General features: G+C 39.8%; 3 protein-coding genes across 3 annotated transcripts; all 3 read left to right on the top strand.

The window, feature by feature from the left end:
- The first annotated feature begins 19645 nt into the window (after positions 1-19645).
- On the top strand, positions 19646-20083 carry LOC138902680 (uncharacterized). The gene has a single exon (XM_070190569.1). It carries the CDS (start codon positions 19646-19648, stop codon positions 20081-20083), a length of 438 nt encoding a protein of 145 aa, XP_070046670.1.
- Positions 20084-21497: 1414 nt separating this feature from the next.
- On the top strand, positions 21498-22445 carry LOC138902679 (uncharacterized). The gene is made up of 2 exons (XM_070190568.1): positions 21498-21990; positions 22168-22445. Exons 1-2 carry the CDS (start codon positions 21498-21500, stop codon positions 22443-22445), a joined length of 771 nt encoding a protein of 256 aa, XP_070046669.1.
- Positions 22446-44777: 22332 nt separating this feature from the next.
- Positions 44778-45461, top strand: LOC138902678 (uncharacterized). Its single transcript, XM_070190566.1, has one exon. It carries the CDS (start codon positions 44778-44780, stop codon positions 45459-45461), a length of 684 nt encoding a protein of 227 aa, XP_070046667.1.
- The last annotated feature ends 26628 nt before the right edge of the window (positions 45462-72089 follow it).

The raw sequence follows: 72089 nt of genomic DNA, 5'->3' as shown, positions 1-72089 counted from the left end.
TAGTAATTACTAGAATAGTAATCTCGGGCTCATAAAAAAGGATAAGCTCTTTAATATAATACTTAAGGCATAACAGAGATAAAATACCCATGTACGTGGTGAATAGATTACAAAATTGTTCAAATTAATGTGGGTCAACCACCCTAATTAAAATAGTTAACTGTACATATTATTGGCAAAAGAAAGTTGGCAACGAAACAAGGAAGATTTGGCAATGATATAAAATTAACTCTTAACTATGTTGCAATGTAAATTTCTAGAAAACAAAGGCTTGAAACATTTAACTACAATAGACATATATCTGGTATTTCAAAGGCTCCAATTTTTAAGGTCAAACTCGAAACAAAAAGTTTTATTTTAAAAAAATACCTTTTTTTTTTAGAATAAGCAAAATTGAGTTTAAGGCAAATAAAAACGTCACGTATCATATGTTAGGAAAGCTTAGTTGTCGTATAAGCCCAAACACTATCTGAAATTATTAGAACAATTTATTAAAAGCAAGTACAGAAATTCTTTCCTATACATAGAGATTAGATGCTCAAATAAGAGTTAAACGTGATGATTAACTTATGTTTTCATAGTGAAAAACATAAACAGTAAAGTTCTGTAAGTATCATAATCACCCAAAATTTACAAGCACATAAAAACAATGTAGCAATCTTAAAGCCATGCTTTTTTAATTCATGTTGTACAACAAAGACCATACCAGAGCAAAACAAAACTTCAAATCATACAAAGAGACACAAAGAGGGCGAGCAACTAACCTGGTCGCTTTGCTTCCAACAGAATGCTTAAAGCATTTACATATCATCGCCAAATAACAATTTATAAGGAACTAATATATACTACACATACAGGGAATTGAATACAAAGGATAAAGGACTGACCTTATTTTACGGGGTGGCGAAATAATATAGTAAAATATAAAATTGCACCAATGCTATGTTCAGAATACCAAAGCGAGCGAGAAATCCAAACCCGAACAAGACGACAATAAAGAATATACTCGTTAGTATCCCCATATCGAGTGAAAGTGAGAAATTCAATCTTCGCTTTGACTCGCAACCAGGAGAGAAACCAAATAGGAGAAAGAACAAGAGCAATATATAATAGGGTCAATAAAATTGAGAAGGGACAGTAGAGATATGCAGTACAAATATGATGGAGCAAAGGTGTAGTCGTAAGGTGGATATAAGACGTAAAGAGGGTCTGAGCATTAAACTAGAGAATGAAATTCAGCCCCCCTCCCCCCCTCTCAATTCTGAAAGTACTAGTATTTATAGTTGAAGAAATCAACCTTAGGATTTGTAACTAGAATGAAAAATATTCTAGTAAAAACCATGTATGAAACAAAGGAAGGTTTAGTTTTTCCTTTTTTGGGAGAGTCGTTTGGGGCAGTAGACAAAATGATTTCTCCCTTCAATAAAAAATAAGTTGATCAATTTAAGAGGAATTGAAAGGGAAACAAAAAGGAAGCCAGCGTAAAGTCTAATTTTTTCGGAATGTAACAGAATAAAAATTTACGAATTCGTATTGATTTGCGGATACAAATTAGCAGAGATCAGGGAATTTGAGAAAAAAAATAAAAAAAGCAACAGTAGTAAAAATTTCAATATTAGATCAATAAGAGTAATTAGGGACAAAATTTACCCGAGAACCTGTCTAAGTTCTTACAAGAAATATAGCTTGATTCTTCACAAATAAGCATCATTACTTATAGCAAGAGAGTCTACCAAAAATACGGCTTCGAGGATGGAAAAGCCTAACGTAAGAGGGAAATGGAGCTAATTTCGGGATTTTTAAAATTAAGAAAGAAAAAAATAAAATGAAGAACATAGATGGAATAATTTAAACAAGAAAGAAGAAATTGTGAAAAAGGGGATGCCAGCAAAATGGGATTGACGAGAAATTAAACTCCAGGAAAGAGGATTTTGGTAATGTAATATTTGATTTTGGGTTTAATTATTTGTGGACTAGGGGTTGACAGAAAGATGAAGAAACGATTTTCTTGGGATGGGCAAGAAATAGGTTGTTTGGATTTGGTCTTAAGATAATAATTGAGCTAATATTCAATTAAAATGTCATGGTAATAATAATAATAATAATAATAATAATAATAATAATAATAATAGCAAGAATACTAACGATGATATTAATAATATATTTATACGAATAAACCAAAAATAATAATAATAATAATAAAGTTCTAGTACTTGTTATAATACATAAAAAATGCTACAAAAATATTATTATGACTCCTAAATAAAATAGTAGCTCATTAGAATAATATGGAGTAAGGATAGACAAAATTGGGTGCCAACAGTTGCCCCTCTTTGACTGAGAATGATGAAAGAGTTATCGGGCAAAGAAATTGACGTAGTAGCCAATTTTGTCAAACTGATGAGATAGTTGTGTAAGAACAAAAGGGAATAAGAGTTTTGAAAAATATTGTAGCCGAACTCTGATTTTTGAGTTGTCTACATATCTCGGGCTTTACGAGAATCAGGCCATGTGTAGTTCTAGATTAGGGAGGGACATGAATCCCTAAAAATTTGCCCCAGTATTGAATTATGATCATACTGGGTATTATGATCGTATAAAAAATAGAAGGGTGTATGGTGAAAATAGGATTCAAAGTAATGTAATTCTGAGTAAGGTAGAGATGGATGCAAAAATTAAGAAAAAGAGAAATACGCGGTGAAAAATAAATATTATGAAGATGATATATGCGCACTTACTACTTGAAGGAGTTGTTAATTCTAGAAAATTACTCTAGTGTCAGGTCGCGACGACATTGGAATTGAGTAGAAAGAGAAAATAGAGAGATACTAGATGCGAAAATTGCACCAGTTTGATAACAAGAACTTATGAAATTTTGCGTCTTGTACCTGCAAATTTCAAGTATTGCTATAAAAAATAATTAGTATGTAAGCACATGTAAGCATTAATACGGTGAATGTAATTTACGTAAAATATTTAAACATGATGCAAATTCCCTTTAGACCATGAAAGTTGTCTTCGGACGATGAGAATAATGTCCTTGGACTCTGAAGTCTTGGGCCATGGAGCGTATATTAAGAGAATCTCAGGACATGAAATGGTGTTCTTAGGCCATGAAGATGATGCCTTTGAGCTATGACGCCTTTGAATAATGATGTGCAAATTCGGATCCTTAGGCCATGAAATGGTGTCCTCGGCCATGAAATGGTGCCTTTAGACTATGACGCCTTTGGATAATTTGGCGATCTTTCAGCCTATGAAATGCAGTATAGGGCGATCTTTTAGCCATGCAATGCAGTATGAGGTGATCTGTCAGCCATGCAATGCAGTATGGGGCAATCTTTCAGCCATGCAAATGCAGTGTGACGCGATCTTTCAACCATGTAATGTAGTATGGGGTGATCTTTCAGTCATGTAGATGCAGTATTAGGCGATCTTTCAGCCATGCAATACAGTATTGGGCAATCTTTCAGCCATGCAATGCAGTATGAGGCGATCTTTCAACCATAAAAATGCAGTATGATACAATACAGTATGAGGCAATCTTTCAGCCATGCGCTGCAGTATGTGGCGATCTTTCAGCCATACAATACAGTATGGGGCGATCTTTCAGCCATGCAGATGTAGTTTGGGGCGATCTTTCAGCCATGCAATGCAGTATGGGGCGATCTTTTAGCCATGCAAATGCAGTATGATACAATGCAGTATGAGGCGATCCTTTAGCCATGCGGTACAGTATGTGGCAATCTTTCAGCCATGCAATGCAGTATGGGATGATTTTTCAGCCATGCAGATGCAGTATGGGGTGATCTTTCAGCCATGTAATGCAGTATGGGGCGATCTTTCAGCCCTGTAAATGTAGTATGAGGTGATCTTTCAGCCATGCAATACAACATGAGGCAATCTTTCAGCCATGAAAATGATGTGAGGCAGTGTTTAGCCTTGTGCAAGGATGAAAGCAATGTTTAACTTATACAAGGATGAATGCAGTGTTTAGCCTTATGCAAGTAATGGAGGCAGAGTTTAGTCTTATACAGGTAGGGGGAGGCAGTGGTTAGCCTTATGCAAGTAACAGAAGCAATATTTAGCCTCATGTAAAGAATGGAGGTAGAGGTTAGCCTCATGTAAGTAGAGGAAGGCAGTTATTAGCCTTGTGTAAATAAAAGAAAGCAATTCTTAGCCTTTTGAAGATTAAGACTTTGTTCTTTGCGGTGTATAGTCATATGCAGGCAGTGATCTTCGTGCTTTGCCGCGTATGTCTGTTGAGAAATTCTTGACGTTGTTGTACCTATCATTCCTTCTCGAAGAATCTGATGATACCATCCCAAATTTTGAGAAAACTCAAAATTTTGCCCCAGTTTCATCTTTAGAGGGAAATGGAGTTTTTATTATAAGAAGACTGAACCTAATAATGGGTTACCTATGTATCCCCTCTTAAACAGAAATCTGGTCAAAATAAAGTTCATATTTGAAACTTATAGAATCGCTTGAGAGTGCAAGATTTATATGACCGGATAGTCCTTTATTGAAATTCTAGTGAATGCTCCAAAAGGACAGAGTGTGACTACGAGATCAAGCTTTGACATACCAATTTTAGAAGAGTATCACAGTTGGGTGGATGGAGATTGGTTGAGTAATACGTATTGCATGAGTGGTATTGACCATTGAGACTACAATTCCCGAGAATATCTCTATGATTCATCAAATGCGCAAAGATTAATCTCAATGATCTGGGACTCATGCGAATATTTTGGAGTTTAGCAAATAAAGTTCCAAAACCAAATGCAAAAATCTAACTTGCTTGGACTTTAGATGTTATGTCTTGGATATAAAAACAAGGTGCAAGATGTCCAAGAAACAAGATCATAATGTTTGAACTAGATTAGGTTGCATTTGACTAGAAGATAGAGTTGAATTACTCTGATAGAGCGGATATTAATTGCATGAATAAGAGAAGTATCCTATCTTTTGAGATAGAATATTATGCCAATTTGAAAAAGGTTAGAAGAACCAAGGTTAAGAAGGTTTTATATGGCTTGAGTATTTCATAAGTTGGGATACAAAATGAATATCCAATAATAATATTAATCAGACGATAGCCCTAAGTATGATCTGAACTGAGTTGAATAGGGGGTAGCGATAATTTTAGGGTAAACCACTTATCTTGAAAAAGTTATACCCACATGAGAAAAGTTGAGATGAAACATCATTTGAGAAGAAATTACGTCATTAAATATGACTGATGATAATGATAGATCAGTTAGGTTATGTAATCAACGGATAAAATATGAGATTATGCTCGTGAGATGAAAAAATAGCTTGTTCAGGCCCAAGATTTTGGATAGTTTAGCCTAGGAGTAGAAGTCTAAGAACTATCCTAGAATTGATCGTGTTAAGCGTGGAGTGATTTGAGAGAATAGGTTCGGACTAAATTGAAATAAATAGCAAGCGAATAAATATAGACATGTAAGGAAGAAAATAGATACACATAAATATACAAATAAGTTGTTATGTGGATGGCACAAGAGACAAAGATGCTTTGAATGAGTTAGTCTTGCCCCTCCTAGATTTGATTAATTGAGAGAAAATAGTCAGCATATTGGGACGTTCATTCCTTAAAAAAAAAGCAAATAAGGTATGATGACATCCTTCTAGGGTCGTAGACTCTTTGGACTTGGTCATGGTCATATTATCAGATTTAATATACCAAAGATATTAAGTTGACCTAGGTTTATAGAAAATATGATTTCTCTAAAAACAATCATATCAGGTCGGGCTCGATAGAACAGGAGTAGATGGTCTAGACCAAAGGTTCCCCTAAGTGGACAACTTGGGAGTGGAAAGTCTATGACCGTCGGCGCACCGCTGACCGACCTACCCACAGAACTTTTTCTTAAAAGGAATTTTGAGAGTGCACGGCCGTGAAAACACACAACCTCTACAAGTGTGCTAGTGTAAAAATTTCCCAAGTGGAGGAAATATAAACGGGATGACAGTTATCAAAGCAGTAACATATAGCAAATATAGTTTAAAATAATAGACATGAAATCAATTTGAAAGAAAGTGATAAAAGAATGTGCAAATTAAAGAAAGGATAAATGTAAAGTAAATGCGATCAATTAAATTTAAACAAATAAACAAGAGAATATATGGTTAAAATATGTTAACTAATAAAAATAAAGAAAATAAGTAGATACGCAAACTAACAAATAAATAAAAGGGAGTAGGATATTCATGAAAAGAAAAACAAAGCAAAAAAATATAAACAAATAAGGAAAAGAGGAAGAGGATGTACATGATAAACAAAGTATGCTTCAAAGTATACAAATAATGGAAGGAGGAAGAGGATATGCATAGAAAGTAAAATAAAATGTAGACAACTAAGGAAAAGAGGATGTGCATGAAAGGAAAAAATAAATAGTAATTGAAATATAAAGAATTAAGGGAAAGAGGAAGAGGATGTACATGAAGAGTAAATTAAAATATAATCACCAAGTAAACAAAGATATATACGAAAGTAAGTAAAAATAAAAATATTATATGAATTAAACAAATAGTGAAAAAAAACAAATTACATAAAGATATTTGTGGAAAATAAATAACCAAGGGAATGAAGAAGGGGGTATACAAAGAAAGCCACAAATAAAATAGTAAAATTATGAGAGACATATAAAGGTAAACAAATAAAATAAGAAAGTAAATCAAACAAAAGGAAATAAAAATTTGATCTAAAAGAAATGAAATCATACAAAAATCCCACATAGAAATAAAATCCGTTATGGTAAGAACCTAAGTATCCCCAACAAAGTCGCTATGTTGTCGCGCCCAATTTTCACACAAAAGTGGATTTCGACATGTGACAACTCTTTTAAATGGGTATTAAGAGAGAAGAGTCGCCACCTAACGATTTTAAGGTGCGTTAGGACACCTATTTGCAAGTAACTCCGGTTAAAGTAGTTTATGTCACCAAAGATCGGGTAAGGGTTCAAATTACCTCGAAGAGAAGGTGTTAGGTACTCTTCGAGATCCACAACTGTGGTTCCCGGTCGAATTTAAACTAAATGGGATTATATGGGTTAAACTAAGTTGTAGGTTGCTGAGTTGTGAATTAATATTGAGTGGTCAAAACAATTAATTAAAACTAGTAACGGAAAAATGTAAGAATTGTAAATCGTAAAAAGCCTACTTAATTACATAAAAGGGGGACCTAAATTTTTAAGCCTGATGGATCAACTCCTGTGCAAAGTCTGATAAGACTTTTATAGCCAAAGGTGCAATGGCTATTCGGGAAATTTGTGTATCATGTCTGCTACCCTCATTACTATCTTTAAGTTGTTAGCCTAAGAGCGCACTAATCAATTCTAAATCACGTCTTAATTTAAAACTACCCGTCCCTTCCTATAGTCCAGGAGGTTTTGGACACTATTCTAAATGGATGGTTCTAGACTTAAGGAAAATCTCAAGTTTCTATTTCTATTCTTATTAGTGTCACATAAAAGAGAGCACATTGGGACATAAACAAGTAACACATAAGGCAAGTAAGGGCTCATGTTGGCCTCCGAATTAGTTAAGTAATTAGTAATTACTAGAATAGTAATCTCGGACTCATAAAAAATGAATAAGCTCCTTAATATAATACTTAAGGCATAAGAGAGATAAAATACCCATGTATGTAGTGAATAGATTACAAAATTGTTCAAATTAAAATGGGTCAACCACCCTAATTAAAATAGTTAACTGTACATATTATTGGAAAAAACAAAGTTGGAAACGAAACAAGGAAGATTTGGCAAAAATATAAAGTTAACTCTTAACTATGTTGCAATGTAAATTTCTAGAAAACAAAGGCTTGAAACATTTAACTACAATAGACATATATCTGGTATTTCAAAGACTCCAATTTTTAAGGTCAAACTCGAAATAAAAAGTTTTATTTTAAAAAAATATTATTTTTTTTTCAGAATAAGCAAAATTGAGTTTAAGGCAAATAAAAACCTCACGTATCATATGTTAGGAAATCTTAGTTGTCGTATGAGCCCAAACACTATCTGAAATTATTAGAACAATTTATTAAAAGCAAGTACACATTTTTTTTTTCCTATACATAGAGATTAGATGCTCAAATAAGAGTTAAACGTGATGATTAACTCAGGTTTTTATAGTGAAAAACATAAACAGTAAAGTTCTGTAAGTGTCATAATCACCCAAAATTTATAAGCACATAAAAATAATGTAGCAATCTTAAAACCATGCTTTTCTAATACATGTTGTACAACAAAGACCATACCAGAGCAAAACAAAACTTCAAATCATACAAAGAGACACAAAGAGGGCGAGCAACTAACCTAGTCGCTTTACTTCCAACAGAATGCTTAAAGCATTTACATAGCATCGCCAAATAACTATTTAGAAGGAACTAATATATACTACACATATAGGGAATTGAATACAAAGGATAAGGGACTGACCTTATTTTACGGGGTGGCTAATTAATATAGTAAAAAATAAAATTGCACCAATGCTAAGTTTAGAATACCAAAGCGAGCGAGAAATCCAAACTTGAAGAAGACAACAATAAAGAATATACTCGTTAGTATCACCATATCGAGTGAAAGAGAGAAATTCAATCTTCGCTTTGACTCGCAACCAGGAGAGAAACCAAATAGGAGAAAGAACAAGAGAAATATATAATAGAGTCAATAAAATTGAGAAGGGACAGTAGAGATGTCATGACCAAATTTTTCCTCCGTTTGGGTATCATGATGGCACCTAGTCTGAGGGACTAGGTAAGCCTAACATTAGTTGAAACAACAACATTATTTAAATAATATCTGACAATTTGAAATAGAAATCTCTTAAAACTTACAATTCTCAAAATCGGTAGTACAAGTCATAAGCTCTACAGAGTGTTTGCTAGAAAATTTCTAAATACAATTGTCCAGAAATAAGAATAAACAGTGCAAAACGAAAACTTGAAGGTGACTCCGAAGCCTGCGAACGCAGCAGCAGGGTTATCTTGAGTCTCCACAGCAACGACCCGCATAGCTACTAACGAAAAATACTTGGATCTGCACAAAAATATGCAGAAGTGTAGAATGAGCACACCACAGCAGTGCCCAGTAAGTATCAAGACTAACCTCGGTGGAGTAGTAACGAGGAACAGTCAAGACACCCACTGGTCTAATAAACTGAATAAGTATAAGTATATGAATAGCAGAAATATGATATCAACATAAAGACTATGCAATATGGCTCACAATACAGTAATGGCAATAAGAAAGGAAACAACAAGTATCAGCGGAATACCATAAAAATGACACAGAAAAGTGAATGGAACACAACCTAAATCTGAAATCACAAATACAGCAAGGACAAGTAATAACTCAATAACTACAACCGCTTTTACATCAGGTTTTAATCATCAAACTCCATGAGGTACCGAACCTCGGACAAATCACAACTCACGGGTCTCAATACATGAACTCTAACACTTGGCATCATGTGCTCTCATTACACTTCATAACCGCACTGATGACTCACGTGCCAATAGATCCATTCTCACATAGAAGGCAAGTAAACAAGGGTGAGCATATATGCTCAACAATATCAAGAACACCTCTTATCCGATAAGAGTGCTTAACTATGTGTATGCTTGTGCAAGTGTCCTAACATAGTGCATACCGGCAAATAAGCATAAGAAAAAAGAATGGACAACACGTAGAATATTTTCTCACAGCTTTCACAAGTTAAAGCTCATGTAGGCAAGTGTACCACTACACAAATATCAACAACAAGAATACTCCCAGGCCATCACAAATCATCACAAATCAATCCCTGACACAACCCACCTTGTCTCGCCACGTCTGCAATAATAAAGTAAGCGCCCGTCTTGTCTCGCCACGCATGCATAACAATGTTCCCACCCTGTCTCGCCACATGCGCAACCCATATATATATATATATCCCGCCTTGTCACGCCGTATGTGCAAATATCAATAGTAACAATAGCACGGCAGAAACTTCGTTCAACCCCTTAACAACAACCGCACGACAGAAACCTCGTGCATCACAATAACCACAACCGCACGGCAGAAATCTCGTACATTACAATAACAATAACCACACGGCAGAAACCTCGTGCATCACCCCAATAAATACAACAGCAACCATGACAATAATACAATGGTACGACAAATAAGTCAATTCAGAAATTTCAGAACTCAAGGAAACGGAGGAACTAATTCACAAGGAGTAGCAACAATAGAGAATGCTAGTCATAATAAGAATAACTCAACAAGAAAGGAAATATTATGTAACAACGGTCCACAATGTACAGTTCGACAATGAGAGAGCTAACACAAGACGAATAATTCCAAATAAGGATAAGTCAACTAAAATATAGGATATCTAACTTCTTTTAAGGTTGGCAATTAAGAAAGAGATACAACAATTTCAATTAGGGATAAGCAGCAGAAAGATAATCATAGCCTCAATTAAGGATGAACAATTATAAAAGAGATAATTATAACTTCAAATAAAGAGAAGCAGTTAGGGAAACAATAACACGGCAATAGAAGAGATAACTATTTCAGTTAAGGCACAGATGACTCAAATAAGCATCAAGGGAGGATCATGAAGCAATTAATTCTAATTAAAGCAGGTAGAGGTGAAACTAGTAATTAAGAGACGTATTCATAACATCACAACTGCATAATCAGTGAATACAAGGACCTAAGAATACTAAAAGACCAACTTTTCACAAATAAGTCCGAGCACGTACTCGTCACCTCGCGTACACGGACTACAATTAGCATAGAAGACTCAAATCCTAAGGGGTAGTTCCCCCACACGAAGTTAGGCAAGATACTTATCTTAAAGAAGACAGACCGATACTCAAAAATGAACTTCTCAGGAGAAATGACCTCCGGACGGCTCAAATCTAACCAAAATAACTTCAAAGCAAAAATAAAACTCATAAGAAACTATTCCAGACCATAAAGCCTCAATCTTGATCAAAATCAAAAAAATCGGTCCAAAAGTCGACCCCCCGGGCCAGCACCTCGAAATCCATTAAATTTTACAAAACCCGAACACACATTCCAATATGAGTTCAACCATACTAAAATTATCAAATTCCGATACCAATTCGTCCCTCAAATCATAATTTTTTTATTTTGAAAATATTCTTCAAAAACCTCTATTTTTCTCAACTCAAAACACAAATTAAATGATAAAAATAAAGATAAAATCATGGAATATAATAAATTCTAGGTAAAGAACACTTACCCAATCGATTTGCTTGAAGAACCCACAAGGAATCGCTCAAAACCAAGCTCTATAAATCAAGATATGATAAAAATGGCTTAACCCTCGATTTTAAAAACTTATATTCTGCCCAGGTCTGAAAGCATCGCGAACACGTAGAAAGGATTACGTTTGCGAAGAAGAAAAATGTAGGCTGCCAGGATAACCCTACGCGAACGCGAGCTAAGGGACGCGAACGCGATGGGTAAGAAACAGAACCTATGCGAATGTGGGAAGAATGACGCGAATGCGAAGAACAATGTATTCCTCCTTCAAAATTACTCTTCGCGAACGCGAAGGAAGGGACACGAACGCGATTAAGGAAACCGGATGACAAATATCAGCAGTCCAAAAATAGAAGAAAATGGCCCCTAGCCCATCCGAAACACACCCGAGGCCCCAGGGACCCCGTCTAAACATACCAACAAGTTCCAAAATCGGACACGGACTCGCTCGAGGTCTCAAATCACATCGAACAATGTCGAAACTACGAATCGAACCAAGAATTGAACTTATGAACTTTCAAAACTTCCAACTTTCAAAACTCGTGCCGAAACCAATCAAACCAACTCAGAATGACGTCAAATTTTGCAGCAAAGTCCCAAATAACATGACGGAGCTTTTCCAACTCTCGGATATTATGTTCCGACCCCGATATCAAAAAGTCTACCTACGGTCCAAATCTCCAAAAATTTGAATTTCCCCATTTAAAGTCTAAATGAGCTACAAACATCCAAAACATAATCCGGACATGACCTTAAGTCCAAAATCACCCAATGGAGCTAACAGAATCGACGGAACTCCATTCCGGAGTCGTCTTCACACAGTTCTGACTACAGACAAAATCCTATGACTTAAGCTTCCGTTTTAGGGACTAAGTATCCCAAATCACTCCGAATCATCCGGTAACTGAACTCAACCATGCACGCAAGTCAATACACATAAAACGAAGCTACTCAGGGTCTTATGCCACCGAACGTGACTTAAATTCTGAAAATGACCAGCCGGGTCGTTACAAGAGATATGCAGTACAAATATGATGGAGCAAAGGTGTAGTTGTAAGGTGGATATAAGACGTAAAGAGAGTCTGAGCATTAAACTAGAGAATGATATTCAGCCCCCCTTCTCAATTCTGAAAGTACTAGTATTTATAGTTGAAGAAATCAACCTTAGGATTTGTAACTAGAATGAAAAATATTCCAGTAAAAACCATGTAGGAAATAAAGGAAGGTTTAGTTTTCCTTTTTTAGGAGAGTCGTTTGGGGCAATAGACAAAATCATTTCTCCCTTCAATAAAAAAATAAGTTGATCAATTTAAGAGGAATTGGAAGTGAAACAAAAAGGAAGCCAGCATAAAGTCTAATTTTGTCGGAATGTAACAGAATAAAAATTTGCGAATTTGTATTGATTTGCGGATACAAATTAGTAGAGATCAAGGAATTTGAGCAGAAAAAATAGAAAAAGCAACAGTATTAAAAATTTCAACATTGGATCAATAATAGTAATTAGGGGCGGAATTGATCCGAGAACCTGTCTATGTTCTTACAAGAAATATAGCTTGAATCTTCACAAATAAGCATCATTACTTATAGTAAGAGAGTCTATCAAAAATACGGCTTTGAGGATGGAAAAGCCGAACGTAAGAGGGAAATGGAGCTAATTTCGGAATTTTTAAAATTAAGAAAGAAAAAAATAAAATGAAGAACATAGATGGAATAATTTAAACAAGAATGAAGGAATTGTGAAAAAGGGGATGCCAGCCAAATGGGATTGACGAGAAATTAAACTCCATGAAAGGGGATTTTGGTAATGTAATGTGAAACGATCCGACCGGTCGTTTTGCTTTCAAGGACCCCATTCCCCTAAATAAGACTTCCCGTACATTCTTTTACTGATTTATGACTTGCGGGGATGGTTGGTTCGGGATTTGGAAGAGTTTGTGTTGAAATCAGAACAATTGGTTCCTTAAGGTTGGACTTGAAAGGCAAAGTTTGACTTCGATCAATATTTTAAGTAAACGACCTCGGAATCAGGATTTGACAGTTCCAATTGGTTTTTATGATGATTTCGGACTTGGGCGTATGTTCGGATTGGGTTTTGGATGACCCGGGAGCATTTTGGCGCCCAATAGTGAAAGTTGGTTCTTAAAGATTTTAGATGTTCTTTAAAATTTAGTTTGGAGCGGGTTTTGATAATATCGAGGTCCAAACAGAATTTTGAGAACGGGAATAGTTCCGTAGTGTCATTTAAGACTTGCACGAAAAATTTGGTATCATTCTGAGTAGTATAAGTACGTTTCGGCGCATTGGAAGTAAATTGAAGAACTTGAAGTTCTTAAGTTTGATTCAATTGGTTTTAGGGTGTGATTCTTAGTTTTAATATTGTTTTGGGCATTCTGAGAGTTCGAGCGAGTCCATTTTCTGATTTCAAACTTGTTGGTACATTCGCACCGTGTCAATCAGACGAGGCTCGGACCAAGTTGGAATTTGAAAGCCAAAGCTGAAGCTCCAGCTGCTGTCATAATTGCACATGCGCTTGGTCTGCCACAGGTGCGAGCTCGCAGGTGAGAGCCCCATGATTGTAGATGCGTCCCAACATAGGCTGCCCAACCATCACAGAAGCGAAAGATGGACCGCACCTGCGAAAGCGCAGGTGCGAAGGCAGGCATCGTAGGAGCGGGCAGTGTCGCAGATGCGCGTCGTTTGTCGCTGATGCTTGGCCGCAGGTGCGATCACTTGTGCACAAAAGCGAGATTAGGTAGCCTGGCTTTGGTCCGCACCTGCGCAAGTTGTTCGTAGAAGCAGAATCACAGGTGTGCCAATTTAACCGCAGGTGCGGATGTTGCTGAAGGGCAGCGATATTTTAAATCGGTATTTGAGCACTTTTGCTCACTTCTTACTCTTCTTGGGGGCAATTTTGGAGCTGGTTAGAGATGGGATTTCCATCAACTAGTTGAGGTAAGTAATTCCTATCAAATGTGAGTTAAATACATGATTTATGGGTAGGTTATAACATGTAAATTAGTGAAAATCATGGGTTTAGAGAAAAACCTAGGTTTTTGATAAAAATGGAGTTTTACTATGGAACTTAATGAAAATCATATATTTATGTTCCTAAGGTTATGAGTAACAACTTTCTTCGAAAATTTCCAGAATCCGGACACGTGGGCTTGAGGGTGAATTTTAGGAATCTTGCATTTAGGTTTGGGAAATTACTTAAATAGTAGGGATATGAACTTTGAAGCATATATTGATTAGTTTCTACACTATTTGGATAGTTTTGGATTGTTCGACACCAAATTGAGGGTTGGGCATAAGCTTGGACCGGGAAGTAGGCCTTAAAGCGAGGTAAGTCTCTTTTCTAACTTTGTAAGAGGGAAATTTTGCCATAGGTGAACTTAATTAATGTATGATTATTTGTGGGGGCTACGTACGCACGAAGTGAAGAGAGTCCGTACGTAGGTACAATTCTTGTTATGTCCGGGTAGTTCTAGGCTTACACCATGCTTTGTGGGTACCGTTATCTGAACATAATTATTTATTTGCATTGAATGGAACTAAGTTGAGGATTTCAAGATTTCAAAGGTTTCAAGTAAATTAATATTTTGAAAAGAATTGAGAAAAATTATGTTGTATTTATATTTAACCGCGTCACAAGTTTATTCCGCGAGCGGGGTAACTATTTCTACTACTTTCATGGGAGCGGGTCGTTCGCCTCCGCACGTTAATAGATGCATCTATGGTTCACGCCGTTCGACCCTTGGAGGTGCAGAGTTAATATTTTCATGTTGGATCGGGCTGAACGTCCTCAGTGGAATTTGTGTATGGTAATAGAAGTGGAAGCCCTTTTTATAATTGGTATAAATTTACTATTTTAGAGATCATTTGTTTAAAATGAAGGAAGTATTCTGTTTTCTTAGATGTGATGGAAGAACTGTACAGTTATTTCTTGTTATGAGTTTATTGTTAGTTCTGTGTATCATGCTTATTTTAAATCACATATTACTATATTGTTGGCCCTAGTGAGTGTCGAAGTCGACCCCGCGTCAATACTTCTTCGAGGTTAGACTGGATACTTACTGGGTACATACTTTTATGTACTCACGCTACACTTCTGTACTTTATTGTACAGGATTTGAGGCAGGTGCATCTAGACACCAGTCCGGTGCGTAAACTGATTTCCCAGCTCGGGACTTCCCGATGAGCTGTCCTTTTGAGCCGTTCTGCAGCAGCTGGAGTCTCTCTTATGTTCTTTTACTTTCTGTCTATTTTATTTCAGACAGTAGGCTAGCATTATTTTGTATATTCTATTAGATTACCCACATACTTGTGACACTAGGTCTTGGCACACACACTAGTAGACTTATGGTTTTGGTTTGCTCATATGATTACGATTAGTACTAATTGCTTCCATTTATTTATGTTAAAATTGCAAACTCCTAAATCTTGTTTTTAAATAAGGAAAAAGCTATAATTTACAAATTTATCTAAGCGAGAATTCACTAGTTGATCAGTGTTGGCTTGCCTAACGACGGTGTTGGGCGCCATCACGGCCTATAATGGAATTGGGTCGTGACATAATATTTGGTTTTTGTAAGGACTCGTAAAAATTTAAACCAAAAACTCGGGGTTTCGTGGTGCCAAGATAGATTCCTGCATTATTATAGTTCGGACTTTTTGGATTGAACAGTACCCTACGGACTTAGAGGAAAATGTTTCGCATAAGAACGTGTTTCTATGGCCCATTATGCGGCCGCATAATCACTCTGCAGACCGCATAATGACCGCAGAGTGAAGCAGAAAGTTCGCAAATTTGAGGTCAGCTTTGCGGTTGATTATGCGACCGCATAATCACTATACCGTATATCGGTCGCATAATCCCTCTTGGGTTTTTGCGGAGGGAGTTCTGCGGTGCATTATGCGACCGCAGAACAAGTATGCGGATCGCATACCTGGGCCAAAAGTTCAGGCCCCTGAGGGCCATTTCTGCGGTCACTTTGCGGACCGCATAACCATTATGTGGTCGCATATGCGACCGCAGACCTGTGTCGGGGCACCTTTTTTCTTAATTTAAAACCCGACCCCCATCACGTTAAAACACCCCTTTAGTCTATTTTTAAGCTCATTTCTGATATTTCTAGAGCGAGAGAGAGAGGGTTCTAGAGGGAGGGCCTAATTTTCATCAATTAATCTTCAACCATCACTCAAAGCTTGGAAATATTCAAGTAGAGAACCAAATTCTTCATCCAAAAAGGTAAGACTTCATCACCCTAGCTCTTAATTTCAAACATAGCTATAATGGGGTATTAGTGTGATACTTTATGGGTATGAGGGTGGTTCATCTTGCATGCATGTGATAAAGAGTATGGGAAAAATAAAAAGTGAACTAGAACCATGAACATTTTCCTAATTTTGGGTTCAATTTGTATATTGCTAAAATAGATTGAGGTTGCTAAGGGTTATGGATAATTATAGAGTCTAAAGAAGCGCAATTGAGGTATATATGGCTAACTCTCTTCTTCCTATAATCGAACTCCCGGTGTCCGAATAATTGGTGTAAGTTCCGACTAGATCATACTAGAATTGTTTGCCTTAGTATGTTGGGTTGAAAGATTCATGCTAACTAATTGTTCTAGATGTTTACCATGTCATCATGCTATCTGACAACGTAATTATGATTTTTTTTCAAGCTCCTTACCTTATGTGTGCAATGCCTTATGTGATGGTACATATCGACATGAATGATGGTGTTATTTGAAGAATAAAAAAAAGGAAAGACTTGAATTGTAAAATGTGCCCATGTGCCGGGAACTATTTAATGAATGAGGCTTTTTGTGCCATGTAATGAAAGATGGGAAAGAAATCTGATTTGAGTGAACAATTGAAAGAGGTTATGTCTCAAGTGGGATGGCTTAACCGATCGGGCTGAGATCGGATGACATGCTCTATACATGGTGGCATTTGTGTTGAAGTTATTTATTTACATTGTGGATATAGATATGTCTCACTTGAGATGGCTGAGCCGGTCGGGCCGAGACCGGACTCCGTATAAAAATATGGTGGCATTGTGAGTTGTGGCACCTGGCACTAAAGATTATTAATCTAAAAAGATGGAAAGATTGACTCGGAAATTATGTGATCCTTACTTGTTGTTTTCTTTGTATTTCTGTGAAGCACTTTTGATTCTTGTGACTGCTTTCTCCTTGTTTCACTGTTCATTCTACTAAGATTGGTGTTTTCCCTTACATACTAATACTATTCGACAGTACTAACGTCCCTTTTGCCGAGGGCGCTACATCTTTGAATGGATGTAGGTGGTTCCATCGCAGATAGTGCCGATCGCAGTTAGTGGTGCTCTCTTTCTCTACTCACAGAAGTCTTGGTGAGCCCCATTTCTCCCAGGGGTCATGTATTCCTTCTTTTGTATAAGTTTACATATTTTGAGATATAGTCGGGGCCTTGTTGCCGGCATTGTCATGTTGCTCTTTTGTACCCTTAGAGGCTCCGTAGACGTTTCTGTGGGTCATGTATGTATGTTGGGGTGGTCGTTGGATCGAGTTGTATTTTGGAAACTCAACTATGGCATAATGTATATAAGGAAAAATGAACTAGCAACGTTTATATATTTATATAACTGATCTCTCCCTTGTTTTACAAATGGTGATGCGTTCCCTTTTTGGATTATGAATGAGTCGGGTAGGAAAGGTTTAATAGGCTTGCTCGACCGGGTTCACTCAGTTGAGCGCCGGTCGGGATCCCCGAGGTTGGGGTGTGACAAACTTGGTATCAGAGCCTAAGGTTTTAAAGTATCCTAGGATGTCTCGGAGCCGTGTCTAGTAGAGCCCTTCTTATCGGTATGTTGTTGACCACATCTATAATTAGGGGGCTACTTAGACATTTAGGAATGATACCCTTCATTGTTGTTCTATATCGTGCGATAGAGCGGAATATGAGGTTGTTTTCCCCTAACTCGTGCATTGTTCTAACTTTCATTAAATGGCACCTAAGAAGAGAGCGAGAATTGGCTAAGAAGCCAATGCCACCCCGGGAGTGGCTGTTGATCCCTTACTTGATAATGCGGGTGATGATAATCCCCCTACTATCACACTGCCTGATTCGTCTACTCCAGAACATACTACCCCAGTTCCTACACCTGTGGAGGGTGCCTCAATCCCTCCCGCCGATATACTTGTTCCGCCTCCAGTTCCAGGTTCCGGTCCTGGTATTTCTGATGGGGATATTAGGGGAGCTATTCAGATGCTGACTCAGTTAGTAGCTTCCCAGGCTCAGAGGTCAAATATTGCACCCACCTCATTTAGCTTGCAAGGAGATTCTTCCAGTTCCAGGGTAAACTGGTTCCTTCAGATAGACCCTCCATTGTTCACAGGTACTGATCCCGGGGCAGACCCTCAGGATTTCATTGATGAGATGCATAAGACTCTCTGAGTTATGCGTGCTACGGAGACAGAGGGAGTAGAGTTGGCTTCCTATCGTCTGAAAGAGGTGGCATATTCCTGGTTTGAGATGTGGGAGGATTCCCGTGAGGAGGGGAGCCCTCGGCTGGATAGAGTGGGTTCGCGGATGCCTTCATAGACCATTTCTTGCCTGCCGAGACTAAGGCAGCCCGTGTTGTGGAGTTTGAGACCCTTAAACAGGGTAGTAAGAGTGTGTGGGAGTATCACATGGAGTTCGTGCACCTGTCAAAGTATGCTGTTCATATGATGCCGACTATGGAGGCTAGGGTACGTCGATTTGTGCAGGGCCTTAGCCCTTTGGTTATTAATGAGGCTGCCACAGCTACTCTAAATTCTGACATGAACTATGGAAAGATGGTGGCATTTGCCCAAGCTACGAAGGCTCGAAAGTTAAAGTTCAGGATGGAACGGGAAAGTAGTAGTAGGGCCCGATCAGCGGGCAACCTTGGGGATTCACTCGGAGGTGGGAGATCAACTTTTCGGGGAGGATCATCAGGGCCATCCCAGTCTTATGCTCAGTCTTCAGCTAGTGCCTCACCATCAGGGCACGATCAGCAGCAAGGGAGTCGCTTTAGGCTCGGTCAGGGCAGCCGGGGGTCCCATCATCAAGGTCGATCGAGAGGGAGATATCAGCAGCAGCAGAGGCCGCCATGCCCTAAGTGCGGGAGGATACACTTGGGAGTTTGCTACCTTGACATGCCAGTTTGTTATGGATGCGGAATGAGAGGCCATATTAAGAGGGAGTGTCGTGCATCCCGTCAGGGTGCAGGCAGGGGCACATCTCAGTCACCCAGTTCTACAGCTACCACATCTTCAGCACACCCTCCAGCTTGATGCTTTCCAACAACCGCTGGGCATGGTATAACTATGGGTGGTGCACAGAGTTCACGAGGACCCAACTGGTTCTATGCTATGAGTGGTCGACATAGTGTAGAAGCTTTCCCAGATGTCGTCACAAGTATATTGACTGTTCAATATCATGATGTGTATGCCCTTATTGATCCCGGATCTTCTTTGTCCTATGTTACTCCTTATGTTGCTACGCGCTTCGGGATAGAACCAAAACAATTTCATGAGCCGTTCTCTGTATCTACTCCGGTGGGTGAGTCTATTATGGCCGCGCGGGTTTATAGGGATTTTGTTGTCACGGTGCATAGTCAGGACAACATGGCTGATTTCATTGAACTGGGGATGATTGATTTTGATGTAATAATGGGAATGGACTGGCTTTATTCATTTTTTGTCAAACTCGATTGCCGAACCAGAAATATGAGGCTTGAGTTTCCTAACGAGCTAGCTGTTTAGTGGGAGGGGAATAATGTTATGCCAAAAGATAGGTTTAGTTCTCACCATAAGGCCACGAAGATGATCAGGAAGGGGTGTATTTATCATTTGGTCCGAGTTACAGACACTACTGCTGAGGTGCCTACCCTTGAATCTGTACCAATTGTGAATGAATTACCCGATGTCTTTCTGGATGAGCTCCCTGGAATTCCTCCAGACAGGGAGATTGATTTTGGGATTGATGTGATGTCAGGCATGCATCCTATATCCATTCCACCTAATAGAATGGCGCTGGCAGAATTAAAAGAGCCAAAGGAACAACTAAGGGATTTACTAGAGAAAGATTTCATCCGACCGAGTGTGTCGCCTTGGGTTGCACCGGTTCTCTTTGTCAGAAAGAAAGATGGATCGCTGCGGATCTGTATTGATTACCGGCAACTCAACAAAGTCACAATCAAAAACAAATACCCACTGCCTAGAATAGATGATTTGTTTGATCAATTACAAGGTGCTAAGTTCTTCTCCAAAATTGATTTACAGTTCGGGTACCATCAATTGAAAGTAAGGGAGCAGGATATTCCAAAAACAGCTTTCAGAACCCGGTATGGGCACTTTGAATTTTTGGTAATGTCTTTCGTTCTAACAAATGCCCCGGCAACTTTCATGGATCATATGAATCGAGTCTTCAAACTGTTTCTTGACTCCTTTATGATAGTAGTCATTGACGACATCCTTGTATATTCATGAGTCGAGAGGACCACGCCGACTACCTCAGGCCAGTTCTGCAGACTCTTCATCAACACCAATTGTATGCAAAGTTCTCGAAATGTGAATTTTGGCTTGAATCTGTTACATTCCTGGGTCATGTCATCTCCAGAGAAGGAATTAAGGTTGATCCTCAAAAGATTGCAGCGGTGAAGGATTGGCCTAGACCTACTACTCCAACAGAGATTCGCAGTTTCTTATGTTTGGCCGGGTATTATAGGAGGTTCATGGAGGGGTTCTCCACTCTTGCCTCTCCATTAACTAAATTGATGCAGAAGGCAGTTAAGTTCCAGTGGTTCGATGCTTGTGAAAGGAGCTTCCAGGAATTGAAATCAAGATTGACTTCGGCGCCGGTATTGACCCTGCTAGAGAGTACCGAGGGGTTTGTGGTGTATTGCGATGCTTCCAGGATCGGTCTTGGGTGTGTATTAATGCAACATGGTAAGGTTATAGCATATGCTTCAAGGCAACTTAAGAATCATGGAAAGAACTCTCCAACTCATGACTTAGAGCTTGCGGTGGTTGTTTTTGCATTAATAATTTAGAGTCATTTATTGTATGGAGTCCATGTAAATGTATTCACGGACCACAAGAGTCTTCAATACATTTTTAAGAAGAAGGAATTGAACTTAAGGTAGAGAAAGTGGCTTGAGTTGCTCAATATTATGACATGGACATTTTGTATCATTCGGGGAAAGTTAATGTGGTGGCGGATGCTCTTAATCGAAAATATATGGGTAGTTTGGCTCACTTGGAGACATGTCAAAGGCCCTTGGCCCGGGAGGTTCACCAGTTGGCAAGTTTGGGAGTTCGTCTTGCGAACTCTAATGTAGGGGGAGTGATTGTGCGAAATAGTGTGGAATCATCGCTTGTGGCGGAAGTCAAGGAGAAACAATACAATGATCCAGTGTTGGTGCAACTGAAGGAAGGGATTCATAAACTCAAGACTACGTCTTTTTCTCTTGGCATGGATGATGGTACATTACGGTACCAAGGACGACTATGTGTTCCAAACGTAGATGGTCTTCGGGAAAGGATCATGGCAGAAGCTTATACTTCTAGATATTTCGTGCACTCGGGTTCTACGACAATGTATCATGACCTCAAGGAAGTTTACTGGTGGAATGACACAAAGAGGGGTGTGGCGGACTTTGTGGCAAAATGTTCAAACTGTCAACAGGTGAAGGCCGAGCATCAAAGGCCTGGTGGGTTAGCACAGAGTATAGAAATTCTAATGTGGAAATGGGAAATGATCAGTATTGATTTTGTGGTAGGGTTACCGCGTACTCCGCGTAAGTTTGACTCAATTTGGGTGATCGTAGATTGACTCACGAAATCAGCTCACTTCTTGCTGGTTAAATTCACCGACACTGCGGAACAATATGCTCAATTGTATATCAAGGAGATAGTTAGGCTTCACGGCACTCCAGTTTCCATCATTTCCAATCGAGGGGCCCAATTCACAGCAAATTTCTGGAAGAAATTTCAGCAAGGTTTGGGTACGCAGGTAAATCTTAGCATGGCTTTCCATCCACACACTGACGGGCAAGCAGAGCGGACTATTCAGATGCTTGAGGACATGTTTCGTGCTTGTGTGCTTGACTTGAAGGGTAGCTAGGATGATCATTTTCCGCTCATAGAATTTGCTTATAACAACAGCTTCCATGCAAGTATTCAGATAACGCCGTTTGGGGCCTTGTATAGTAGAAGATGTAGATCGCCGATTAGGTGGTTCGAGGTTGGAGAAGCTGAACTAATAGGGCCAGACCTTGCGCATCAGGCTATGGAAAAGGTTAAGATCATAAAAGAGTGGTTGAAGACTACTCAGAGTCATCAAAAATCCTATTCGGATGTTCGTCGTAGAGACAAAGAGTTCAAGGAAGATGATTGGGTGTTCTTCAAGGTATCTCCCATGAAGGGGATCATGCGGTTTAGAAATAAAGGGAAATTAAGTCCGAGGTATGTCGGGCCGTATAGAATCATTCAAAGGATAGGTCAGGTGGCGTAAAAGCTTGAGCTACCACCTGAGATGTCATTAGTGCACCCAGTATTCCATGTGTCCATGTTGAGGAAGGTAGTTAGAGATCCGTCCGCTATTATGCCAGTTGAGACCATCGAGGTTAGTGAAGAATTATAATATGAAGAGATTCCGGTTGCTATCCTTGATAGGCAGGTTCGAAAGTTGAGGAACAAAGAAATTGCATCCGTAAAGGTATTATGGCGAAACCAACAAGTCGAAGAACCTACTTGGGAAGCCGAGAATGAAATGATAAAGAAGTACCCTCATTTATTTGAATAGCCATGTAATAGCTCTATAAAGTTGTCCCCCCTAAATTTTGTATCACTTGTTTGGCTAATATAAAGACACTCCTTTCTAGTTAGATACCCCCCATGAGGCTTCGGTTGGTGTTATTTTGCATTCTGTTGTGTCATTTAATCCTATATATATGTTTCTAAGTTGTGTTTTGGGGGCTCTCTGGCAGGTGGATAGGCATAAATACAAAGGAAACTCTGGCAAATATTTTTAGAAAATTAGAAAGTTAGGCAAATTTGGGGCTGATGGTATGTGGTATAACTAAAACTGTGTTAAGCAAACCTTGATCATCATTCGAGGAGGAATGATCTTAAGTGGGGGAGGATGTAAGGACCCGTAAAAACTTAAACCAGAAACTCGGGGTTTCATGGTGCCAAGATAGATTCCTGCGTTATTATAGTTCGGACTTTTTGGATTGAACGGTACCCTGCGGACTTAGAGGAAAATGTTTCGCAGAAGAACGCATTTCTGCGGCCCATTATACGGCCGCATAATCACTCTGCTGACCGCATAAGGGCCATAGAGTGAAGTAGAAAGTTGACCAATTAGAGGTCAGCTTTGTGGTCGATTATGCGACCGAATAATCACTATGCAGACCGCATATCGGTCACATAATCCCTCTTGGGTTTTTGCGGAGGGAGTTCTGCGGTGCATTATGCGACCGCAGAACAAGTATGTGGACCGCATACTGGTCGCATACCTGGGCCGAAAGTTCAGGCCCCTGAGGGCCATTTATGCGGTAATTTTGCAGACCGCATAACCATTATGCAGTCACATATGCAACCGCAGACCTGTGTCGTGGTACCTTTTTTCTTAATTTAAAACCCGACCCACATCCCGTTAAAACTCCCCTTTAGTCTATTTTGAAGATCATTTCTGATATTTCTAGAGTGAGAGAGAGAGGGTTCTAGAGGGAGGGCCTAATTTTCACCAATTAATCTTCAACCATCACTCAAAGCTTGGAAATATTCAAGTAGAGCACCAAATTCTTTATCCAAAAAGGTAATACTTCATCACCCCAACTCTTAATTTTAAACATAGCTATAATGGGGTATTAGTGTGATACTTCATGGGAATGAGGGTGGTTCATCTTGCATGCATGTGATAAAGAGTGTGGGAAAAATAAAAAGTGAACTAGAACCATGAATGTTTTCCTAATTTTGGGTTCAATTTGTGTATTGCTAAAATAGATTGAGGTTGCTAAGGGTTGCAGATAATTGTAGAGTCCAAAGAAGCACAATTGAGGTATGTATGGCTAACTCTCTTCTTCCTAGAATCGAACTCCTGGTGTCCGAATAATTGGTGTAAGTTCCGATTTGATCATACTAGATTTGTTTGCCTTAGTGTGTTGGGTTGAAAGATTCATGCTCCCTAATTGTTCTACATGTTTATCATGTCATCATGCTATCTGGGAACATAATTATGATTTTTTTTCAAGCTTTTTCCCTTATGTGTCCCATGCCTTATGTGATGGTACTTATCGACACAAATGATGATGTTATTTGAAGAATAAAAAAAAGGAAAGACTTGAATTGTAAAATGTGCCCAAGTGGTGGGAACTATTTAATAACTGAGGTTGTTCGTGCAATGTAATGAAAGATGGGAAAGAAATATAAATTGAGTGAACAATTGAAAGAGGTTATGTCTCAAGTAGGATGGCTTAGCCGATCGGGCCGAGATCGGACGCTATGCTGTACACATGGTGGCATTTGTGTTGAAGTTATTGATTTACATTGTGGATATGTATATGTCTCACTTAAGATGGCTTAGCTGGTAGGGCCGAGATCGGACTCCGTGTGAAAACACGGTGGCATTGTGAGTTGTGGCACCTGGCACTAAAGATTATTAATCCAAAAAGATGGAAAGATTTACTCGGAAATTATGTGATCCTTACTTGTTGTTTTCTTTGTATTTTTGTGAAGCACTTTTGATTCTTGTGACTATTTTCTCCTTGTTTCACTGTTCATTCTACTAAGATTGGTGTTTTCCCTTTACATACTAGTGCTATTCGACAATACTAACGTCCCTTTTGCCGGGGGTGCTACATCTTTAAATTGATGTAGGTGATTGCATCGCAGATAGTGCCGATCGCAGTTAGTTGTGCTCTCTATATCTCCTCACAAAAGTCTTGGTGAGCCCCATTTCTCCCAGGGGTCATGTAGTCCTTCTTTTGTATAAGTTTTCATATTTTGAGGTATAGTCGGGGCCTTCTTGCCGGCATTATCATGTTGCTCTTTTGTACCCTCAGAGGATCCGTAGACGTTTATGTGGGTCATGTATGTATGTTGGGGTGGTCGTTGGATCGAGTTGTATTTTGGAAACTAAACTATGGCATAATGTATATAAGGAAAAATGAACTAGCAATGTTTATATATTTATATAACTGATCTCTCCCTTGTTTTACAAATGGTGATGCGTTCCCTTTTTGGATTATGAATGAGTCGGATAGGAAAGGTTTAATAGGCTTGCTCGACCTGTTTCACTCGATTGAGCACTGGTCGTGCTCTCCGAGGTTGGAGCGTGACAGTTTCGGGTTTAATTATTTGTGGACTAGGGGTTGACAGAAAGATGAAGAAACAACTTTCTTGAGATGGGCAAGAAATAGGTTGTTTGGGTTTGGTCTTAAGATAATAATTGAGCTACTATTCAATTAAAATGTCATGGTAATAATAATTATAAATATAATAATAATAATAATAATAGCAAGAACACTAACAATGATATTAATAATATATTTATACCAATAAACCAATAATAATAATAATAACAAATATAATAATAATATTATTAATAATAATAATAATAATAATAATAAAGTTGTAGTACTTGTTATAATACATAAAAAATGCTACAAAACTATTATTATGACTCTTAAATAAAATAGTAGCTCATTACAATAATATGGAGTAAGGATGGACAAAATTGGGTGTCAACACTATACCATAACACTTACTTCGGTTTATTATTATCGAGGTCTGCTACCAACTCCAGGTTACTCTCTTGTTGCTTATCCTATATGTATAAATCTAATTCCTTAATGCTTCCTCATTACTGTTCATCTTAAGGATGACGATCTAATCTCATCTAATACTTTGTAACTTTTATCCACCCATTGTTAATTCACCTTAATGTTGATCTATAATCTACAACTGATAACTTGAAACCTCTTACGTAATACATTGTCACTAGGGCTCACGTCACATCGGGGAACATTTGAAGTGATCCCCCTAGGGACGATACTATTCTTCAATAACTGTATTTTATAGCATCCCAACGTGATTCATCTTATGAGTGGTATTCTAATCCCATGCAATTAATAAAATGCCTTTTCTTTAAATCATTACTCAATCAAAGGCCTAAGAGTCATCCTCTTATCTATCACAATTACACCCTTATTCTACTACCATGGCAGCATTTCATCTCTTCTAATTGCTCCTAGTCTTAGACTCCTCTCAGTTCATTCAGGCTATATTGAGCTTTCTATAACTTACAGAAACCATCAAATTTCTTGTTTTCATGGGCTTAATCGCAAGGACTTACCTATTCGCGTCACCTTCTCACTCATCTTTTCTTATCCTTACTCCTATCTACCTAAAACCTTGTCGCTCTATAATACATTAGCTTGGAACCTACACATGTCTATTCATACTACTCGTAACCTTCCTTTAACTTGCTAGCACTATAGATTTCCTTTAGTGCCTTCTCAGTTGCCTTTAAACATAAGCAATTTCTTTTCCTGGTCATTCTGCCACTTGCTGTATGAATGCTTGGCTTATCTTAGTGCCCATGAATGCTAAAATTTCCTATAACGCATATTATCCAAAATAACACTTTTGATTTTTACTTCACGTTCATTAGCCACTATAGGTGCCACTTTTTTATTGAGTGCATACAATGTTGTAGTGAGACTGTTGTTACAAGATCATGGTCACTATTCTTAGGTTGAAGCCTTCTACCTTATTTCCTCAGCTAGTCTTTCGTTGTAGTACTTAGGGGAGATCCTCTGACTCCTGTAAAGCTGCAAGATTATTACACCGTATAGCTGAAGAAATTTTTGAGGTTCTCATTTGCCTATAATTATCCTTAGTTACTTACCTCCGCGCCCTTGTGCTCGTAGGGTTGCTTCTGAACTAAAATTTTAACTAAACTAAAATTTTAACTATCTCCCAGTGGCACTTTCTTTTATTTTAGTAACACTTGAACGGTACTTTTAGCTACCCTAACTCCTATCTGAATATTTCTCAAGGATCACGATGTCATCATATATGCGAGACTGAATTCCCTATGTTGGGTTTCACTACGTTTATCTTGCATGATCTGTTAAGTTATACATGACATCTTGTCTAGCAATAATTAGGCTCTTCCTGAATCAACTACAGACTACTCATTGGTCCATTCTCATATCTATATTATGCATAATCTCTCGTGGGTTATGTCCTTTGTCTTAACTTACCCCTCGCACTGGTTCCTTATGTATCAAGTGTTCATTTGCACTTATTTATCAATAGCATATAGTGCTGGAACCCTTACTGCCTCTCCCCGACGTCGTGCTTGCATAATGTTCTGGAGTCGTATCATATCTGTAGGATTTGAATAAATGCAATCTCATTTCTTTCACCTTTCTACCACATTCTTCCTTTACTATTCCATAGTTACCTAAACCACATAACTCCGACTTAATACCATATCACACCATATTCTCCCTTTAGGGGAGTACTAACATTTAATGCTATGAAGATTTACCTCTAAATGTTTTACCTCTTTATCTTTGGCATCTTTTCACATCTTCACGTACTCTTACCCGTCTTGAGATAACCCTTCTATACCAAGGATAACTGAATTTCTTAGGCACGAAGGTGACACCTAGTGTAGCTGTAACACTTGGTCCCTTAAGCTTAACTCTGCTCACGGTGCTTGCTTTAAGGAAGCTTCTACCTGAATGACCTTTAAAGGTTATTCTTTTGTTGTCCATTCTATTATTGCCAGAACGCGATCTCTAAAATTGTCACAATGTAGACTATTATCAAATCCTCCGGTCCCTAATTCATGTTCGGTTTTATCTTGTTTGCTAGACCATACTAATTTATGTTACTACATGGGGTCTTACTTAGCCTTCTGGTAATCACGTTTTAGTCACCAACTCATTTCTCGAAATGAGGATATGACCTTTGGCCTAAACTCTTTTATTGTCTCAAGGCCTTTCACCTCTTGTCTTTTCCTTCACTTGACTATAGACTTTGTAATCATGTCAGATTTTGATTTACCGTTATCATCCATTTATCACATCTTACTCCTAATGCTTCGTTTACTCTATTCTTATTCTCCTGCTAAAATTTTTGTCTATCACCTTATTAAGAAAAATTCAACAAAATATTCTTTCACTTTTAGCTGCCCTTGCTCCATCTCACTGGCTCTACGAGTCGCCTAACATTCTCTTTTTACTAGGGGCAGGAGTCATACTAAGATAAATATTTATTCCTTTTAGGATTCCACTGTATATCTTCTAAAATTCCTGAACGTTTTAGTATTCATATCTGACTGTACTATTCTAGAGTGCACCATCTGGGTGTCTCACAAATAGAACTATTACCACGTTTGCAATATCATTCAGAAATGTCAGCTAACGCTAACAATCCATCTACCATTTTGGGTTACTTTAACCCCAACTGCCTCCTGATATCCCATCCTTCTCTTAAACTATATTTGTTAGCTCCCATAGGGCGGCATAACTGAGATGGGTGTGGCCAACTGTACATACCTCTATTACTGTTGAGTGTAACTCAAAATGCTTATATTTCTCTGCCTGAATTGCAAATACTGATAATCTTCAATAACTGGGTAACTCGTGCCCTTCTTCACCTTGCTTCTTTTATTTGTTGAAACTTATATCTTTTTTCTGATTCTCTCGTTGCTATTTACCATATGGGTGGATAGATATTCATGCCTTTGGGCTCCCTGTCAAGAAGCTTACACGTCTTAGTAAACACATGATCTGCTGAAGACCTCATATTTACTCATCATAAGCATGATGCAAAATCGAGTTCCTCTAACTCAACTCTTCGCAGAACCACATTCATTCTCTTACTAATTGTCTTTCTGGATGTAATTATCATTGTATTACTAATAGAATAGAATTTAAGATTTTGAATTCTTACAACTGAGCTCTACCATACGATCTAGAGTAAGAAGAAATAGTGATAATCCTAAATTCCATGTAGCCTCCTACTTATAAGTGTGGTGAACAACACACCCATAAACAAGACTCTACTAGACACGGCTTGTAGACTCCCTAGGACAGAACTGCTCTGATACAAAGTTTGTCACGACCCAAATCGAATGGCCGCGACGGGCACCCGATGCCTTACTCAACCTAGTACCAACATAACATTTCTTTCTTATCATACTAACATGGGTAAATGAGCTAGAAAGGCCGTTATAAGATAACCAAAATAAAGCATAAGGAAATACTAGACATAGTGTCACGACCCAAAATACACTATAGGTCGTGATGGCGCCTAACGCCGCCGTCAGGCAAGCCAGCGATGACTGATCCACTTAATTACTCTTTTTTCTATTCCTTTTGAAATCATAATTTCCATTAATTAAATAGTATGAAATAGAATTTACAGGGAGAAACAATGATAATTACGTGAACTACCATACTAAACATCAAGTAGGAACCCCCAAAACACGGTGTCACAAGTGCATGAGCATTAACTAGGAAATATGATAAAATACAACATCTGTCTGGAATACAAATTAGATAGGAGAATGTAAATAACTCTGATGGAGACTCTATGTGCTGCGAACTCGTAACATGGGATGCATCTCACCTACGTCACCGCAATAGCTGCGTCTCTACGCCCACAAGACCACTAGACATATATGTACCTACACAAAATGTGCAACAAGTGTAACAAAGTACATAACACACGTGTACCTAGTAAGTATCTAGTTTAATGTCGAAGAAGTAGTGACGAGGCGTCGACTTCGATACTTACTATTTGCTAACAATAAAATACCGAAATTATAATTAAGCATGGATTATGTAAATACCGTTGAAAGCTCAATAACAAGAAATAAATAAATAATTCTTTCACTGATAGTAAATCCCAAATTAATTTCCATCATTTAACAAATTAATCTCTCAAGCCAATGAAACAATATCGATTATAATTGGACTCCAAGAATTATTACGCACGAATTATGCCAAGGTCGTACGGCCCGATCCGACATACAAATATATAAATTGTGCACTACCGAGGGTCGAACGGCACGAACCATAGAAGCATCTTTCTGCTACCGAGGCGTTCCGCCGGCTCCACGAGAAGAGAAAATACTTTATAAATAACCGATTCAAGATTATTAAGAGGCTAATATTCAAAGCAACACCAATCCTCATTAACGGTTAAGTGACCCATCCAAAACTCAAGTAAATGAAGTTTAACCTTTTACAATTCCTTTATCAAGTTCCTATATGATTTAAGCAATTAAATTAACAAGTAGGGTGCAAACATCATAAGTATAACATGATTTGGGTCCTAGACTACCCGGACATAAGCATTATTAGTAGCTACGTACGGACTCTCATCACCTTGTGTGTACGCAGCCCCCACAAATAGAAGCACATATTAAATCAATTCACATATAGGGTTAATTCCCTCTTACAATGTTAGAAAAGTGACTTAATTTGCTCCGAAGTTCCATAACCGACTCTGAAGCTTTTCTAACAACTCAAACCTGCACCCGTCGCTCCAAAACTAGTAAATAAATGTGAAATTCCATAATCATATACTCTAATACTCATAATAAATTAATTTATAACAATTTCCAACTCTGCTCGAAAAATTGATAAAGTCACCATCGGGCCAACGTGCCCGAATTCCGAAAATATTTGAAGATAATTTTTACCCATAACACTACGAACTCAAATATATGATTTATTCCCAATTCCATGTCCAATTTCGTGGTCAAAATCCTAAAATACCAAATTCTAGGTTTTCTACAAAAAATCTCAAATTCCTACTAATTTCCATGTTTAAATCCTTATAGAATCCAGGTATTTAACTTGTAATAAATGGGAATCACATACTTCGTGTTGCTGGATGAAAATCTCTCGTTGAAGTTCTCCAATATCGCCCCACCCAAGTAAAAAATGAGAGAAGAAGAGCCAAATCCCGCTCGATTCTACCCAGCGATATTTTTGCACCTGCGGGACAGTAGCCGCACCTACGGTGTCGCTTTTGCGACCACGCCACCGATTCTGCTGAACATTACCCTAACACGATGCCTGGCACCTGCGGAAACATTCATTCTCTTACTAATTGTCTTTCTGGATGTAATTATCATTGTATTACTAATAGAATAGAATTTAAGATTTTGAATTCTTACAACTGAGCTCTACCATACGATCTAGAGTAAGAAAAAATAGTGATAATCCTAAATGCCATGTAGCCTCCTACTTATAAGTGTGGTGAACAACACACCCATAAACAAGACTCTAATAGACACGGCTTGTAGACTCCCTAGGACAGAACTGCTCTGATACAAAGTTTGTCACGACCCAAATCGAATGGCCGCGACGGGCACCCGATGCCTTACTCAACCTAGTACCAACATAACATTTCTTTCTTATCATACTATCATGGGTAAATGAGCTAGAAAGGCTGTTATAAGATAACCAAAATAAAGCATAGGGGAATACTAGACATAGTGTCATGACCCAAAATACACTATAGGTCGTGATGGCGCCTAACGCCGCCGTCAGGCAAGCCAACGATGACTGATCCACTTAATTACTCTTTTTTCTATTCCTTTTGAAATCATAATTTCCATTAATTAAATAGTATGAAATAGAATTTACAGGGAGAAACAATGATAATTACGTGAACTACCATACTAAACATCAAGTAGGAACCCCCAAAACACGGTGTCACAAGTGCATGAGCATTAACTAGGAAATATGATAAAATACAACATCTGTCTGGAATACAAATTAGATAGGAGAATGTAAATAACTCTGATGGAGACTCTATGTGCTGCGGACTCGTAACATGGGATGCATCTCACCTATGTCACCGCAATAGCTGCGTCTCTGCGCCCACAAGACCACTAGACATATATGTACCTACACAAAATGTGCAACAAGTGTAGCATGAGTACGTAACACACGTGTACCTAGTAAGTATCTAGTTTAATGTCGAAGAAGTAGTGACGAGGCGTCGACTTCGATACTTACTATTTGCTAACAATAAAATACCGAAATTATAATTAAGCATAGATTATGTAAATACCGTTGAAAGCTCAATAACAAGAAATAAATAAATAATTCTTTCACTGATAGTAAATCCCAAATTAATTTCCATCATTTAACAAATTAATCTCTCAAGCCAATGAAACAATATCGATTATAATTGGACTCCAAGAATTATTACGCACGAATTATGCCAAGGTCGTACGGCCCGATCCGACATACAAATATATAAATTGTGCACTACCGAGGGTCGAACGGCACGAACCATAGAAGCATCTTTCTGCTACTGAGGCGTTCCGCCGGCTCCACGAGAAGAGAAAATACTTTATAAATAACCGATTCAAGATTATTAAGAGGCTAATATTCAAAGCAACACCAATCCTCATTAACGGTTAAGTGACCCATCCAAAACTCAAGTAAATGAAGTTTAACCTTTTACAATTCCTTTATCAAGTTCCTATATGATTTAAGCAATTAAATTAACAAGTAGGGTGCAAACATCATAAGTATAACATGATTTGGGTCCTAGACTACCCGGACATAAGCATTATTAGTAGCTACGTACGGACTCTCGTCACCTTGTGCGTACGCAGCCCCCACAAATAGAAGCACATATTAAATCAATTCACATATAGGGTTAATTCCCTCTTACAATGTTAGAAAAGTGACTTAACTTGCTCCGAAGTTCCATAACCGACTCTGAAGCTTTTCTAACAACTCAAACCTGCACCCGTCGCTCCAAAACTAGTAAATAAATGTGAAATTCCATAATCATATACTCTAATACTCATAATAAATTAATTTATAACAATTTCCAACTCTGCTCGAAAAATTGATAAAGTCACCCTCGGGCCAACGTGCCCGAATTCCGAAAATATTTGAAGATAATTTTTACCCATAACACTACGAACTCAAATATATGATTTATTCCCAATTCCATGTCCAATTTCGTGGTCAAAATCCTAAAATACCAAATTCTAGGTTTTCTACAAAAAATCTCAAATTCCTACTAATTTCCATGTTTAAATCCTTATAGAATCCAGGTATTTAACTTGTAATAAATGGGAATCACATACTTCGTGTTGCTGGATGAAAATCTCTCATTGAAGTTCTCCAATATCGCCCCACCCAAGTAAAAAATGAGAGAAGAAGAGCCAAATCCCGCTCGATTCTACCCAGCGATATTTTTGCACCTGCGGGACAGTAGCCGCACCTACGGTGTCGCTTTTGCGACCACGCCACCGATTCTGCTGAACATTACCCTAACACGATGCCTGGCACCTGCGGAAACATTCCCCGCTTCTGCGACATCGCAGGTGCGAGCCCCCTTCTGCTCCTGCGCCTTCTTTCGCTTCTGCGCCCAATGCTTCGCTTCTGCGCTTGCGCAGATGCGGCCAAAACTCTGCACCTGCGGTCCTTTCCCTGGCTGACCTGTTCTGCTTCTGTGACCTCTGGGCCACTTCTGCGGCCCCGCACTGGCGGCAAAAACCTCACAGGTGCGGTTACACCATATGACAACAGCTTCAACATTTCATAAGGCCAAATTCAATCCGTTAAGCATCCGGAATCCACCCGAGGCCCTCGGGACCTTAATCAAATATACCAACATGTCCCAAAATACAATACAAACTAGTCGAAGCCTTAAACCACGTCAAACAACATCAAAATCATGAATCGCGCTTCGAATCAAACTAATAATTTCCAAATTTCCAAATTCTATAACTTGTACCGGAACACATCAAATCAAGTCCGATTGACCTCAAATTTTGAACACAAGTCATAATTGACATTACGGACCTACTCCCACTTTCGGAATCGGAATCTGACCCATATATCAAAAAGTCCACTCCCGGTAATACTTCCCAAAAATCATCCAATTTTCAAGTTTTGCCAATTGACGCCGAAATGACCTTCAGACCTCCAAATCAACGTCCGAACATGATCCTAAGACCAAAATCACCATACAGAACTATTCCCAGGATCGGAATCCCAAACGGACATCGATAACATCAAAATCGACTTCAAGACAAACTTATGAAATTCTTAAATATTCAAAATGTTAACTTTCCATAATAAACGCCGAAATGCTCCCGGATGATCCGATACTCAACCCCAACATACGCCCAAGTCCGAAATCATGATATGAACCTATTGGAACCTTCAAATCTCAATTCCGAGGTCGTTTACTCAAAAGTCAAACCTTAGTCAATTCTCCAACTTAAAGCTTCCGAAATTATAATCTTCTTTCCAAATCAACTCTGAACTTCCCGAAATTCAATTCCGACCACACGTGCAAGTCGTAATACCTAAAGTGAAGTTTCTAAAGGCTTCAAATCGGAAAACGACGTGTTAGAGCTCAAAACGATCGGTCGGGTCATTGCATTCTCCCCCACTTAAACATATATTCGTCCTCGAACGTGCCAAGAACTGCAATGGAGTTGTCCAAAATTACTGTTTAACACCTCGTGCACCAGCCCGTGCTGTCACAACCCAGTTGAACATATTTTCTCGAGCCGTACTAAAGTTTCTCCCTTTTTATTTAGTCAATAAGCCTTAGAACCAAATTCCAACCTCCGAATTTCTCTACAATGCCTGATTCCAACATACAGATACTGTATCAATCACTATACACTATACCCAAACATGATCGTGCACTTGGGCTGGAATCACACCAAGCACCGCATAATTCCCACGACCATAATAACATCCTCTGACAACAATTGCCGAAATTCCACGAATTCGATGTCTACAACACACCTCATGATGCATAGAAGTCCTGTTCCAACTATTGAAATACTGCCACGACGGAAGGGATGTGTAGAAATTCATAACCACCTGCCGAATCAATGAATCATTGAGTCTTTCCTCTTGACAAGAACCATTACCTCATTCTGAACTAAATAACGATATGTGCCTTTTAATATGCCTTATATAAATCCGATCGCACTGATCCCATATCTAATAATCTCGTCTCACCCAGTACAAGTTGCTCCGGCAATAAGCCACCTCAAACACTATCTAAGATTTCATATGACTCCATCAATGCACCACAAGCTATAATTGGAATATGACACATAAGGTAGAAGGAACTCTGGAAAAGAACTATCCAGCCCGTGTAAAGAATAAAACGACCATCAAATACTATGAGCCCTTTCTCAAAGGTAAGAAATAGAACACCCAAAATGAATATAAAGAATCGTGCTTAACATCTCACTGTTGAAGCGTGCAACCCAATCCAATGTGACACTGTTGCGGCGCGCAACCCGATCCCAATATGACAATGTTGCGGCATGCAACCCGATCCACATAATGTACCCGTGGCGGCATGCCACCCGATCCCAACAATACACTGGTGGCGGCGTGCCACCCGATCGGCACATAAAAATCAAGAAGAAAACACACATCAAGCCGTAACACTTATACTCACGAAATGCCAGAATATCAACCACAAGCACGCCAAGTGCATAATACAAATCACGGGGAGACGGGTAGTGCCATACGCTAAGAAACTCAAGTACAACCAAGGTGCGATATATGATCTGCATCTCGAGAACCACCTTGCTCTCATAACACCATAGCTACACGGAACCTCAACACATATGTGAATAATCAAGCCGTCTCACAACCCACATGGCACAATGGAGTATAACATGAAATAGCTGACGACGAAAATAATATCTAATGTCCGAAGACTCCTCCATAAGAAACGCTATGCTGAATGAACCCACCCGGCTTGTTGTAGAGCACACATCCACATTTTGTCTCATCAACGGGCCTCAAGCCAATTCCAATCATACCATACTAGGCAAATAACCTTTCAAGGATCCATAATGTCCTATTCATGACACATAAGAACAACCGTCAAATTCGGAACAAACTCACACGGCCCACAACCCAAGGAATAGAATGCCTCTCAGGCATAAATTCTCGCATTTGCGATATTAGCATATCCTCCATACTTGGTTTCAATCTTTAACAATCAAGTGACTGACATGCCACACTTATAAAAATCTCCCCGTGGGGTACGTTCCCATGACCTTCCGCTCAGGTAGCAAAGTCCGTACATCCATGCCACAAACCGTTCTAATTTTGTAAAATGAAGCAAAACTTTGCAAGTCAATACACAAAGCCTCTTCCACCGAACACCATCCTCAGGTGACACTAAAGAAAATGTCATCTTATTCTAAACATCTAAGTCCGCACCTGCTCATCCGATCTCGTAACATTCATTCAACACCGAACCATAACCTTGACCTTCAACTTCCAGTCCCCATGTTGCTCACTGCACCTACCATGCCGCTCTACGAGATTACCAGGACTCATCATTACTCCTGAGCTACTAGTAAATTAAACACTTTCTAGGCTAGAAAACTTTTCACTTAGCTCATTTCAGAATAACCAACGCAACACGCAACTGAATTCTCAAACCATAGAAAATACAAACCTCAAGTCATGATCTAAACCGCCATAACTCTTCCGAAATCCATTTACACAACAAAGCCATTCGAATCAATTACCTTCCAAATCAACCAAGTTGTGGTGGCATTCAAGCCTAAGTGTACAGCCACAAACTACATGTATAACTTCACGCTGAAGAAACTGATCGCTGCAACGATCATATTGATTCAACCATTACTAACCGACCCAACTTCTTCTAGTTTATTCTCGACATGCCTTAGAAATAATAATAGCTCCAATCAAATGTAACGAACCAAATCCGCCCTCGTCCAGAGTGACCCGTATCAGGAGACCACATCGTCTTATTACTAATGAATCATCTCATACTCTCCTTATGCACACAATAGCATCTCCAACTGGTTCACCTATTCTGCAAGACCTTCAGCGAATCCGAAACTATTTCCTTATTTCCTCAAATACTGCACTGCATACCCAATGATAACATAGAACATCCCAAGTCCTTAGGCACTGCACTAAAATTATTGAACCCACTAGGACCATTGTTGAGAGTCACCCACTCTGACTTAGTCCCGAATATAAACCAAACTCTAGTACACTGTTAGCATGGGAACACCCTATCAAAGAAGCACCCGACTGAATTCTTTAACTTGTACATAACCCCCACGAGAGTCATAAACTCCGAGTCTTCCCAAAACCTAAACATGAATCGATAAGGCCAAGTAAAGCACACATTCCTCAAATCCTTTGCTCGAATTACCACTGATGTTTTTTTTCCATAGTCATAATAAACCACCAATACACCGATGACCAGAAATCGCACAAGCAGAGGACCACGTGATCCAACCATAGAAGGTGGGGCTCCCCCAATTAACTTGAAGCTACAATTTCATAACCCAGAAACCAACCAAGATTTCTCCTTCCCAATTACCATGATCTCGCACAATCAACCCGCCAAATTTCTCGAAATCTTTCTGTTAAACATTCTGAATCACTAGCCACAATAACATATTCGACCTCCTACCGGATAGCCAGCAAAATTCTTCGTAGAAGCTTCATCAACACCACGCAACAGCTAACCTGCTCACAGGAGATAACCCACCTGTGGAAATCTCATGCCAACATCTTCCAACGATGCTGCACTAGGTACAATTACTACGAAATCAGTAAACCCTCCTGAGCCCGTATTCATTTACCATCTGTACAAATCCGTTCACCCCCATTGACTTCAACTAAAAGTGCAACAATACATTCCTATCCGAAGTCTTGTTGCATTCCCCTTCATATCAAGCAACCTCCTTTCTGTTGTATCCAATCTTTCACATTATAGTAGCCAACATTCCAAATTAAGTCCGTAGACCTAGTCACTATCCACCATGAACCCCAAATCGCTCTAAACTTTTCTCAAGTCATGTGGCTATTCTACCACATAATACATATGCTACTCTATCACTCCCACTTCGGCTAAACCATCTTCTTTAGGTAACTGCTTGACCTCTGCTTTTCATACTTGACCCGCTAGTAATTCAACCACCGCGAGACACCTCTCGCCATGTCCTTCATCATTCTTCGCTGCCCAAATATTGCCTCAAATCAAACCCATACCTGTAGCACATGAACTAGTGAATTGCTACCAACTCTAAACCTCCTAGAGGATCACCCTTCTAGAGCCATCACATTAGAAACACCCCACCATTACGCCGACACTGTGCGATAACAACGTCTGAACATCATAACAATCTGCTCGTAGCCTCGATCCAATCAAAAATACAGCTACTGAGCTGAAATGACAGAACATCGCAAGAAGACGATAATAACTTGCTCGAATGCGCAGGGAGAAACATCCTGCTCCACGTTGGTAGTACCACTGCTATTCCTCGATGCCCAATAGATACGAGTGCTCAACATCGTACAAGAATGAATAAGAAGGAAATAAAGGCATAAGCCTCGAAGAAATCAAATTGCACGATGAGGAATCAAGAAGGGAAGTGCTCCTAACAACCCTGTAGCCTCTTGAAGATAAGTACAGACATCTCCGTACTGATCCGCAAGACTCTACTAGACTTGCTCATGACCCGTGAGACCCAAGTGAACCTAACGCTCTAATACCAAGCTGTCACGACCCAAAATCCACTATAGGTCGTGATGGCGCCTAACACTGCCGTCAGGCAAGCCAACGATGATTGATCCACTTAATAACTCATTTTTTTATTCCTTTTGAAATCATAACTTCAATTAATTAAATAGTATGAAATAGAATTTACAAGGTGAAACAATGATAATTACATGAACTACCATACTAAACATCCAATAGGAACCCCCAAAACCCGGTGTTATAAGTGCATGAGCATCAACTAGGAAATATGATAAAATACAACATCTGTCTGGAATACAAATTAGACAGGAGAATGTAAATAACTCTGATGGAGACTCTTTGTGCTGTAGACTTGTAACATGGGATGCAGCTCACCTAAGTCCCCGCAATAGCCGCGCCTCTGCGCCCACAAGACCACTAGACATATATGTACCTGCACAAAATGTGCAGCAAGTGTAGCATGGGTATGTAAAACACGTGTACCCAGTAAGTATCTAATCTAACCTCGAAGAAGTAGTGTCGAGGGATTGACTTCGACACTTACTATGTGCTAACAATTAAAAACCGAAATTATAATTTAGCATGGAATATGTAAATACCGCTGAAAGCTCAATAACAAGAAATAAATAAACAATTCTTTCACTGATACTAAATCCCAAATTAATTTCCATCATTTAAAGAATTAATCTCTCAAGCCAATGAAACAATATCGATTATAATTGGACTCCAAGAATTATTACGCATGAATTATGCCGAGGTCGTACGGCCCGATCCAACATACAAATATATAAACTGTGCATTGCTGAGGGTCGAACGTCACGAACCATAGATGCATCTATCATCTACCGAGGCGTTCGTCCGGCTCCACGAGAAAAGATAATACTTTATAAATAACCGATTCAAGATTATTAAGAGGCTAATATTCAAAGAAATACCAATTCTCATTAACAGTCAAGTGACCCGTCCAAAACTCAACTAAATGAAGTTTAACCTTTTACAATTCCTTTATCAAGTTCCTATATGATTTAAGAAATTGAATTAACAAGTAGGGTGCAAACATTGCAAGTATAACATGATTTAGGTACTAGTCTACCCGGACATAAGCATAATTAGTAGCTACATACGGACTCTCGTCACCTCGTACGTATGCAGCCCCCACAAATAGAAGCACATATTAAATCAATTCAGCTAAGGGGTTAATTCCCTCTTACAAGGTTAGAAAAGAGACTTACCTTGCTCCAAAATTCCATAACTGGCTCCAAAGCTTTTCTAACAACTCAAATCGGTGCCCGTCGCTCCAAAAATAGTAAATAAATGTGAAATTCCATGAACATATACTCTAATACTCATAATAAATCAATTTATAACAATTTCCAACTCCGCTCGGAAAATTGATAAAGTCACCCTCGGGCCAACGTGCCCGGATTTCAAAAAATTTCGAAGATAATTTTTACCCATAACACTACGAACTCAAATATATGATTTATTCACAATTCCATGTCCAATTTCATGGTCAAAATCAAAAAATACCAATTTCTAGATTTTCTACAAAAAATCTCAAATTCCTACTAATTTTCATGTTTAAATCCTTATAGAATCCATGTATTTAACTTGTAATAGATGGGAATCACTTACCTTGTGTTGCTTGATGAAAATCTCACCTTGAAGCTCTCCAATATCGCCCCAACCAAGTAAAAAATGAGAGAAGAAGAGCCAAATCCCGCTCTTAAAACGATTCTGCCCAGCGATATTTTTGCACCTGCGGGACAGTAACCACACCTGCGTGTCGCTTTTGCGACCACACCACCGCTTCTACAGAAAAATTACCCAAACACGATACCTCGCACCTACGGAAACATTCCCTACTTCTGCGACATCGCAGGTGCGAGCCCCCTTCCGCTCTTACGCCTTCTTCCGCTTCTGAACCCAATGCTTCGCTTTTGTGCTTCCGGAGATGCGGCCAAAACTCCGCACCTGTAGTCCTTCCCCTGGCTGACCTGCTCCGCTTCTTGCGGCCTCGCACCTGCGGCCAAAACCTCACAGGTGTGGTTACACCAGATGACAACAGCTTCAACATTTCATTAGGCCAAATTCAATCCGATAACCATCCGAAATCCACCCGAGGCCCTCGGGACCTTAAACAAATATACCAACATGTCCCAAAATATAATACGAACTTAGTCGAAGCCTTGAACCACGTCAAACAACATCAAATCATGAATCGCGCCTAGAATCAAACTTATAATTTCCAAATTTCCAAATTCTATAACTTGTACCGGAATGCATCAAATCAAGTCCGATTGACCTCAAATTTTGTGCACAAGCCATAGTTGACATTACGGACCTACTCCTACTTCTAGAATTGGAATCCTACCCCGATATCAAAAAGTCCACTCCCGGTCAAACTTCCCAAAAATCATCCAATTTCCAACTTTCGCCAATTGATGCCGAAATGACCTACAGACCTACAATTCAATGTCCGGACACGCTCCTAAGTCCAAAATTACCATACGGAACTATTCCCAGGCTCGGAATCCAAAACGGACATCGATAACATCAAAATCCACTTCAAGACAAACTTATGAAATTCTTAAATTTTCAAAATGTTAACTTTCCATAATAAACGCCAAAATGCTCCCGGGTGATCCGATACTCAACCCGAACATATGCCCAAGTCCGAAATCATGATATGAACCAATTGGAACCTTCAAATCAAGATTCCGAGGTCGTTTACTCCAAAGTCAAACCTAAGTCAATTCTCCTAACTTAAAGCTTCCGAAATTAGAATTTTCTTTCCAAATCAACTTCGAACTTCCCGAAATTCAATTCCAACCACACGTACAAGTTGTAATACCTGAAGTAAAGTTGCTCAAGGCTTCAAACAACTAAACGATGCGCTAGAGCCCAAAATGACCGATCGGGTCGTTACACATAGGACGACCCAACATGACATAAAAACTTATACATGTGACATACGGGCCTATAAGGCCGACATGATAATTTGTATACTCAAAACATAGGCTGACAAGGCCATAAAAGTATATCCTTATACATGACATCTATCTACAAGCCTCTAAGAGTACATAAATGTCATAAAGGTCGAGATAGGGCCTCGCCATACCAATTAATATATGGGCAAATCATACTAACCAAATAGTCAACTCCGGAGTAAGTGGAGTGCATCAACACCTTCTGCCAAGCTTGTAGCCTACTAGAAGGACTCTCAACCTATCTATCGGGATCTACGGGCATGAAATGCAGCATCCCCAGGCAAAAGAGATGCCAGTACAAATAAAGAACCGAGTATGTAAGGCACGAAAGTAGTATATAAAAGACAAGAAAGAAACATGGAGTAAAGAACTCAACCTGTAAGTGTGAATCGCTCTATGATTCATGAAACATTTATAATGTCATGCATATGCATATAAGTGTCATATCATACGTAGGTATATGCGTACATAACGTCATCAAGCCTCTGAGGACATCCCATCATATCTTCTCGGCCTCTGTGGGCGAAATCATCAACGTATACCAGCTGATCAGGTGGTGGTGCGTATATAACGCCATAACATTTCTCCATACCCCATATACATACAATATACGCACATATAATGCCATCTAGTCATAGGTAAATGTACATATATAAATGAATGCAATGCATAAGAAGTAAGTCAATAAGATCTCTCGGAATGTCATACGATTAATATGCCTTCGGTTAATGTCACGAAATAATATTTATCAACTTGTATATTTTCTGAGACTCATGAACAGACAATATAATAATAGGACATATGGGGAATCAAGAACATAGGCAACCCTAGTAATTCAAAGAATATAGTCATCTGTGAAAGTTGCGGGTTTGCTTGTTTCATTGTATCATATGTATCATGCCAAAAGGAAAGAAGGGATAGCCTTAACATACCTCAAGTCATCAATTCAACTCAACAACAAGCTTATGACAACTAGCGCACCAACCCTATAACAAGGAAATACATGTGCATCATAGATGGCGCTAATTTACCACGTATCTCAAACGATAACTCGATTCTAAAATAAAACGGGCAGCATTTTCCCTGATTTTACTTCTCTCTCAAGCCTACTATAGGCGAGACAACAACAAAATACAACCAGCAACTCAAAAACAATCTAACTACAATCCGGGACCTTTATTATAGCAAAACAAAAACAAATATCCCATAACACACCCAATCAACAAGTTATCAATTAGCCTGAAATTGCAACGACGAGCGACCAGCCCACTACCCTACTACATGTGACATTTCTCCACACCCTTTACCCTTCCAAACTCCATAAATCAGCAGCACAACAGGCCAACACAAGTGGACTACAAAACAGTCCACTAAAAGTGAAATAAATCGAACCCAAGGCTTTCGATCACCGTCCTGTGAGTTCTAACTATTAGGAAATGAATTTATCAACCTTCCTTGATATTTAAAAGCCTAAATACAGAAAGTAGGAGTTTTATTAACCATGAAGTACCTTCCAAAACTCAAACTACAAAGAAAAGGAGAGGTGGTATAATGATACTTATGTCATAGGGATTGTTCTAATGTTATCGCTTCTTGATTTCGTACCCGGGATATTAATCTTCTTTGAAACCCTTGTAGAGAGACTAAGGGTATGTTTATGGTCTTATTTGGGTCGTGTTCTGTGGAAAAAATGAAGAAAGAGACGACATAAGGGATATATGTATCCACTTTTGAAAAGTCAAAGAGGTGCTAGCTTGGTGCTAGCTTGGCACCCTAGCATTGGCCCTTCTTCCGACGCTTATATTTTTTATTCGGATGTCGTATGAATGAACAGTTAAGAGCATTGCAAACTAAATTTTAAGAACACCAATTTGGTATATAATATTTCCCAAAAAGACCTCATATAAAACACGAAATGTTTTGCTCAAAAAGCTTCATTAGAAGGCAAATCCTCTGTCGGTTTTTCCGCAACTAAAATCCGATTTTTCTCAAACTTTATATTTTATATCCAAACATCATATATAGTCATATTATGACTTTACACTCATTTAAATTATGATTAACAAGTCTCATATTCATTATACGTAACCTTGGGATGCACAGGGTGTAACACTTGTGATGACCTTTGCCAACTTTTGTTCCACAAATCGCTTGACTTTAAAATGTAATACACGACTATCATACGAATACAATAACTCATAACATAAATTCCTTATCATGGTAAGCACTCCAGTCTCAAAAACAAAGTACATGTTATAACATACCAAACTTGTCGACATTTGACGAAACTTTTTTTCCTCAATTTGTTTAGCTTCTAAGCCTTCCAACCCTCTTGGTACTTGTTATCCATAATCTTAAAGATTTGTCGCCTCCAAGGTAACATGATTAACTTACTTTATGTACTTTCAAAGATGATCTCATTTTTGAGCTTACATCAATTGACTTACGACGTACTTTTACGTACGAAAACATGGGTTGTAATATTAGCCTTACGTCACCCTTCCAAGGAATCTCAGGAAGGCGCCACATAATAGTTGGTATCAAAGCCTAGGCTCGACATGGAACGAGGGAACACATTGCCATTACCACCATTTCTAACCATGGTGAATCATGGGGACCGCATTGCAGGCCTTGAAGAGATGGTTGACATTTTAAGACCCATCGTGAATATGGTACTTGAGCTAAGAACCACTATAGTGCAAAGGTTGGACGACCTGGACCGCAGGATGTGGAAGGCCGAAAGTGACATAGCGAACATCAATCGCGACTCAAAAGGAGACCGGTAAATGGCAGCCACAGAGGCAGCCAAAGTTTTTGGTAAATTTGAGGGCCTCTAACAGGAGCGGATAAAGGATTTAGCCTATAGGGCACAACAGGCAGACATGGTGACTACCATGCAAAAAACCATAGACAACTTGACAGGCCAGCCCAATGTTGTCAACATTGCACTACAAGGCCTACTTCGAGGAGGCGAAAACCAAATCGAGGGTGTTGTAAACCTCGCCTCTGTGCCACAAAAGCTGAAGATTTATGAGCCAAAATCATACAAAGGAGCTCGGAATGCCAAGAAAGTGGAGAACTTCATCTTCGACATCGAACAATACATCGATGACATGGGGGAGTTAAAAGAGGCAAAAACGGTAGCAATTGCTGCCATGTATCTTCAAGGTGATGCTAAACTTTGGTGGCGGGTGAAATACGAAGCCATCATGGCAGGTGAAGATACTATCGAGACATGGGAAAAACTGAAGGAAGCCATATGCCTACAGTTCTTCCGCAAAAATGTTGAGTACAATGCGCGGAGAAAGCTACAAGTGCTCCACCAGACCAAGTCATTACGGGATTACATGTGGGAATTCTCCGAGTTCATGCTGAACATACGGGATATGGGGGACAAAGACAGACTCTTCACATTCCTGAAAGGTTTGAAACTATATGCCTATATGGAGCTGCAAAGACAAAGGGTAGACATTTTACCCAAGGTTATCCAAGCAACTGAATGCCTTGGGGACTATCAGGTGGAAGCTCAGAAGGATAGGCCTCAACCGCCTGTCTGTGGAGGATAAAAGGGCGTCAGCCTAGCAATGGTGGCCCTAGTAGAAGTGGAGCAGATTAGAGTGCAACCAAATCTAAAGCTCCTTCCTTAGGTAGCAATAGTGTTGCGTCTCAAAACAACAATCGGGGGAGGAAGCCCCCTTTAGGATGTTTTCATTGCGGTGGGCCACATTGGAACAATGAGTTCCCACATGCACAAATGAATGCCCATCAAACTTTTGATGATGGAACAGATGAAGACACAGATGATGCTGACCAGACAGAACCAATACGTGCCTTCAACGCACTTGTTTGTTCCATTTCTGAGGCCTTAGCGGGAACTAGTGCTGGTTTTCGTAAGAAGAAGGACCCATGACCAACCACCAAGAAAGGAAACAATAAGGCGGATGAGGGGACTCCTCTTAAATAATAGAAGATCTTGATGTTCGTCGAAATAAAAGTTAATGGCAAGCCCATTCGGGTGATGATAGACACGAACGCTATTCACAACTACTTAGCCTCAACTCAGGTAGGGCTGAGGTCGTGTCAAGGCTATCAACTCACCACCTCAGCCAGTGGGTGGAATAGCCAAAGAAGTGCCAGTGAAGCTTGGGGTTTATGAAGGAAAAATCAACTTGCACGTGGTGATCATAGATGACTTCGAGTTGATAGTTGGGTTAGCATTCACGAGGCAGACCATCACCATTTATGTACTTATGTTGACATGCTACTAATGATGGGAGCAAACGGGGCCAAGCCCTATATTATCACATGTACAACCATAAAGATGGCCGCTGAGAACATCTCGGTGTTGTAGTTGAAGAGGGAGTCAAAAGACATGAACCTACGTTCCTGGCTACCCTCTGTATTGAAGATATAGTACACTCTTCGGGTCTTATTCCTACACCCAAGAAGGAGCTGCTAAATGAGTTTTAAGACGTCATGCCAAAGCAACTCCTGCCTAGGCGCATCATGGACCATAAGATTGAGTTGGTTCGGGTGTGAAGCCACTTTCCCGGGCACCTTATAGAATGTCATAAATCGAACTCACCGAGCTTCAGAGACAGTTGACGAAAATTCTAGACACGGGGATCATTGTGCCCTCCAAGTCCCCTTATGGGTCCCTTGTGTTATTCCAAAAGAATCAAGATGGCACCCTACGACTCTGTGTGGATCATTGTGCCCTCCGTGAAGAACAAGTACCCTATCCCTCTAATGGTAGACTTGTTCGATAGATTGGGTGGTTCTACAGTGTTCACCAAAATAGACCTGAAGACAGGTTACTGGCAAGTCTGAATTGCTGAGGGAGATGGACTCAAGACGACCTGTGTGACAAGATATGGTTCGTATGACTTTCTGGTCATGCCATTCGGTTTGACTAATGCTCTAGCCACATTTTTCATCCTGATGAACTAAGTCTTTCGAGTACATTGACGTATTCGTAGTGGTCTACTTGGATGACATTGGGGTATATAGCAAAACATTGGAGGAACACCTAGAGTATCTACGAAAGGTACTAGCCTGACTACGGGAGCACAAATTATATCTGAAACTATCCAGGTGCTCATTTGCCCAAAAGTAGATTGACTTCCTCGGACATGTCATCGATGAAGGGCGGAAAGAGATGGACCAATAGAAGATTCAGGCTATCACAGATTGGTCACTGCCTAAGGATATCCACGCCTAGAGGGCGTTCCTTGTCCTATGAAACTTTTATCTGCGATTTGTGAAAAATTACTCTCTCATTGTAGTGCCATTAATAGAACTCCTAAAGAATGTCATGCCTTGGGATTGGGGTACCAGCGAGCGGAAGCCTTCAACACATTGAATGCGGCTATGTCTAGTAGCCCAGTCTTGGCCCTTCCTGATTTGGCCAAGAAATTAGAAGTACAAATGGATGCCTCTAACTATGCTTTGGGCAGAGTCTTACTACAAGAGGGGCACCCAGTTAAGTTAGAGAGTCGGAAGTTGAAGGATGCAGAACGACGCTATGCTGCCCACGAAAATGAATTATTGATTGGCGTCCATTGCTTATGCCTTTGGAGGAACTATTTGCTGGGAAACTTGTTCGTGGTCAAGACAGACAACACAGCTGTTAGCTATTTCATGACCCAGCCAAAGTTGAATGGCCGCCAGGCCAGGTAGCAGAAACTCTTAGCAGAATATCACTTCAAGTTAGAGTACTGAAGTGGGAAGATTAACCAAATTACTGATGCGCTCAATCGGAGGGCTGACTTAGCATCGGTGTTCCTACTCACCACCCTAAGGGGGAGCGAAGTGGCCACCACTATAAGATACCAGATACAATATCTACTCCCAAAGGATCCCGCTGCACAATATTTGGTCTATTTGGTTTTACCAGGCAAGACTCTCCTGTTCTACATGGAAGATGGGTTCCTGAAGGTAAAAAGGAACCAACTTTATGTTCCTAAAGGAGGAGATGTGCAAAGGAATCTTCTGATGGAATGCCATGATACTCTATGGGCCAGCCACCCAGGTGAAGAACACGCCATGTCGTTGTTGCCCCGTGCTTATTATTGGCCTCAAATGGCTAATGATGTTTCTTAGTATGTGAAGACTTTCCTATTATACCAGAAATACAAGTCAGACCGCTTGACACAAGCGAGACTTTTGGAGCCATTGCCTATTCAAAAGAGACCTTGGGAAAACATTTAACTGTATTTCATCACTAGATTGCCCAAGGTCAGAGGTCTTACAACTATCTTAGTTGCGGTAGATCAGTTTTCCAAGTATGCTACATTTATAGAAGCCACACAATATAAATCAGTAGAAGATACAACTCAACTCTTTTTCTCTCATGTTGTAAAATATAGGGTCTGCCTAAAGATATCATTAGTGATAGCGACTCTCGCTTCACTAGCAACTTTTGGACTTGGCTCTTTAAGTGCCTCGGGTCCAAATTGAGCCACAGTTCAAGTTTCCCATCCACAATCTGATGGCCAGACAGAGCGGTTCAATGGCATGCTAGAGGAATATCTCTGCCATTTTGTTACTGAATCGCAGAAGAATTGGGTGAAGCTTCTGGATGCTGCTCAACTGTGTTTCAGTTCATAAAAGAGCTCTAGCACAAACAAAATCACTTTTGAAATTGTTATCGGACAACAACCTCTACTCCCACACACTGTGAATCCCCCAAACATGTAGAAATCTCCTCGACCTGCTAGCTTATCGAAGGAATGGAAGCAAAATTTGGAGATAGTGCAGAGCTATCTTGTCAAAGCCCAAAAGCGGATGAAGAAGCGTGCTGATGAAGATCGTCGCTTTGTTGCATATCAAGTAGGAGACAAAGTGACGGTTAAAATCCCTAAGCGATACTTATTTGGAGGGGTCCATGACCTTTGCCTATTGCAAAAATACATTGGACCCTTGTTCATTGAGAAGCACATAGGAAACATTGCATACCGAGTGGATACCCCAGCCAGGTGGAAGATTCATCTAGTCTTCCATGTCAGCCTTCTAAAACCTTTTCAAGAAGACAAGGAGGATTCTTCACTGAGGCAACTCATAATACCCAGTATTCGAGGCCCTAATTCAACAAGGAAAAGGCGTGTAGAAGCTATTCTCGATGATAGAGTGGTTCATGCTTCAAGGAAAGATCACCAAGAGTTCTTGGTGAAATAGCAGGGCTATGATGTAGAGAAGAATATTTGGGAGAGGGGAACAAATAGAAAAGCCTACAAGAGCGCCGAGGATATCTCCAACTCAGGTGGGGGAGAATTTCATGAGCGGCTTTCGAGCCATGCCCCATGACCCGTTGGACGCGCCCCATGGCATCCCGGCAAGCCTCCCAGTTCCTAGCGCCATGGACGGCCCCGTGGTCTTGGCCGCGCTAAGTGACAAGCGTGCCTGTGCCTATGTCGCTCCACCGATAGCCCTCGCCAGAGCCCAGCTGCAGGAAGATGCCATCAATACCGCACGCGCAGACTCTGATGCTAAAGACAAGGTTGCTGCCAACGGACCTCCTTCTACCTTGTAAGAATCTAAGTCCTTTTCATTGTAAATATAGAGTAGTTTTATTTCATATATTTCCATTATGTCTCTCTATATTAGTTAGGTCAAGTCCTGTAACTTTAGTTTATTTTTTTTAGCATTATTAGGGGAAATCAAGCAATCAAACTTTCTAGCAAGCAAACAATTCTCTGTACTAGTGTCTCTCCCCCTCGACACTATGTTGCTTTTCTGTAATAGCTTTCATTAATACAATCAAGCATTCTTTCATTATCAATTCTCTTTTATGTTCTCTCAAATTATCTTGACATTGGTTTTCTCGTACGGCACTGACAGTCTCGTCTAGCATATATAGGGGACCCAGTTGGCGGGGAGTAACTGCACGGATATCTGTTGCTTAGCCTTACGTCGCCCTTCCAAGGAATCACAAAAAGGTGACGCGTAACATAATACATGTTCATTTGACGTGAATTGATATGTGATAATAATATAGGTCATATTTTAAATTATTAAAAAATACATAAAATGGTAATTTCCCAAATTTAGTCGCAGTTTTGGAGATTGTGATTTTAACGGTCTCCGATTGATCTAAAATTCGGTATGTCTATCAGAAACAACCTAGTGATCAATACTTACTACTATACAATAAAAAAGTTAATTTAGCATTTTAGAAATGTTTAAATGGGGTTTTGAGCATTTTTTGAATTATGGAACTTAATCTTCACAGAAACTTTCGTGGTTGTGATACGGTGGTGATAGGAATTAACCCCTATGGTCTCAACTATCTATTTATAGTGAGATAATAAATTTGTTGACTTCAGGTCTTTCTCCATATTCGATAAATTTAATATGAACTCACTTGGTATAGTTACTAGTTATTGATAACCTATATTGACTTTCTATCTAGGTTTAAAGGTTGAATCAACTTTGTGATTAAAATGCAATAATCATTAAGTGGTGATAGAAATATATTTCTATGGTCTTCCACTATTAATTTCAAGTGAGTAATAAATTTACGTGTTGACTTTAGGTCTTCCTCCATATCGGATAAATTTATTTTAAGCTTACTAGGTGAAATACCCGTAATAAATATCATGTACTTACTCTTTATTTATAACGACCCGATCGGTCATTTTGAGTATTTTCACTCAGTTTGGTGGTTTGAGGTCATGAGTAGCTTCATATAGTGTAATATAACTTGTGTGTATCATCGGTTTTAATTTTCAGGTGATTCGGGATTGACTGGGAAGAATGATTCTCAACTAGGAAGCTTTAAGATTAGAAGAGTTGACCAAGTTTGACTTATATGTATTTGACCTCAGATCGGAGTTTTGATAGTTTTGTTAGGTCCGGATGGTGATTTTGGGCTTGGACGTAGGCTCGGATTTGCATTTGGATGTTGTTAGAGGGTTTCTGCACTATTTGATGAAAGTTGGCAATTTGAAGGTTTGCAAGGTTCATAAGTTTGACCGGTTGTTGAATTTGATGATATCAAGTTCGGATTATTGTTCCGGTAGATGGAATAGATTCATTATATCATTTGGAACTTGTGTGCAAAATTTGAGGTCATTCCGAGTTGATTTGATATGGTTAAGAACAAGTTTTGAAAGTTAAAAGTTCAAAAGTTCATAATGTTTGATTTGAGGTGCGATTCGTGGTTTCGATGTTGTTATGTGTAATTTGAGGCCTCGAGTAGGTCCCTGTTATATTTTGGGACTGTTGGCATGTTCGGACGGGGTTTCGAGGGGTTCGGGTGAGTTTCAAATCATTTTGGAACATGTTGGAACATGTTGGTTTGTGGTATGATCTGGTGTGGTCGCACCTGCGGAGCTCTTGGCGCAGGTGCGATGTCCGCATGTGCGGACAAGTGATCGCATAAGCAAAAAAGGGCTGAGTTTGGGACCTCCATAGATGCCAGATTTGGGGCGCATCTAGGGCAGCATAGAAGCATTGTTTCGGGGCACAGAAGCGAGAAGGAGAGCAGAAACTTGTTTTGTGTCGTACCTGTGATGTCGGAGAAACGGACTGCTTTCCGCAGGAGCGAGGGGTTGGGCCTTCAGTGTTTTTTCGTAGAATCATAGAGATGTTGCATAAGAGGCTATTGGTTCGCATATGCGAAAGTGCCTCGGTAGAATGTACTTAATTCGAAGGGTTAATTCATTTTATCACATATTGAGTTGGGAACTCGGTTTTGGGCGATTTTGGAGACGACTTTCACCACATGGATTGGGGTAAGTATTTTTAACTCGGTTTTGATTATATTCCATGATTCTATCTTTGATTTTGGTATTTGATTGATGATTTTAAGAGAGAAACTGGGGTTTTTATCTAAACTTTTCTGAAGTGAATATTTGAGATTTGAACATCGATTCAGAGTGGGAATTGGGTGAAATTAGTGTGGTTGGACTCGTATTCGAATGGGTTGTTGGAAGTTTTGAGTTTTGTCGGGTTCCGAGGTGCAGGCCTAGGTAGACATTTATGTTGACTTTTAGTTTTTTATTAAAGATTCGACCTTTATCGCTCGGGTTTGTTTCGTAAGGCATTATTTGATGTTTTTGAGTTGCCGAGCAAGATTATTACTCCACCTTCAATGAAATTCTTGCAGTAAAAAATGGAATCAAGAAATTCAATTTTTTCCTAATTCACATAGAATTTCTAATAGAAATGGATATGAATGCCTTCCCAAAGAAGATCCAAATAAATGCAAAGATTATTCCTAATCCTCAGATTCTCAGATGGGCCCAATGGTTCTCCCCATACAAGTTTCAAGTCAAGCACCTGAAAGGAAAGGATAATATTCTCGCAGATTTTCTGTCTCGACCGGAAGAATTCTCAAAGAGATTTTCCCGAGCAAAACTGAAGTCAAAGCAAAAGCTAATCAGCCACATCTTTCCCGTCGGTCTTTGGATGGAAAACTGCAGTACGATTTACCTGAGTACCTAACCCTTGCTTAAATTTCTTCCAAAAGTTAGTTGTGAACGGTGCTTCCCGATCTGCGATAATAGAAATTGAAGTGCCATGCAACCTGACTATTTCCTTGATATACAACTGAGCATACTGTTCTGCTATGTCGGTAGCCTTAGCAGGTAAGAAGTGTGTTGATTTCGTGAGTCGGTCCACAATTACCCAAATCGAGTCAAACGTGCGAGGTGTGCGAGGTAGTCTTACCACAAAGTCCATATTAATCATCTCCCACTTCCACATTGGGATCTTTATGTTCTGTACCAACCCTCCCGGCCTTTGGTGTTCGGCCTTCACTTGCTGACAATTTGGACATATTGCCACAAAGTTTGCTACATTCCTCTTCATATCATTCCACCAGTAGACTTCCTTAAGATCATGGTACATCTTTATAGAGCCCGGGTGCATGGAATACCTAGAAGTGTGAGTCTCGGTCATGATTCTATCTCGTAGACCATCTACATTTGGTATACATAGTCACCCTTGGTTTCTTAATATACCAGCATCCATGCCAAGCGAAAAGGCCATGGTCTTATGTTTGTGAATCCCATCCTTCAATTGTACCAAAAATGAGTCATTGTATTGCTTTTCCTTGACTTCCACAAAAAGAGATGATTCATCCCTATTTTGCACAATCACTCCTCCTTCACTAGAATCCGCAAGACGAACTCCCAAACTAGCCAACCGATGAACCTCCTTGGCCAATGACCTTTGATATGCCTCCAAGTGAGCCAAACTACCCATAGATTTCCGGCTAAGAGCATCCTCCATAACATTAGCCTTCCCCGGATGATATAGCATATCGATGTCGTAAACCTTGAGTAGCTCAAGCCATATTCTCTGCCTCAGATTCAATTCCTTCTGTTTGAAAATATATTGAAGACTCTTATGGTCCGCGAATATATCCACATGGATCCCATACAAATAATGACGCCAAATATGCAATGCAAAGACCACCGCTGCAAGCTCTAAGTCATGTGTTTAATAGTTCTTTTCATGATTCTTGAGTTTCCTAGAAGCATAAGCTATCACCTTGTCATGTTGCATTAATACAGACTTAAGTCCGATTCTTGAAGCATCACAATATACCACAAACCCATTTGTACCTTTTGGTAGGGTCAACACCAGTGCCGTAGTCCATCTTGATTTCAACTCCTGGAAGCTTCTTTCACAAGCATCTGAACATTGGAAGTTAATCGCCTTCGGCGTCAATTTAGTCAACGGAGAGGAAAGAGTAGAGAACCCCTCCACAAACTTCCTATAATATCCTGCTAGGCCTAAGAAACTGGGAATCTTTGTCAGGGCAGTTGGTCTAGGCCAATTCTTCACAGCTGCAATCTTCTGAGGATCCACCTCAATTCCTACTCTGGAGATGACATCACCCAAGAACGTGAAAAATTCAAGCCACAATTCACATTTCGAAAACTTCGCATACAACTTGTGCTGATATAGGGTCTGTAGAACTGCCCTAAGGTGATCGGCATAGTCCTCTCGACTTCGTGAATATACCAGAATATTGTCAATGAACACTATCACAAAAGAGTCAAGAAAAGGCTTGAAGACTCGATTCATAAGGTCCATCAAAGTTGCCGGGGCATTTGTTAGCCCAAAAGACATTACCATAAATTCAAAGTGCCCATACGGGGTCCTGAAAGTTGTTCTCGGAATATCCTGCTCCCTGATCTTCGATTGGTGGTACCCAGATCGTAACTCAATCTTGGAGAAATACTTAGTACCCTACAATTGGTCAAACAAATCATCGATCCTTGGCAGCGGGTATTTATTCTTGATCGTGACCTTGTTGAGCTGCCGATAGTCAATACACATTCTTAGCGACCATCCTTCTTTCTTACAAATAGAAGCGGTGCACCCCTAGGAGACACACTCGGCCGGATGAAACCATTCTCTAACAAATCTTTCAATTGTTCCTTTAGCTCCTTCAATTCTACTGGTGCCATTCTGTAGGGCGGAATAGATATAGGCTACGTGCCTGGCATCACATCAATCCCAAAATCAATCTCCCTGTCGGGCGGGATCCCATGGAGCTCATCCGGAAAGACCTCCAAAAATTCATTGACAATAGGCACAGACTCAAGCGTAGGTGTCTCAGCATCGGTGTCCGTAACCCAGACCAATTGGTAGATACACCCTCTGTTAATCATCTTTGAGGATTTAAGGTAAAAAATAAACCTACCCTTTGGCGCCACATCATCCCCTTTCCATTCAATCACTGACTCATTTGGAAATTCAAACATAACGGTCCTCATTCGACAGTCAAGCTTGGCAAAACATGAATAAAGCCAATCCATCCCCAATTCAATGAGATTGACCATGGTGTCCCGACCACGCACCATGATAACACAATCCCAATAATCCCATGCGGCCACAATAGATTCACCAACCGGAGTAGATACAGAGAACGGCTCATAGAGCTATTCCAGTTTTATCCCAAATTCCATAGCAACATAGGGAGTGACATATGACAAAGTGGAACCGGGATTAATAAGAGCATACACATCATGAGATTGGACAGTCAATATACTTGTGACAACACCTAGAGAAGCCTCTGAATCCTGACACCTCCGCATAGCATAAAATCTGTGCACCACCCCTAGCTGCACCACGCCCTGCAGGTGCTGGGGTGCCTCGAGCTAGAGGAGGTGCTGTAGACGTAGTAGCTGCAGAACTAGCTGGCTGCGCCGCACCTCTGCCCATGATCCGGTGGGACAAGCAGCAAGCCCTCTGAATATGACCCCTCACACCGCACTCGTAGCATATAGTTAGGTCCATGAAGCAGACCCCAAATTGCATCCTCCCACACTTAGGGCATGGGGGCCTCCGCTGCTGCTGGAATCTTCCTCCACACCGACCCTACTAGTGGGATCCCCTGTTGCCCCGACTGGGCCCCGATGGTGGTGCATTGACTGAAGAATGATCAAAAGACTGGGATGGCCCTGATGACCCTCCCCTGAATGCTGGCCTACCACCACCACCACCAGAAGAACCACCGAAATTGCCCGCAGATCGGGCCTTACTGTTGCTCTCCTGCTCCATTCTATTCTTCAGCTTGCGGGTCTCTATGGCTTGAGAAAATGCCACCATCTTACCATAGTTCATATCACAATTCAAGGAAACTGTAGCGACCTCATTAATAATCAAGTGGCTAAGACCCTACACAAACCGGCGCACTCTAGCCTCCATAGTGGGCAACATGTAGATGGTATATTTGGACAGGCACGCGAATCTCATATGATACTCCCACATACTCATGCTACCTTGCTTCAGGCTCTCAAACTATGTGGCATGGGTTGCCTTAGTCTCGGCAGGCAAGAAATGATCAATGAAAGCATCGGCAAACTCACTTCAGCTCGCCGGAGGGCTCCCCTCCTCTCAGGACTCCTCCCACATCTCAAACCAAGAAGGCCAACTTTTCAGGCGGTAGGAGGCCAACTCTTCTCCCTCTGTCTCAGTAGCACGCATAACTCAGAGGGTCTTGTGCATCTCGTCAATAAAATCCCAGGTGTCCTCCTTCGGATCAGTACCTGTGAACACAGGAGGGTCCAACTGGAGAAACCTGTTCACCCTAGAACTAGCGAAATCCCTTGGCTGACTAGAAAAAGTGGGTGCAACATTTGATCTCTGGGCCAGGGAGGCCACTATCTGAGCCAACATCTGTATGGCTCCCCTAAGTTCCCCATCAGATACACTGGGACCAGAAGCTGGAGCTGGAGGTGGAACTGGAATATCAGTTATAGGGACCGTTGCACCCTCAGTAGGTGTGGGAACTGGTGCAGTCTGAGCAGGAATAGTAGATTCAGGCGGTGTAGTAATTGGGGAAATATTCTCACCCCTCGGGTGCTCACTCTCATCATCAAATATAGAATTAACCGCTACTCCTGGGGTGACATTGGATCCTTGGCCATTTTCTTGCTTTCTTCCTAGGCTCAATGTACTGAAAGCTAGAGCAAAGCATCAGTTAAAGGAGGAACAATCTTACAATCAGCTTTATCGCACGATCGAGAACATTAAAGAAGGGTATTATTCCTAAATTCCCAAGTACCCTCCTAATTATAGATGTGGTCGACAACACACTGATAAGAAGGACTCTACTAGACACGGCTCCGAGACATCCTAGGACACTTTAAAACCTTATGCTCTGATACCAAGTTTGTCACGCCCCGACCTCAGGGAGCGCGACCGGCGCTCAACAGAGAAACCCTGACCTAGGAAGTATGTACAGTGCCTTATACCCAACTCACCCATGAATAAAGAGAAGAATACATTTCATTAATTACATAGTAAGAGGTCATGCGAGTAACGCTAGTTCATTTCCATTAGTTACGTCATTAACAAGTCTCCAAAATAGTACATTGTACAATCATAGTTAAAGTGGAACAAATGCTACGATTACAGCATTTTTAGTTTAACCTTCCCAAAAATAGATACAACCCATACTATGTCTACGGAGCCTTTAACAGAAACAAAAGAGTACTATGACAGTGCCGGAAACAAGGCCCCGGCTATACCTCAAAACACTATGTATATGGAACAAGAGATACAGGACCCCGGAATGAAGTGGGGCTCACCAAGACAACTGAGGAGAGGATGTGCTGTTATCACTGATCAATACCACTTGCTATGGAACCACCTGCATCTATTAAAGATGCAGCGCCCCCGGAAAAGGGATGTTAGTACATATAGAATAGTACTAGTATGCAAAACTAAACACCCTCTTAGTAGAACGAGTAACAGTAAAAAGAGAATCAAACATGAAATCAATAAGAGACTTAAACAGTACCAAGGTGTCATGTTAGGGGAAAGGTAAATTTCAAGTTAGTTTTAGTAATTTAATTTGGGAGATCTTTAGCACCGATACACCATGTTTAGTACAGAGTCCGGTCTCAGCCTGACCGGCTAAGCCGTCTCACCCCGATACATACACTCAAAAAACCATCATGTGAGTGGCATGGCATCTGATCTTAGCCCAATCGGCTAAGCCGTCTCACCACAATGCCATGTGGGTCGACATCACATCACATTTCGCTAGAAATAATCTTATCCCATTTAAGGGGAAACATCTCAACACACTAATCTCGTCCTACATAAGGGGAAACAGTCTCATCACATTAATATGGGGATTTACCCATCAATCACTCCTAAACCAGCACGTGTAGTTTCGGGGTTAGGTTGTTCCGCCCTACCCTTCCTCGGTGGCTAAACGATACTCCCAAGGCATTTATTATTAGAAGTATTTAACACTCATTTTATATTCTTTTACATGTCATTCATTTTATTGGCACCATTTGCCATAACGTAATATCATTCTTGGCATGCTGGTTGTATTTCATAATTCATGCTCACTATTTCACTTTCAAACATCATCACGGATTTTCAACAACAAACATTTCTATTCAAGACTTTAAGCACGCATTTGAGCAATTTTGGGTCTTAGGCACATGTGATTTCTTACACAATTGACATGATAGCTTTCATTAGAATTACATTCTAAATCATAACATAATAACACACAGCCCATACTTAAACCACATTCTCAACAGTGACTCAACATAACAAGAATCTTTGGAATACATATTGAGCGCATATTTATTTTGACACAAGGCTTATTTGGGACAATCAATTTATAATGAACATCACGGTACTTACAAGGATATTATGAGGTGCAATTCTAAGACAAGAGTTTAGCCAACATACCTTGATTTGAGCATTCCTTAATTCACTATACAGTCCCGGAATCCTAGCAACTTTTATCTATTTAGAGATATAGCAAAATTGAACATAAATTAGGAAGGAGTTTATGTTTCCAACTCATGTGAGTATTTTATCAAACACTAGGTGGGCATTATTGTTACTGGCTACTCCTATGGAGGATTTCCTTCACCCCACAACCAAAAGTCTACCCATTTGAGTTCAACTACCTTCCCACAACTCATGAATGTGCATGCATGCATAAAAAACAACGCTCATCCTCAAAACCTTCCTCCCTATTACCTATTCCCAAACAAAATTTCGTAATTGAGAGATAGGGCTAGAATCTTACCTCTTGGTTGAAGGCCTTGTAATCTTTCTTGTTGAATTTCAAAGCTTGAACAAGATTTTGGAGGAGCAATTAGCTTAGGGACTTCACCTCTCTCTCTAGGGCACTCCCTCTCTCTAAAAATACCACATAACCCCTTTAGAAATGGTCCGTTACGATGTTCAAGGTCGCTGCAATATTGGACTGCTGGAGTATCGTCATCTGTTGGTTAGATTTGATCTCTACAATCATTATGTTTAGTTCTTATCAAGATCAACTGGATATGTCAAGGCAAAAGGTGATGAACTCTTTTTTAGAACTTTTCCATGGACGTTAGGATTCAATCCAAAAGAGGAAATGTCTATGGCAGTGGTATGGATCTCGTTTCCAGGTTTGCCGCCTAATTTTTTCGCGAAGAGGTCGTTAATGTCTATAGCTTCAGCTGTGGGTAAATCTCTTGCTATGGACAAGGCAACACAAGAAAGAACAAGACCTAGTGCAGTGAGGTTGAAGGTTATACTTGATCTTTTGGACAAACATCCTAAAAAGGTTAAGCTACTTATTGTGGACAGAATTTCGGGTAAAACTATCGTGCATTACCAGGAGGTGGTGTATGATAATATTCCTAAATATTGAACTTATTGCAAGCATCAAGGACATGATGAAAAGGTTTGCCGAGTGATGAAGGAACAAGCAAGAAAGGAGGTGATGGCAGAGGAAGTAACAGTTGGCAGTAATCTGCCGATCGTGGAGGTGATCAATACTGAGAAGTTACAAGGGGATGCTAGAGATTATTTGAATGCTAAAAGAGATTGCCAAAGTGCTGTGGAAACAGCAGCAAAAGACGCCAGTAATGGGCAGCAGCAGGTACTGAAGATGCAACCTAATGAAGTTCAAAATGGTATGGCTAATGCAGGGCATGATCGTGAAGGGGTTATGAGTACTGTTGTTGGTGTGATTGACAATACAGCAGCACCACATGATACATATGCAGTTGTGTCTATAGAGGATGTATTAAAGTTGGACAAGGGGCCACCTAAACCTTCAAGAGATGTTCCTGCCTCTACTATTTTTGCAAGAATGTATCTAGCTACTGCTGGTGCAATGCAGGATGCTGCTGATCGAGCAAAATATAGTATGGTACCTGGTGATCGAAATTCAGTGGGGCAAGATAAGATAGGTGTAGGGGAAGTAGATTCTGCTACTACTACAGATGCTAAGGGTAAAGAGAATAAAACATCTCCTGATGCATTGCAAGACGCTGCTGATCACACTTCTGTTAGTGCACAACATGTGAATGGAACAATTGATAGGGCAGCTGGAGATCTAATTACGGTGGGAAAGGATAAGCTTGATGTTGGGGCTGTTTCCTCAGGTGGTAAGGTTGGTATTGAGGCTAAACACACTCAAGTACCAGCTGGAGGGGAGCAGCTAACGATTGCCAAACAGACCTCTGATAGAGATGCTACTGCCCAGAATTTAGGGGTTATAAAAGATGGGTATAAGGGCAGATTAATGGAAGCTGGAACTGGGGATACAGTGGAGGATGCTAAGGGTGTTAATACCAGTAAAAAGAAAGAAGTTTGGAATGTGGTAACTGCTGAAAAATCATCTTCTAAGAAGTTTGAGGCATCGAGGTATGCAGCTTCAACAGGCACTAAGTTGGGGAATGTAGAGACTAAACAACTTCAAGGTTCAGCTAGAATTGTGCAGGAAGCAAATGTGGAATTTAAACATACTATTTCTGTGAAACAAATGGTGAATCAACATACTCCTACGCAAGCTCATTCATTGGGTACAAGTGCAGGGCAGGTTCTTGATAATACAGTGCATTCAACTAATGCTCCAAGAAAATCAGATACAAAGGGTAACAACTACACAGGGGTGACTATATCACCTAGCAAGAAGCAATCTCTAGTCATTCAAAATAAGATTGTACCGTCAACGACAATTGGGATTTCGAATTGTTTCGACACTTTAACAAATAAAGACGAGCAAGCTATAAATGGGTCAGACAATGAGGAGCAATAGATTGATGATGAGATAAAACAAATCATGGATACAGAAGGCACTACAACGAGTGAAAATAAGCAGAAAATCGCACTTGTGAGGCAAATCAAGAACATGCTGCAGTTACTCCTACAATGCAAATTTCCAACCAGGAGCTGGCTAAAATGGTAATGGATGCACCTGCAGCTATGATAATGAACACAACTACAAAGATTAATGCACCTCTAGTCACGCTGAATACTTCAGTCTTTGAAATACCATCCCAATAGATGGAGTCTTTTGGTGAACATGCTGATGATTCTGGATTGCAGCTAATCTCAACGGGCAACAACCAACAGTCAAATGCAGGTATGATCTCACTCTTTCAAGCATCAATAAATGATATAACAGGCTATAAGGAGCAACAAGGAGAGACGAGTGCACTGACAGCTAATGAAAAGATTTGGGCTGACCAAGTTGAGGAGGAGGAATACGATTCTGCATAAATGTATTTAGGTACTAATGAATATGCAGCAGCACTATTACCTGCCATCCCACGATCAAAGGAAGCACTAGAAAAGGTACAAAAAGAGCAGGTTTCTATCTCAACATCAACCGCTCCAGAGAGGAGAGGTTTGAGTCCAAACGCAATTGTATTTGTACCTTCGGGACAGCAACATAAGACAAATAATTCAGCAGATTCAAAGGAGATCCAAATTTCATCCTCGAACATGGCAGCAGCTACTGGAATTAGCACTTCAATAACCGCAACATACAATTTGACTCCAACAAATATCATCAACGCTCTTGTTTCACATGATATGGAAACATTGAGTGGTCTTGATAATCAGAGGAAAGATCAAATAGCACTGTCGAATGAGTACAGACATATTGACGATTTTGGGATGCATATGGGTCAAGATTTTTATGAAGAAGGAGAACATGATGCACTACTGGATGCCACCTTCAACATTATAGCTAGGGAGGGAGATCTTTCACCAAGAAGGATCCAACAAATACAAGAAGAAGGCACCAGGAAGGCATCATAGTTGGGACGACAAAGCAACACAAGAGATTGTCATTAGGAAACTTCCAATGAGAAATGCAAAGCAAAAGGCAGTTGTACCTATGACCTCTAAAAGGTCAAATAGGTCAAAGAGAAAATGATAAAGTTTGAAGAATTTTTGAAGACGGTGGAAGAGGAAGCCAATGAGCTACAAATTGTAGAGTTCACAAGGTTGAAGAAAGAGGGGCAAGACTCAATTTTTTACATTGTTTTACTTTATCACTTTTTAAGTATCATCAATTGTAATATCATCACAGAGTATGTTATAAACTCTGTGATGGTCATACAGTACCTAGTTCTTTCCAGTTCTTTTTTTCTTCATGTTTGTTAGTAGATGAGGTTTATTATGCCTCAATAGGATCCGAAGGTAAGGTCTAGCACAGTATGTGTGTGCTTATATGCTATGCCTTTGGGAAGACCCAAGCGGCTGTCAGGTTATATGCCCTCATGAGACTTGCCGGTAGCTACACCATGATCCTCTACATGAGGCTGCCATCTTAAGGCAATAAAGGCGCAGAGGAGTGAATATATAGCCAAGGCCTAAAGGCAACACTACTATAGATTTTGGCCCCCTTACTTGTACTCTCCCGTTGTGGTTTTTCTTTTCTTTTGTTATTAATAAAATAGCTACTAGGCAACCCGCCTAGTAGTCTATTTGCCAAAAAAAAAGGTCCGTTACGTCTAATTATCGAGATAGGGTCGGGTTAAAAAGTTAGAAAAATGAAGCCCCGATGCATATATGCGTACTCATAACGCTTTTGCGGTCCGCACAATGGGCCGCATAATGGCCCTCCGGAACTTGGCACCCCTGCCTCACTCTGTAATCGGTCTGCGGTCTGGAGACCTATTTTGCGATCGCATAATGTGCTGCAGAACTGCCCTCCGGAATTATTTTGTGTTGGGTATGCGATGGGTTATGCGGCCGCATAATGGACCAAACATTTGCCCAGATTTCTGCCTCATTCTGTGTAAGATCTGTGATTCGCAGATCCGTTTTGCGATCGCAGAATGGGCCGCAGAAATGCCCTGCACTTCCAAATTTTTTTTTCAACTCCCCAACACACTGTTCAACCCAAAAAGTCCATAACCCCGGAATTATCAACGCATAAGTCTACTTCGGCAGCACGAAACCCCGGGTTTTAGGTAAAATTTTACGGGGCCTTACAATATATATATATATATATATATATATATATATATATATATATATATATATATATATATATATATATATATAGATTGAATGCAGTATGAATTTTATTATTTAGTTTTTTGACTTATTATGATCTATTAATTGTTTTATATCTTAACTCCACAATGACTTCATGCAATTTGTCATATTACTTGTTAAAATTTTCTTTGATAGTGATAAGACATTAATTTAAAGGATGCAATATATGTACCTTTTGTTAGAAGGGAATTAATTACGGTTTTTAGGAAAAATAAGATGGATATTTGGTTTATTTTTCGAATAACTCTTGCGTTATGGAGCTTGATAAATATTTTATCTCTTGTGGTACATGAATGTATGACCTTATTATTAATTAATATCTCTCCTGAACAGAACAATATTGGTCTACCTCATCAAATAGTAAATGTTCTTCGAAATTGAGTATAACTTATCTGTGCACTTCTGTCTAAGCCATATTTATCTGTATAGGATTTCAAGTTGCTCAAGGATGGACCTTAAGATTCATTAAAAATAGAAGCACTACCAACTAGTCGATCCTGTCTAGAAGGAAAATTGACTAAAGGATGTTTCCTTTCAAAAGGAAATAAAGTTGGTGATAAGTTCGAATGAATCCATTCGGATTTGTATGGTTCAATGAACATACTGGGAAAAGATAGTTTTGAGTATTTTTGTAACGTTCATAAATGATTACTTAAAATATTAATATATTTATTTGATGCACTGTAAGTCTAACTGATCTGAGAAATTCAAGGTTTTTAAGACTTGAAATGGAGAAGCACCAGGGAAACATATTATGTTATTGCGAGTTATTTGTAGTGACACCTCTCTAAAGAGTTCTTTTGTTACTTATCAGAATAATGGATTACATCTCAATTTTCTACACTAGAAACTCCATAATAGAGTGATGTGATAGAAAGAAGAAATAAGACTCTTTTAGACATGGATAGATTAAGGAAGTGTTATTCGATTTTTCCTTGTTCGTTTTAGGAATATTGCCTAAAAACTACAAATTACATTCTGATTTTAGTTCCTTCTAAGTTAGTATCTATGGCACCTATAGAATAGTGGACTGAATGTAACCTCAGCATTTGGCATATTCAGATATATGATTGTCCGACATATGTGCTGAAAGGTAAAGCAGATAAGTTGTAATTAAGAATGAATAGGTGCATGTTTATTGAATATCCAAGGAAACGAATGGAGGTTTGTTTTATTGTCCTAAAGGAATTAAGGCAATTGTTAAAACAAATTCCAGTTTTCTAGATAAGGACTATTTAATAAAATATGTTCATACAAGTAAACTAGTTTTACAAGAACTTAAGAACTAGGCAAAGAAACAACTAGATGTTCAAGAACATTAAAACTCACACGTCGGAATTGACGTTCCATTGCATTTAAGTAGTGGGAGAAGATTAATAGACAGAATATGCCTATATCTAGTGGCAGTGATGTTTGAACAGTAAATACTGTAGTAAGAAGTCGTTAATATTTCAATACTGTAAGGTCATGGAGGTAATATTAGTAGTACTTTGTCGTAGTGGCAGAATACTAAGAAAAATCATAGTTCGGTATACACTCTTGGGATAGTTTCGGTTCCCTGAAGAGTTTAATACCAAACTGGACAGTTATGACAAAGCATTATTTGATAAAGATTGCATAAGAAAATAACTTGGCAAGATTCTTTAATATAACCTTATTTGGCGGAGACTTTTACTAAGTCATGTAAAAAGAATACATGAGAAAGTTGTAGATGCATGATTATGAGTCTAAGTGGGAGATTGTTGGGGCATATAATAGTCTAAGTGGGAGATTATTAGGATATATACTATTAACCATGGGTTTGGTTTCAATATAATATTTATTGTGGAACAATTATTTATTCAGTTTTAATAAATATTCAAATAGATCATATATTAGTCTGTGTCCTTTACTTATATAGTAGATGATTTAGTGTATAGAGTTTAGCTTATACACGGAAGATTAAATCATTATTTCTTATAAGTATAAAGTTTGAGTTCACAATCTAAGTATGAAATTAGACAAACCATCAGGAATGATTGTGGCACAAGATGAAATATGATGTATCATTATTATGGGAATGGTTTAATTCCAACTTCTTGTGCTAGTACATTTTGTATGTATTAAACAGACCAAGTAGAGATAAGTATTTTACACTAACTTAATAAAATAAATTCTCTAGTCATTAAAGGTACTTATAATCTTAATTTTGATATAATTATTATTAGTTGTGTATATTATTATTATTTTAATTTATTAAAAGGCGAGATTCTTTCGTGGGTCAATTGTATGGGGTGAAACTAATTGATAACAAGTGGCTAAATAGCAAGGTGACATGTGGAACAAAGAACAGACAAAAGTTGTATCGGCAAATAATCGGCACCGGTTAAAAAGTGCATAACCATTACAAGATGGATCCTGAAGGGAGCATAACCGATAGCAAAGATTCAACGGCTTGACATCAGATAACATTTAATGAGCATCCGTTACAGAGAATATCTGCATTCAAAGCCGGCCATTATACACCCATCAATGGAATTTTTATTCTCATTCAAGAGTAGCATGATTTTAGGATCTTGTCTCCCTAGGAATAGCTATAAATATCAGATTGGCATTTAAGACATGATAACATTCTGCACACAAAAGATATAGCATACTATTCTATGCTCAATCAAAGGAATTTTACCATTGCTCTATCATTGCTACTGTTCTTGCTCTAGAAAAAACCTAGCTCAGAATCAGGCTTGCTATTTTCTTTGTTTTAAATTGTTAATCTTATTTTTGTTCTATTTCGCTATCATTTTTGGAACAAATCGATTTGCTTGATTATAAACCACGTTACAAATTCAACTGTACTGTTTTATGGGTAAACAGTTTGGCGCCCACTGCGGGGCATAGACAGCTGCATAATTGCTTTGATCCATTCGTTTGTTACTAACGAATTTCAATTTTTTCTAAAGTAAAAATCAGATATGGAAACCAACGATGTCAACAAAGTTCATAATATTGGAACAAACGATGAATGGAAGAGGTGTCTCTATGCGATGATTCCATCAACGAAACTCGCAACGATGATACTGAGACGACCCTGGTTCGCAAATGACAATATCCTCGACATGTGCGGGGCCCAACTCCTGATGATGCAGAAGACGAGCACATTGCTGAAATGGTTAAACACCTTAGAGAACAACAAAGAGTGATCATGGATCACCTTTCGAGACAAGATCGCGTGATGACGGAACTTAAGCACGCGTTATCGAGTGTTTGTAACTCTAATTGTGGAGCCTCGGTTCATCCCAATGCTCCTGCAAATAAGAGGGCACAAAGGACCGATAACAACACCCCAAGGGATGAGGTCGATTTCGAAGGAACCGGAGTTATAGATAGCGGATCTAGGAATAACAACTTGAGTGATCCTATAAAAATCGAGCTCATGAGAGATATGAACGAACGAATGGATCAGAATGTGAATGAGTTTCATGCTCGGATGGATCAGATTCTGGGCGCGCCACATGTGTTAAAGGGTCCAGATTTCAAGAAGTACACGCAATTTCTAATTAAACCAAGCGTGGTGCCAGAGTTGATCTTGAAGAGGTTAAAGATGCCGGACATACCAAAATATGATGGGACTTCAGATCCAAAAGAGCACATCACAACGTACACCACAGTAGTAAAAGGGAATGATTTTGCCTAACACGAGATTGAGTCGATTCTGTTAAAGAAGTTAGGCAAAACCCTCACAAAGGGGGCCCTGACATGGTACTCCTTCTTACCCGAGCATTCAATCGATTCTTTTGAAATGCTTGCAGATTGTTTATTAATGCCCATGCTGGAGCAAGAAAGGTTCAGGCCAGAACGGCGGTCATATTCAGAATCTTGCAAGGAGAGTCCGAGTTGTTGCGAGAATTTGTAATTCGGTTCAAGAAAGAGAGGATGCTTCTGCTAGCGATTCCGAATGAGTGTGTAGCAGAGGCATTCACGAAGGCTCTAAACCGACTAAGTTCTGATGCCTCCCAAAGACTGAAGTAGTAAAATATTGTCATGAGCGGAGACTTGTTATTTGCACCTCGAAAAACTACCTTATTTATCGTAGTTGCCTCTCAAAAGCTTAGGCCTTATTTTTAGTGTCACCTGATAGCCGTTGGGACAACCTTTAACTTAAGGAATGTCCTTCAAAAGCTTGAGTTGTCAGGCTATTTCGCTAAATGGGCAGTCAAAGTTAGCAAATTCGACATTGAGTATAAACCGAGGACTGCAATTACGTCACAGGTTTTGGCTGATTTCACTTCGGGATTAATGCCTTTGGCTTCTAAGGAAGCAGTGGGAAATTGCATACCTTCTTCTTCTCGACCAAAATGACATATAAACCTACTTTCAAGACTACTAGATAGACTAACATCTACTCACATTCTCCACAGTTTTGACAGTAACGGAGGGTTGGCAAGGTACCTTTTTAGGTCTTTCAGTGCCTGTTGGCATTATGGAGTCCATACAAAGTCGTTCTTCTTTTTCAGAAGTGAAAAGAAGTGATGGCACTTTTCTGAGGACCTTGAGATGAATCTGCTGAGAGCCGCCAACCTGCTAGTTAGTCTCTGCACTTCCTTTACACTTGTCAATTTGTTCGAGGTGTCCTCAATAGCTTTGATTTTAATCAATATTTACCTCGATCCCTCTTTGCGAGACCAGGAACGCCAAGAATTTACCGAAACCAACCCCGAATGCACATTTCTCCGAGTTGATTTTTATGTTATGCTTCCTTAAAATGTCAAAAGTTATTTGGAGATGTTTCAGATGATCTACTGCATTTAAATACTTAACTAACATGTCATAAACATAAACTTCCATCGTTTTGCCTATCTGATTCTCAAATATCTTATTAACGAGCCTCTGATAGGTGGCTTCGGCATTCTTAAGACCAAAAGGCATCACACTATAGCAATATGTGCCAAAGTGTTTTTTGAAAGAAGTTTTTTCTTGATCCTCTAGGTTTATCTTGATCTGATTGTGCCCGGAGCAAGCACCAAGGAAACTCATTAACTCGTGCCCGGACGTAGCATCAATCATTTGATCAATGTTCGGCAAGGGAATGAGTCTTTAGGCATGCTTATTTATATCCTTATAGCCTATACATATCCTAAATTTGTTATTCTTTTTGTGTACTACCACTATGTTGGCTAACCATTCTGGATACCTTACCTCCCGGATCGAACCGATATTGAGTAGTCGAGTTACCTCTTCTTTAACAAACCTGTTCATGACCTCTACTATCGGGCGTTTCTTTTGCCTTACCGGTGGAATGTTTGGATCCAGACTTAGCTTGTGGACCGCTACCTCCAATGGGATACATGTCATATCCGAGGGTGACCATGCAAAGCAGTCAGTGTTAACTTTGAGAAAATTTATAAACTCTAACTTGAGCTCGGGATTTAACCCCTTTTCCAAATGAAAATTCCTTTCCAAAAACTCCTCGAACAAAGCTACTTGCTCGAGCTCTTCCACGATCGACTTGGCTGCATCCGTCTCCTCTAGTACCTGAAAAGACATCGGAACCTACTAGGATTCCGATGACTCCTCGCCTTTATCATATTCATTCCGAAAGGGAGAAGGCACCGATTCCTGTAATTGCTATTTGTGGGACTCTTCCCCTTGTTGCTTGAAACGGCCACAACATTCATCTCCCTTTCCATCGGTTGGTCTCCTCTTATTTTCCTGATACCTTCTGGATTCAAAAGTTTCAGCAACTGGTGATATGTCGAGGGCACAACCTTCATCTAGTGTATCCATGGCCTTTCGAGGATCACGTTATAGCCCATGTCGCCATCTACCACTTCAAACATGGTTGTATTTGTTATGCATTTGACGTGAGTGGGTAGCAATATTTCTCCCCGATTTGCAACACTTGTCAGGTTGAAGCCATCCAAGAGCTTTATTGCTAGAATGATTTTCTCGATCAATTTTGCTTGCTCTAGAACTCTCCATTGTATGATATTGGTTGAACTTCCTAAATCAACCAAAAAATGCTTAATTTTAAAACCTAAAACATTAAGTGAAATTACCAGCGCATCTTTATATGGTAGGAGGAGTCCGTCAGCGTCATCACTCGTGAAGGTGATATCATCTTCCTAGACTTCCGGAACCCTCTTATTGTGAGTCACATATATTTTTCTTCTTTTTTGTTACCAAAATTGTCACCCCATTGATCTTGCTCCCTTTGAAGATCATGTGGATTGTCATCCGAGATGACCCTGATGCTGTCTTTGAGGGCTCCACATTGTCCCGACTCCGACCATAATTGTTTTTGGCGCGGTTACTTACAAATTCTCTAAGATGGACATTTTCTAACAATGTCGCCACCTCCTCGCGAAGATGTCAGCAATCCCCAAATTCTCTAAGATGGCCATTCTTTTTCTTGCAACGACCTCTTGTTTCGGACATGATCCGTCCTTCTATGGGAAGAAAAGTTATCTGTTGACTGAAACCCTTTCTTGCTTCGACCATCGGTCTTCTCGTACGGTAGAAAATGGCCCCTAGAAGACCGGCGATCTGCATCAAAGTCATTTTAAAAGTTGTCCTAATGTTTTTCTTGACCCCATCCCTTGGTCGATACCGATGAGCCAAGCTGATCTGCTGGTGTCAAAAATGACGTCGGGAGTTTGGACCTTGTTTACGGATGGAGCCTCCAACGTAAAAGGGTCCAGTCTGGGAATAGTTCTAATCACTCCTTCGGGGGAGACCCTAAGGTAGGCCATTAGAACTTTACCCTTAACTAAAAATGAAGCCGAGTACGAAGCCTTGGTTGCAGGACTTGAACTATCCCGGGGGCTAATTTCCAAGGTCATCGAGGTAAAGTGCGACTCCCAGCTGGTGATAAACCAAGTGTATGGGATTTTCGATATAAAGGAGGAACACATGCAACAGTACTTGAATAAGGTTCAGGCATTACTTGCACAATTCAGAGTATGGTTAATCGTCCATATTCCGAGGGAAGAAAATGTGGAAGCAGATACGTTGGCTAATTTGGGGTCGTCCATGGAGATGAAAGGATTTGATTTTGGTACGGTCACAAAACTGTTAAATATCTCAGACGTAGTAAATTACCCAAAGACCCAAAGGCGTCCCGAGCATTACCGACCAAAGCAGCTCGCTACTGCCTCGTAGATGAGCAGTTATACAGGATATCATTCAAAGGACAACTGGCTCGGTGTCTGGGGGCCTCAGAGGCAGACTATGTGATGAGAGAGGTCCATGAAGGAGTCTGTGGGAATCATTCTGATGCAGACGCATTCTCAAGTTGGTCAGGACTGGATATTGTTAGCCCCAGATGGAATAGGATGCAAAGGCATTCATGCGAAAATGCGACAAATGTTAATGCCATGCATAGTTATTGCATCAACAAGTAGAACCTTTGCATTCGGTGGTGTCTCTATGTCCATTCATGAAATGGGGGATGGATATAGTTGGACCCTTACCACCGGGCCCCGAAAAGGTAAGATTCCTCTTAGTTTTAACAGATTATTTCACCAAATGGGTTGAAGTAGGTCCATACCAAAAGATCGGAGAATGCAAAGTGGTTGACTTTATATGGTACCACATAATATGTCGATTTAGAATACCGAAGGAAATTGCATGTGGCAACGAGCCACAATTCATAGGTTTAAAGGTCACAAAGTTCTTGGAAGGGTTAAAGATCAAAAGAATTACTTTTTTGCCATACCACCCTAGTGCTAATGGGCAGGCAGAGTCAACTAATAAGATAATCATTCAAAATGTTAAAAAGAAGTTAGAAGATGCTAAGGGAAGGTGGCCAAATGAGCTACCAGGGGTGCTGTGGGCATATCGCACCATGGCGAAGTCTAGCACGGGAGAAACTCCATTTTTTCTCATATACGGCTCGGAGGATCTGATCGCGGTGGAAGTAGGGTAGCCAACATTGAGGTTTTCCCGAGCAAACAAAGAAGCAAACAATGAAGCATTGCCGGTAAAGCTAGACTTGCTTGAAGAACACCGGGACCTGGCATACGTGAGGATGGTGGACCAGAAGCAAAGGATGGAAAGGTATTACAATTGCATGGCAAATCTCTGTTATTTCAAAGCAGGAGATTTGGTTTTGAGGAAGGTTACTTAGAGCACTCGGGAAGTCAACACCAGAAAGCTCGGACAAATGTGGGAAGGTCCTTACCGGGTTGCAGCTATCACCGGTAAAGGATCATATGAATTACAAAATTAAGATGGAGTCAAAATCGAGCTCGCGTGGTAAACAGCTTGTGGGTGGTTAAATAATCTTTGGCACGATGGCACGCCTTGCCTTCAATTATTCAACAGGATTATTTAACCATTCACAAGTTGTCTCCACCAATGAGACAGTAGTATGAATACAAGACTTCCAGTGTTCGAATAATCATACTTTTCATTCAAACATTGGGGGGAATGCATGATACGACACCAAGAGTGTCACAAAAATTGAGGACGATAAGAACCGGGATCAATGTCTTATCGGGACCGGGAATTGCATGATCAGCCCCGTAGAAATAAGTTGTACGAATTAGCCACATGTATTGGTAAATTTATTTACTAGAGCAAATGAATGTTTAAGTGAATGTACTCTTAAAGATAGAAGGGAACTAAATTAATGTCTTTTCCATTCTTGTCTAATTTCTTGTCCAAATGATAAGTTAATTTATTCTCTCACTGAGAGTTAACAAAAACTTCAAATGCTTATGTTGTAATGATAGGAGACGTCCTCCTCAAGTGCAATGTGAATATAAGGGCCCTCTCTTATGAAACCCTCACAGTAAAGGGTAGATTCCGGAAGTGTTTAGCCTCCTCCAAAGTCTTCCTCTTCATATGATATGTACCATAGGTCTTCTCGAAGATGAGGGAATCTTCTTGATCCTAGAGTTTTGCTCGGAGTTTATCAATTTCGGCCTGGAACTCTTATCTTTCAGCCTTCATGGCATTGAGGCGAGAATCAAGCTCAACATTTGTAGTTGAGTGAAGCCGGTTTTGCTCCATGACCCTCTTAAGCCTCTTTTCTATTTTGGCCCTCTTCTCCTCGAGAGCAATGGCCTCCTCGGTTTTGGAGAATAATTGGCCTTCAAATTATTAATTTGCTCCTTGAAGGCAGACTTGCGCTCGACAGCGGCGATTACATCATCCTGAAATTCGACTCACTTAGCCTTGGCCTCTCTAAGGTCATTGTGCAATTGGGCAACTTCTTGGTTGTGGGCCATTTTAAGCCTCAAGATCATCCATTCGTACAACTTTTGCCTCAAGCACCGAGAGGCGTGCGACAAGCTAATTCCTTTCAGCCAAAAGTTGATCCAGCCCAGAAGCAAATCCTTGTGTATCCAGGATCAACCTTTACAGGCCCTCAGAAGCAAATAGGTTATCCTCAAAAAGGTTAGAGTTAAGGTTATCATGGCAACATGTAA

This window comes from Nicotiana tomentosiformis, chromosome 12 (assembly GCF_000390325.3).
Source record: "Nicotiana tomentosiformis chromosome 12, ASM39032v3, whole genome shotgun sequence".
Classification (NCBI taxonomy): domain Eukaryota; kingdom Viridiplantae; phylum Streptophyta; class Magnoliopsida; order Solanales; family Solanaceae; genus Nicotiana; species Nicotiana tomentosiformis.
The sequence above is the reverse complement of the archived record's forward strand: the minus strand, read 5'-3'. Positions and strand labels throughout refer to the sequence as shown.

Coding starts and splice junctions, on each gene's coding strand:
- LOC138902678 (XM_070190566.1), top strand. CDS start 44,778: ATGGTGACTACCATGCAAAAAACCATAGACAACTTGACAGGCCAGCCC.
- LOC138902679 (XM_070190568.1), top strand. CDS start 21,498: ATGGACATTTTGTATCATTCGGGGAAAGTTAATGTGGTGGCGGATGCT. Junction 21,991..22,167: donor GGCGGACTTTGTGGCAAAAT/GTTCAAACTGTC, acceptor TCACGAAATCAG/CTCACTTCTTGCTGGTTAAA.
- LOC138902680 (XM_070190569.1), top strand. CDS start 19,646: ATGGGTGGTGCACAGAGTTCACGAGGACCCAACTGGTTCTATGCTATG.